The sequence below is a fragment of the Muscardinus avellanarius genome (genome assembly GCF_963383645.1).
Source record: "Muscardinus avellanarius genome assembly, chromosome: 14".
Lineage (NCBI taxonomy): Eukaryota > Metazoa > Chordata > Mammalia > Rodentia > Gliridae > Muscardinus > Muscardinus avellanarius.
Genome location: NC_137800.1, coordinates 49,393,940 through 49,460,332, shown reverse-complemented (window position 1 = coordinate 49,460,332; position 66,393 = coordinate 49,393,940). Strand labels below are relative to the sequence as shown.

The 66,393-nt window shown below is 38.1% G+C and overlaps 1 protein-coding gene across 1 annotated transcript; it reads left to right on the top strand.

Annotated features, from left to right (window-relative positions):
- Positions 1-6,070: 6,070 nt before the first annotated feature.
- Positions 6,071-46,405, top strand: PURG (purine rich element binding protein G; the record flags this gene model as incomplete). The annotated part of the gene is made up of 2 exons (XM_080710171.1): positions 6,071-6,937; positions 46,307-46,405. 2 exons carry the CDS (start codon positions 6,071-6,073, stop codon positions 46,403-46,405), a joined length of 966 nt encoding a protein of 321 aa, XP_080566297.1.
- Positions 46,406-66,393: the final 19,988 nt, after the last annotated feature.

The window sequence follows — 66,393 nt, the reverse complement described above, 5'->3', positions numbered from 1 at the left end:
GTGCAGAACCCACAAATACAGAGGGCTAACTATATATATAAATGCATCCAGAGACATGTATCAGTTAACAAGGACCCCTACAGGGAACAGAATGGGACTGAGGTCAGGTATATGAAGGAGAAATTTCAATATCCTATAGTTCATTTCTCAACAACCATGATATTCATACTCTCATTCACATTCTGTCTTTTCCCACCCCACCCCTTCTTTTTTTCTTTCTCTCCTTCCCCCTCTCCCTCCCTCCCTCCTTTCTTTCCTCCCTGACCCATCTATAGACCTTTTAGGCATTCTTATTATTTCTATAGGATAAGTTCATAGATATAAAAGTAGATCATAGAATGCTCTGCTCCTCTGTGTGCCTTTTCACGAATACATTATTCACAAAAGTCTGCTAATTCCAAAAAGTGAGACCAGCCAAAGAAGCAGCCTACATAGAGAGCCAAGAAAAGCTTCACACTAACAAGGTTAGAATGATCCCTTAGTGAAGGATTTCAAAAAGGCAAATAAGAAAAGATCCTGTAAGATCCAGGCGTAGAAATGCACGCCTATAGTCCCTGCCTCTAGTCCCAGCATTCGAGAGGTTGAGATAAGACCATCACTTGAGCCTAGGAGTTCAAGACTAACCTGGGCAGCATATAGGAAGGGAGAGAAGGAGGCTTATGATACCCATTACTGTCACAAGAATACTTTGATCAAAACAAAAGTCCATGAAAGACTTATGGGTTGACTAGGAGTTTTAATATAACCATATGTGATTCATTATCTAATTTTCCAGTGTTAGAAATCAAGTTGAAGGTATTTGAGTTGGGTATAAATGGACTTTCTTCATCACCATGACCACTATTACTAGTATCATTGCCATTTATAATCTATATGCTACCCCCTCCTCTCCCTCTACTTGTCTACTATGTGATAATCATAGTCACCCAATATCCAAAGGAAATAAACAGTGATCTTCCCTGTACCTTACTGCACCTATTTGTTCCAACAAAGATACTTATTATCAATGATTCTTCCATCATCTCAGTTTCAAGCCTCCCATTCTCTAACCAAAACCTCCTATTTTTCAAGCTCATTCCCACCCCCAAAACTCAATTCCAACAATCATTTGAACAAACTGGTCTTTAATATAATGGTCCTTTTATCTCTTCATTGTCCTCACCCTTGAGTAGTCCTTATTTCTCTTCTTAAACAGTTTAAGTTCCAAGACTATAACTACTTCATGGCAGTATGCCCTAACTTCATTGTCAAGTTTCATTTCTCAGTTTCATTACTTTCTTTTGGAAAACTCTAAACCTCACTTAATAAAAGAAACTCTCTGCCTACTCTTTGCTGCACTAATACTGCTGAATAAATACAGCAGGTGTAAAACCATGAGCCAGGTAGGGAAGCATATGCCTGTAATCCCAGTATATGGAAGGCTGAGACAAGACGATCTCAGGTTCCAGACCAGCCTAAGCAACTTAACAAAAGTCTCAGGATCCTAATGAGACTGTTTCAAAAAAATAAAATAAAAAAGGTTGAGGGTGCAGCTCAAAAGTAGAATTGCTTGGGTTCAATCCTCAGTACCACAAAAAAATTAAAAAGCCATGATGACTGGTCTTGATTTTAAAACTGTGAATACAAAGCTCACCTGGACCCTTAGTGCATCCTGGCATTCTGTAACTTTTCTCTAATCTATTTACCATCCTCCCTGCCTGATGATTATTTCCTATCTGTCCTCTCTACTTACACCCATCACACCTACTCTCCCCATCCTCACTCTCAGCTGACGACCCTGCTTCAGAGTACACTTAAACCACAAACAGTCAAAAAAGGATTCCCATGTCAGGTTTGGTACTGTACACCTTAATTATATCAGCTACTCAGGAGGCAGAGGCAAGAGGAAATCTACCTGGGCAACTTAATAAATCTTGTTCAAGCCAGGCATGGTGACGCACACTTGTAATCCCTGCACTTGGGAGGCTGTGAGAGGAGGATCAGGCAGGTTCAAAGCCAGCCTCAGCCACTCAGTGAGGCTCTCAGCAACTTAGAGACCCTGTTTCCAAATAAAATATAAAAAATAGGTCTGGGAGTATAGCCCGAAGGTAGAAAGCCTCTGGGTTCCACCCCCCAGTACCACAAAAAAAAAAAAAATTAATAAAAAAAAAATCTTTTTCAAAATAAAATCAAAAAGGGCTGGGGATATTGCTAGTGATACAGTGCTTGCCTGGTGTGTGCAATGCCCAAAGTTCAATTCTCCAGCACTGAAAAAAAAAAATGTTTTTTCATGAACTCTTACCCTAGATATATACCAAAAGAAACTGAAAATGAATTCAAACAGACACAGGTACACCAATGCTCATAGCACTATTATTCAAAGTAGCCAAAAGGTAGAAACCCAAGTGTCCATGAATATATATATGAAATACTATTCATCCATAAAATAGGAATTAAGTTCTGATAAGAGCCACAACATGGATGAAGCTTGAAATCATCATCCCAAATGAAATGTGCCAGATACAAAAGGCCAAGTATTCATGATTCTATTTATTTGATATATCTAAAGTAGATAAATTTATAGAAAGAATGTATATTAAAGGTTACTGGGGCTGAGAAAAAAGGCAGTTACTGCTTAATGGTTACAGAGTTTCTGCTTCAGCTGATTGCAAAAGTGATTTAGAAAAAGGGCTGGAGTGTGGCTTAGTGGTAGAGTGCTACTTACATGAGCAAGGACTGGTGTTAAAGCAACCTCATTTTGTGAAGGCTTTTCACTTACTAGTAAAGTACCCCTTGCCTCACTTACTGGACAAGTCTCCCTGCCTCACAGAGTGAAATTCCCCCATATCTTACTTGGCACAGACTGCAAGAGACCTTTAGATAACTCGAGGATCCCACCGCAACTCCCCAGATTTTCCACCTTAGGAACTACCTGACAGAATCTGAATTTCCCTCCTGATTAACCTATATAACCCCTCAGCCTCTAAGCAGAGAAATGGGCTCCATCCTTTCCTGAAGACCCCCTCCATAGATTTGATCTCAATAAAGCCTGTTCTGCCATGGAGCAGTCTCACTTGCTCTCCCATTACTCCCCTGACCCCTTTCATAATCCCCAGAACCAAAGGGAAGAAAAAAGAAAAGGCTTTGGAAATAGATAGTGGTGATAGTTGCAAAGATGGTGAGTGAATTTAATGTCACTAAATTGTACACTCAAAATGAGTTAAGTTAGCAGATTTTGTTACATATTTTATAATTTTTAAAAAGATACTTCACGCCGGGCGTGGTGGCACACGCTTGTAATCCCCGCGCTTGGGAGGCGGAGACAGGAGGATTGCGCAGGTTCGAAGCCAGCCGTGCGCTGGCTTAGGAGACCCTGTTTCCAAAATGAAAATGTAAAAATAGGTCTGGGAGTGTAGCCCCGAGGTAGAAGGGCTTCCAGGAACCCCAGTACCACCAAAAAAAATAAATAAATAAAAAATAAAAAGATACTTCAAATCAAAGCTGTTTCCCTGACAGCTCTCCAACAGCTTCCTATCTCCCTCAGAATGAAAAACCAATTTTCCAAAGAAGTTCATAAAGTCCCAGAGTCCTGCTCTCTCCTGTCTGACCTTCCCTCCTACTATCTCACTGGGCTCTGGCATACTTACTTTCTAGGCTGTTCTTTGAACACAACCAAATAGGTTCCCTCAAGGCCTTTGCACTTTCTTTTCCCTTAGAAAGTCAGGAGTTTCTCATTCCCTTCCACTCATTACTCAAAAATACCTTCTCAGTAAGGCTTTCCTAGACCACATTACTACCCCACCCCATTCTTCATTCCTCTTTTTCTTCATAGGATTTTTCACCTTGTAACATACAATTTACTTTTGTGGTTCTGTTTTTGTGGGTTTTTTTTTTTTTTTGGGGGGGGGGTTGTGGTATTGGGGATGGAACCAGGGGCCTTTTACCTGGGGGCTACACTCCAGACCTATTTTATATTTTTATTTGGGAACAGGGTCTAAGTTGCTGAGAGCCTTACTAAATAGCTGAGGCTGGCTCCGAACCTGCGCCATCCTCCTGTCTCAGCCTCCCAAGTACTGGGATTACAATGGTGTGCCGCAACGCACAGCCTACAATTTACTTTTTGAATGGATTTCTACTCAAATGTAAACTCTAGTAGCAAAGAGGTTTTTCTCAGTTTTATTTGTTGGTGTCGCTACTGCCTAGAGCAAAGCTCCAGTATTTGTTGAATTAATACAAAGAGAAATGAGGACAAATTCGAGGGAGAGAGGTTTGCCTGCTATGTTCCTGGCCATGGGCTGGCTCCCCAGCACTGCAACAAAACAAAACAAAAAACCAGGGCTGCGGATTTAGCTCATTTCGAGGTCCTGTGTCCAGTCTTAAACACTAATAAGTAAATAAATAGTCTAATAGTCAATGATAGCCAATGACATCAAAATCTGAACTGTCCTATCCATCCTGACCCCCCAACCCCTTTGCATAGCCTGTAAATCATACAAAGCCTAAGTCAATATCCCAAGGATTTTATTGCTCTCTTCAACAGGGAATATAATTTTACATATCAAACCTATCCAGAAGATGATTCAGATTCAACCAGAAAAATGTCTTCATAGACTGAATGATTTAGTCTCAAGAAATCTAACACAACTTGCTAAATCATAGGTACCAGGTGTGCCTCGAGTGTACAGTGTAAACATGGAGTGCCTCGACTGCTCCAACAGTAAAGTCCAAGTCCACGCCTGAAAGGCAATTCCTAAGGGTACTCAGTCGACAGCCAGCCGCAGGAGCTGGGGCGGAAGGGGCGGGAAGCACACTTGGCCGCCACAACTCCCGGAAGGCCCGCCCGGCCGGCCCTCTTCCTGGACGGAGAAAGAGGAGAGTGCGGGTTTCTAAGAATCCCCAGACACTGCCCAGGAGCCTGCTCCACGAGCCTGATCACCTCCAGGTGTCCAAGGAGCTTAGGATGATCTGACCCCGGGTACAGAGCTGGGGGAGCAGGCATGGGAAGGACACGTTACCCTGCGAAAGGCCGCTTCACCGGGGCTTCTTCAGCTACAGTACTTGAGGAGGCGCGACACCACTGCGGGCAAGCCAGGCTTCCAGACTACGTACCAGCCCCACCAACTTGACTCGGGCGCTGCAAAGCACCCGGACGTCCCCGGCGCAAAGCGAGCGCTGAGGCGCGGGACCACCGCCTCCGCCCCGGCAGCCCGCCCCGCCCACCTCACGCACGCGCAGCCCGCCCCGCGCAGCCCCTCCCGCCTGGCGCGGCGCGTGCGCGTGCGCGTGCGCTGGCTGCCGCTGAGCACGTCGGGAAGTGTAGTCTCGCGCCGGCGCCGGTGAGCCTCCAGAGTCCTACATCTCGGCGGAACCCAGGCCAGTCCGAGCAGTCCCGCCACCCGGCCCTCCTTCCCGTCTCCACACCTGTCCGGTCACCTCGCCCGCACGCCCCCTCCCCACGCGCTGGCCCTCCGTCAGGGCGCGCCCCCAGGGAGAGCGCGAGACCCCCTCTTCCCTCCGGCCGGCGGCGCCGGGGAGGCGGGGTCCGCAGCGCGCCCCCCGCCGCCCGCCTCCCCGCCTCCCCCCCCCCTCCCGGCGGGTGTCGGGCGGGCGCCGGGATCCAGGCAGCGGCCGCAGGAGGGGCGGCGGCAGCGGTGGGCGCCGCGGGCGATGCCCCTGCCCCGCTGCTCCGGCGGGGGGCAGTGCGGGCGAAGGAGGCGGGGGGCGGCGGCTGCGGCAGAGGGGCCGAGGGCTGGCGGCGGCGGCGGCGGTCGTGAAGGGCATCGGCGGCGGCGGTGATGGCAGAGATGCTGTGAGTGCCGGCCGGCCGGGGACCGCGAGCGGCCGAGCCCGAGGCGGGCCGCCGCGCGGCGCTGGGGAGCGGGAGGCCGGGGCGCGGAGGGATGCTGTGCGCGCGGGGCAGAGCCGCCGCCGCCGCCGCCCGCGGCCGGGCAGAGGCCGGAGCCGCGCGAGCCCGGCTGGTGTGGGGGTCCCGGGCGGCGGCGGGGCAGCGCAGGCCGAGGGGCGTCTGCGATTGTTCTCAACACCCCTCCCCCACCCCACCCGTGTGTCTGTTTGTCACTTGCAGCTGAAGATGGAAAGAGCCAGGCGAAGGGGAGGCGGCGGCGGCGGTCGCGGCCGCGGAGGCAAGAATGTAGGGGGCTCTGGCCTAAGCAAGAGTAGACTCTATCCCCAGGCCCAGCACTCTCACTACCCCCACTACGCTGCTTCAGGCACCCCTAATCAGGCTGGGGGCGCAGCCGAAATCCAGGAGCTGGCCTCTAAACGAGTGGACATCCAGAAAAAAAGGTTTTACCTAGACGTGAAGCAAAGCTCCCGGGGCCGGTTCCTAAAGATAGCCGAAGTATGGATAGGCAGAGGCCGGCAGGACAATATCAGAAAGAGTAAACTGACCCTCTCCCTGTCTGTGGCAGCAGAGCTGAAGGACTGTTTAGGGGACTTCATCGAGCACTACGCCCACCTGGGCCTGAAAGGCCACAGGCAAGACCATGGCCACAGCAAAGAGCAAAGCTCCAGGAGGAGGCCAAAGCACTCAGCACCCTCCCCACCAGTCTCTGTGGGTTCTGAAGAGCATCCTCACAGTGTTCTGAAGACAGACTATATAGAGAGGGACAATAGGAAATATTACTTGGACCTAAAGGAAAATCAGCGGGGTCGCTTCCTAAGGATTAGACAAACCATGATGCGTGGGACTGGCATGATAGGTTATTTTGGCCACAGTTTGGGCCAAGAACAGACTATTGTCCTCCCCGCACAAGGAATGATTGAGTTCCGTGATGCCTTGGTTCAACTGATTGAAGACTATGGCGAAGGGGACATAGAAGAACGAAGAGGTGGAGACGATGACCCACTCGAACTCCCAGAGGGGACTTCTTTCAGAGTGGACAATAAAAGGTTCTACTTTGATGTGGGCTCTAATAAATATGGAATTTTCCTGAAGGTAAGTGAGGTGAGGCCACCTTACCGTAATACTATTACTGTTCCATTCAAAGCTTGGACAAGGTTTGGGGAGAATTTTATCAAGTATGAAGAAGAGATGAGGAAAATTTGCAACAGCCATAAAGAAAAGAGAATGGATGGCAGAAGGGCCAGTGGTGAAGAACAAGAATGCCTCGACTAGAGTGAAATTGAACTCCATCAGGCAAAATTTTAAATCATTAATTGGCTAAAAGTACTGATCCATAATCTTATTTGAAGAAGTTTTTCCTCTTTTTTGGCCCTTTGTTATTAGTAATACCTCTAGTAGTTTATACTTCAAGAATTTGGATTCTCTTGTTATGTTAACAATACATATATCACTAGAATTCTTGTGGGAATTCCAGCCTTCCCAGAGCTAAACAGTTTAGCTGCTTCAGCTGCTCCAGACTATTGAAGTATGAAAATCAGCACAAAGTGTGACATTCTGACCTTCTATATATAGTAACTAAGATTTACCTTGCACTATGACATAATCCTGGAAAAAGATACAAATACTTAATATGGAAGTATGAATTTCTGTTTAACAAATTCCAAAAAAAGTATTCCACTCTTACTTCATTAAAAGCTGCTAAGTTTACCTGTAGGACAGTTACCACAGAAACAGAAATTGACTTCAAACATAGTATAAATTTATTTATAGAAGTACAAGTAGAAATATCTAATATCCATAAATATTAAACAGTGCCACTAAAGGATCAAATCTTATTAGATAATTAAATCTTAAAAACAGTGTCATAATATTTCCTAAGAGTTACTATAATATCCTAAATCTCAAATTTTGTGGTAACCCTACAGTTTATAGTTGCCATATCAAAGCCATGGGAGAGTTTTAATTGGTTACTTTAAGCTAGTTATGAGCTCATCTTCGCTTCTCTTTGTTATCCCATATATTTTTATTGACTTTCCAAACTTTCAGGAATTACATTTGTATTGCAGTTGAGTTGGGAGGCTTTATCCAATGGCTTTGCTATGGACACCTTGATGTTTTAGCATTTCTTGCTAATCTGACGATTGTGGTAGGTTTTTCCCTAAAATATATCAAGGATTCAAAGTGTTATATTTTATGCTTTTTCTTTAACACTCAGAGGGGTTGGTGCACCAGTTAACTGATATAAAACTACATCTGTAATATATTTTAGTAGCACTTTTACAATTGTAATTCTTAAAACCATGTCAAACTTCCAATATAAACCTGACTTTTATAGGTGTTTTAATTCCAGAAGGAAAGAAATTCTAAAAAGCATTTTAAAAAATTTTTGTTTCAGGAAAGAATTATTTAAAGATAAGATTGGTTATAAACATATTTTAAAGGAAAATTGAGGCATTTTCCAAGGTGCTCTTTATGATACTTAAAGAGGTTTACTTTACTCAAGACTCATTTCTTTACCTGTATTAAAAATTACTTTTCAGGAAGTGCCACATCAATTTTTCAACACCTAAGCAATTTTTTAAACAAGCGGATATAGTGTATATGTGTACCAACCCACCCTGTATTAACTGAAATTTCATCTGTTAAGGTACATTTTATTCTGAACCATGTTATTGTCTTTTATCTTGGCTTTATTTACCTCCTACACAGCAAGTCCACATAATCATGTTTAAGAGCCAGAAGAACACTGATTTCAACCCCCAAATATAGCTCTCATTGATGAGAGTTGGCTGCATGGATTGAGATCAGAATGTAGCTCTTCTTTGGTGTGCTATAAGTAATTCAAAATTATTTTAACAATGTTTTTTCCTTAAGAAGTTTGTCCCCAAATACATTTAAATAAGGTCATTAAGGAAACCTTATGGCATGAATTTAAAAAACTAATTTCATTCATTGATTTATGTTACTTAAGAACAAGTGTTCAGCAACCCAGATATATATACTAGTGTTGGTTTGCAGATTATATTTCACATTTCCTCAAGAAGTATGAAGCAATCTCAATTCATTATAATTGTGGACCATCTGGATCACTATGGAACAACTGAAGGTTAGAAGATAATGTTAGTACTAAAGTTAATAGCACATGGTGGGTGTTAAGACTAAAAGTAGCAAGGATTTTTAAACTGTAAAATAACATAACTATGTAGGCTTGCTAAAAAGTAGTTTTTGGTTTATGAAGGAGTGATGTGCACTTGAATTATTGTACTACTGATTGTTATTGCTGCCCATCATAGTGCCTACTAATAATCAACCTGTCAGATTTTGGCAAACTGGAGCTGTGAATATTCCAGTATTTGATTGTTCCTAACACTATTGTTAAGAGTATATGCTCTCTCTTAAAATCTTCCTTCTTAAGATATTTATATCCATTAGGACTAAATGATTTCTTTTTTGGTCTGGTAAGATTTGAATGTGTATGTTTATATACACAATACCGTCAGACCTAAAAGATAAATATTTTAATTCATTGTATATAAATATTATTAGTTTAATTCTGCATTAATTATTTAAGTAAAAGATTAGTTAAGCAGCCAAATTTTCTGCCTTGTATGTATACTTCAAAGTTTTTACCATCTCACATCTGCAGATTGGATAGATTCATATATACTGGCAATTGAATATACTCTAGAGTCATTAAGGCTTCTACCAGCACTTTTGTTTCACTTTTTCATAATTAATGTATTCAATGAAAAATGAAAGTGATGCTATGGTTTTTATAATTAAAATTCCCAAGAATTCATTAGCCATAATTAAGCATGATCCAGTTCAAAACTGGTATTAGGACATGTATTATCATATATCTTATAAAATAAGCTACTATTCTTCTCTGTGCAATATATACTTTATTGATATTTGTAACATAAATGGAGCTCCAAACATACGTGGTATTCCTCAAAATAATAAAATCTTTGCCTTGAATACATTAAACTCTTAAGGCAACAACTAGATGTTGAAGTTAAAAAAAAATAAGAATGAGCATTGAAGTTAGTAACCAAAATTACTAGTTCACTGTATAATGCTAAATATTGATGATGTTTGCACATAGTAATCCAAGAATAATGTGGTATAGACTCAAACTGTAGTAATATAAGCTAATAGTATGAAATTTGAAAACGGGTTCCTCATAATTGTTGGCAGTGTGCTCCTAACAATTGAAAGCAGCACTAATTTGTTGCTTATATGCAAAAGATGCAATGTATTATAAAGGTATTAAAGTTCTGCCACATTTTATAATTTTCCTTGTTAAAGCCCCAAACTGCCATGTCCCTTAAACTTGAGTCAAACACAAGCTTATTTGCACTAAAGAGCATGGCCAAAAAGTAAAATAAAATAAATAGATGACAGGGTGAAAAAGCTAGTTGGAACCTCTTGAAATAATTGGTTCTAATGAGAGAATTTCACATTTGTCTATTTGAAAGCTATATGATCCAGGCAGACAATCTGTCAGTTCACTAATTTAATAATGCACTTTACCTTTTGTATATAGAAGATGTACATTTATGCCACTAGACAGGTGGGATGTGTTTCAATAACTGTGTAGTTAGAATCTGTAGGTTGATCTCTTGCATGTATACATTTGTGTTGGGACTGTTGTTAACAGTTTTCCATTAAATCGATGTAATGAGGAAGGGTAGAAAATGCTTTTGAAACAATTCCCAATGCATTTAACAAAGAATTTTAAAGTAAAGTTCATATTTGTATTCTTAAGGATTAGAATAAATTTTTTTAAAAAACTATAATCCAGAGTAGTATTGCAGTTCTGACTGTATCTACTTGAGACTCCCCATAATACTCTAAAAGTTAATTTCAAGAATTTATTCAGATAAAAAAAATTAGTAATTCTGTTCATTGCTGGTAAATAAGAAAACATTCATGATTTGGTACTACAGGTTTGGTTAGCTGAGCTTTTTTAAACATCCAAACTAAAGAAAGAAAGTTTGGAGTTAAGAAAAGGTAAAGAGCCATTAGTTGCTAAAATATATTTCAAATTTTGCAGAGGTACTAACCTTCACTAACTAAAAGGTGTCCGTGGATTTAGTGTATCCTTCGGTCCTAAAACACACTAATATGTACATTTGAAAACTAGATAATCGTTGCTCAATAATAGGTTGTATGTACTTTACTGAGAAACACTGTGTACTGACAATTCATCGAGAGTGTGCTATATTTACTGCATTCATTTTATATCTATAGATAAGAATACATTATATATAGTCATCCTATCTTAATATAATCCTGTATATTTATTGTAATTTTGCAGATATTTTCAGTAAAAATAAACATTTATCTGAGCTGCACAATCTAAAGAAGATGAAATTAGAATACAACCTCAAACACTCATTTTTAATAAGCAGCTACCACTGAAAGCTGATGTATGTGTCATTCCTTTAAATTTTATTTTAGTTATTTTAATATTTAAATGAGTAGGCTTAATTTTATTTTAAATAGGTTTTGAAAATAATTTTTATTTGTGAGATTTTTTTCCTGCTTATTTCCAAATGCCTTTCATTGAAACTATGAAATACTATTTTAAGCTTTATGTAAGGGCTTTGCTTAGTCACCACTTATTTTGAAGTCTGTCTTTACCAAAACATCAAAACCTTTGGCAGGATGTTTTAACAAAGAGTTGTTAACATTGATTCTATGCTTATAGAATAATACAGATATAATAATTTTCACTGCCAAATAAGATTAAAATCTTTCAAAGTTTCTTAAAGATTTCTTGACTTTCATAGAGAAATGGTGGCTAATACTAGCCTATCGGAGGAAAAGAATAAGGATGTTAGCATGCTGTTGAGACAATCCATAGCCCACAATACTGTAGCAATGAAGTACAAGGAAAGTGTGTTTTCCGATTTAATGTCATGTGAAAATTGAGTTTTTAGATCATCGTGATTCTGTCATAAAGAAATATACCCAATTTTATATAGGTAGGTTTGGAAAAATAAAATGTTAGTATATTTTCTCGTATAATGGGAAAAAAACAGCCTTTGTTCTTACTTTGGCCTGATACTTTAAATCATTTAAATTTATTTTAGTAGTGGGGTTTTAATATTTTTAAAAGAGAAAAAGATATATAGTGCAAATTTTAAATGCTACTGATGAGTAGACAGTGAAAAGTAGCAACCAACGTTATCAATTTCTATATATTCTTTTAGAGTAACTCTGCATATACATATGTGCATATAGACATATATTCTGTGTGTGTGTGTGTGTGCGTGTGCGTGTGTGTGTGTGTGTGTGTGTGTATGTGTTTTTATACTGGGGGTTGAACCCAGAGGCGTTTTACATCTGAGCTATACCCCTAGCCCTATTTTATGTTTTGTTTTGAAACAGGCAGAGTCTCACTAAGTTGCAGATGGCATCGCTCGATTGCTGAGGCTGGCTGCAAACCTGTAATCCTCCTTCTCAGCCTCTCAAGTACTGGAATTACAGGCATACACCACCATGCCAGCTTTTATATATTCTTTTTCAACATACCCTTTTTCATACTTCATGGTATCAATTTTAGATCTAGCATTTAAAGGATAACTTTCTTTAAATATCATACTTGATCTAATTAACATATTATTCAGTTTGCACTATATTATACAAATAATATCAAGAAATTTTGAACAAATCCATTATTGTTAAAATACAAATATATGTACATATTAAATGTTACAGTAAATAATTTCAATTATCCTACTATTTTCCCTTCTTCCTAACCTTCTGAACTTTCTATATTCCCCTCTTTCCTCAAATTAAAAAAAAATTTTTTTTACCTAAAGTAACCAAATGTTATTTTAGGTTAACTATGTTCTCTAATTTTAAAAAAACTGATATTTAAGAGCTTTAACAAATTATATTTGATTTTTACTTTTTCTGTTACCTTTTTATCCTATCCAAAGACCATGCCATTATGAGAGAGCAAATGAATATTAAAACTATAGTAAAACATTGTAATATGACTTTGTTGAAATATTTTATTTATTAGCATGAAGCTTTTGTCTTTATGATATGAAGTGCATCAGGTTTAAGAACGTCATCAAATCTAAGTCTATGCAAAGAGATTAACATCAGTCCTGATTGTTTAAAGCATCAATTTTTATTCAAGGACCCCAAGTCAGTCAGAAGTCTTTGAGACCAGAATGTACTATGATTTGGGGAAAGAGTAAACGTTGGGAGACTGAGCAACTAACCTATCTTTATTATCTGATGGAAGAATATAAAGTAGTAAATATAACTTTAAATGTGAAGTTTAAAAATTGAGTCAGAAACATTATTACAGTTTCTGAAAATATAAGCAAAAGACTAATAGTAGCCCAAACTTGCTCTTCATACAAAAACGTCACAAGTCTCTTTTCATTCCCATCAAGTGCCCATTTTTTTTAACCAGTGCTTAAGAATCAAAACCAGGGCCTGATGAGTATGAGGCAAGCTTTAGACCAGAGCTACACCCCTGCCTCCTGAGTATGCATCTGAACATCACTTTTCTTTTGACCAAGAAAAAATTAACTGAAAAAGTAAATATTCCATACTTTACCCTTCAATTTTATAAAGTAGAGCAACCAGAGTAAAATATCCAATATCTTTTAAAATGTAGATTGAAGAATTTTTAATAGAGTGATATCTAAACTTTAAGAAAATGCTAAGATGCAAAAAATTAAAAGATCAGTTTAAACTTTATAATAATGTGTCCATGATTGGCATAATTTTGGTATGTAAAATCAGAAAAGTGTTAGAAGTCAGGATCCTCTTAAACATACTTTTTAAAAGTGTGAAAAAGTTGATTCTTTTTTTAACGAGTAACTCATTATTCTTTACAGAATCTATAAAATTAGTAAAAATTTCTCTGTCTTTAAGCTTACAATGGCATGCACATACATTTTTCATTTAAAGAGTGAATTAAAAGGAAGGTAAATTTACTTTCAAGAATGAATTATTCCACCCTTCTTAACCCAAGAATTTCCCATGCTTGTGTTGTCCAGTAAAATATGGTTTCCAAACCTTGCCTTTTTTTAATATTCTTTGCAAAAAGTTGTCCATTTTTGTTGAGGCCAGTGACATCCATCAGTAAATTAAAGCATAATCTCTTAGTGCTGCTGTGACTAAATTACTTTGCTACATGTATATGAAGGCAGTTCATTTAAATTAAGTCTGTAGAGTCTTATTATTCTAAGCTTGAACAGCAATTATCTGCCTTCTCATTTCACCCTTTTCTCCCTAGTTTCAATAATAGTTGTTCTAGTTGCAGTTTTCATTTTCCTTGAAAATAACAGGGATAAATTAAAAGAAAAAATAATCCCTAAAAGAAGTGTTTGTAGTATTTAAAAGCAGTACTCAGAGTATAAGATGGGGGGGTTCTATTAATTTTTGTCTTTATCAAACTAATGGCATAAATCTGAGTTTTCTACCTGTTTAAAGTCAGAATATTAGAAACAACTATATTCAGAAGTATTTACTATTTTACTTTTCTCAGAGAAAAAAATCTGTAGGACAATACTCTTTAAGATTTTATTTGTTATTTGTTGGGGGATTAGATGAGGTGGTTGCACAGACGTAGCAAATAGAAAAGATGAAACAAGAGAAAGGTAGTGGCTGGTGATTTTGTTCATCTATATCAAGAGAAATAAATCTTAAATGAGAGGAAAAGTCATTCTCAAAACTAAATCTCATTTTGCCTTTGAAGAAATATTTGAGAAAAAAAAACTAATTCTTTCAATATATGTACTGACCTTGAGTCCTTAAACTTCTATTGGGTGGATTCCTCCAAAGAAAAATGTACAGTGTTGGGCTAGAAGCTTAAGGTTCCCTCCTACTCTAAACTAATCTACATCAGTGGAATGTGAAAGAAAAAGTAGACGAAAGATATTGTTATTATATTGTTATCTCCCAGAATTGTTATTGGTGTAAGAGATTATATATTTAAAGCAACTATGATAAAGTAGCAACCCGTATTGATATCCAAAAGAACAATGTGGCAATGTCACTTCTGTTATATGTAATCTCTTTAGTCAGTCAAAATAAAATTTTGCTCCTAATCCTAAGAAAGACCAAGTTATATGCTAACTACATAACTATTTTATGCCTTTCTTTCTTTCTGGTGCTGGGGATTGAACCCAGGGACTTTCTACCTGCAAGATACACAGCCAGCTCTTTTTATCTTTTTTCTTTTTTTTGGGGGGGGTGGGTGGTACTGGGGATGGAACCCAGAGCCTTCTACCTCCGGGCTTTACTCCCAGACCTATTTTATATTTTTTTATTTGGAAACAGGGTCTCGCTAAGTTGCTGAGAGCCTCACTAAGTAGCTGAGGCTGGCTTCGAACCTGTATGATCCTCCTGTCTCAGCCTCCCAAGCGCGGGGATTACAAGGATGCGCCACCACGCCCAGCTCACCCAGCTCTTTTTATGCTTTTATTTTGAAACAGGATCTTGCTAAATTGCTGAGGACCTCACTAAAATGCTGAGACAGGCCACAAACTCGTCGTACTTTCATCACAGCCTCCCAATTACTGAGATTACAGGTGTATGCCACCCCATCTGACTTATTATTTAATTTTTATGAGATATTTTTATTGTCTTTACAAAGTTTCATTCTTTGGAAGGAGCATCTGTAATCATCTCATATTCTGCATAACAAAGGAATTTTTAAAACTAACATTTCCTGAAATGCTGTTGTACCTGAAATAACTGTAAATTGCCTTGCTAAATCATTGTAGTTCTCCCTAAGAGTCAAATACTGCCTTCTATCCCTTTTTCCTTAGCTATTGAATATCCTGTGTTAAAAATGATGTTTAACAACATCAGAGCCAGGCGTGGTGGCGCACGCTTGTAATCTCAGCTTTTGGGGGGGTTAGACAGGAGGATCACACAGGTTCAAAGCCAGCCTCAGCTACTTAGGTTCTCAGCAACTTAGTGAGACCCTGTTTTCAAATAAAGTATAAAAAAAATAAGTCTGGAAGTATAGCCCAGAGGTAGAAAAGCCCTTCGGCTCCACCCCCAGTACCACAAAAAAAAAAAAAAAAAATAGAACAAATGAATATCAGGAAGGACACTGATCTATGAATAGTAGGTTCTTTTTTTTTTTCCTTTGTGGGTCTGAGGATGGAACCCAGGGGCATTCTACCTCTGAGCTACACCCCCTGCCCTGTTTTTTATTCTTTATTTTGAAACAGGGTCTCACTAAGTTGCAGAGGGGCTCACTAAGTTGCCGAGGCTGTCCACAAACCGCGATCTTCCTCAGCCTCCCCAGTGCTGGGATTACAAGCTTGTGCCACCATGTCCGGATCAGGTTCTATTTTAGAAAACCAGAAACTGTGAGGGTGTGCAAAAATTAAACTTCTAACAGTGGTGTTTTGTTTTTAAAAAACAAAGTCTCACTAAGTTGTTGAGGCTGGCCTTGAACCTGTGATCCCCCTGTCTCAGCCTTCCAAGCACTGGAATCACAAATGTGCACCACTACTTCTGGCTCAGTTTGTTTTTAACCTTAAAAAACTTCAAAGAATCAACACATGAGCTTTTGTCAAGGAGAGCACCCCAGTCTGCCACTCTGCACATCACCACCACTGCCAGTGGAAAACATGAGAAAGTGACACCTTTCTCCCTAGGCTTCTCTCTTGATGCCTATTTGTTTATCAAATAGAGTATTTGAGAGTAACCTAAGCAGATCTTAAAGTGCATATGTACATATGTATTTTGATCATTTCAAAAATATTTGGCACATTAAATTCTATTACTGAAAAATTTCATATGATAAACAATCTTTGGCCTGGTGGAGCTGACAGTAGAAATTTATATGGTTTGTTTTCAACAAATTCTATAGAATGAGCTGGCTGGTGTAGAAAAAAGCTTTTCTCTTTTCCCTTCCACTCCTCAAAATAACAGGTACATTTTTGGTTCTCAATAGCTTCTCTTGTCATGTTGTAGAAATTTTCCTCAGCTTCCTATCAAACATCCAACCAAACTTTCCAAAAGAACATACCCAAGTACAAAAACTACCCAGCAAGTTGAAACTACAGAACCATGAGATAATGCTTTAGGCGTAAGGATAAGAATATATTAAACACCTAGGTGCAGAACATTCTTTATTATTTGCTAATTTACTTCAGAAATTGCTTCATTTTATTTCTAGGTTCTTCAGACTAGTAGTGTGATTTATGCCAAATGGATTGACAATCTAGAATTCCAGCAGGACAGAATCTGTTGCTGCTTAGCAAATATTCTGAAAAGGGTATACCATTCCTTTATATAGATGTAAAAACAGAAATCTAAACTTCTATCCATCACAGTCTTCCCCTTTTCCCTCCCATACACTGCACCCTGTTGGAAAGTAGATTGATTTCTCTCGCAATCACCATGACCCCATTTTCCTTTTTAATTTTTTGGATAACAATTGGTGCAAGATACAGACATACCAGAGATAGTCTTTGAAAATTTACAAATTGTCCTATGAGATAGAATCTATAGACTAAGAAAGAAGTGCTCCTACGTTACTCAATCTCAACAGTCCTGCCTTTTTTTTTTTTTTTTTTTTTTTTTTTTTTTTGTAGTACTAGGGGTAGGATCCAGAGGCTTTCTACATCAGGGCTATACTCCCAGACCTATGTTATATTTTATTTGGAAACAGGGTCTCACTAAGTTGCTGAGAGCCTCACTCAGTAGCTGAGGCTGGCTTCGAACCTGTGCGATCCTCCTGTCTCAGCCTCCTAAGCGCTGGGATTACAAGCATGTGCCACCACGCCCAGCACCATATTTCTATGTAACAGTTTAGGATGAATAGAAAATATATTTCACTTGAAATGGTAGGGACTGAAAGTTCAGTTACTCCAACTTGTCAATACACAGTTGATCTTTTGAAAATATTTTTGACTAGCATGACTGACAGGTGATTTCAGAAATGAACTTAGCCTCTAGCAAAGTTATACCATGACCATTTCTAAAGAAAAGATGGTAATAAATGGAAGAGCTCATTATCATTTATTACTGCTAATAACTATTAATACTGTATAGGCATTGCAAAGTCCCTTATATTAACTATTTCCACTCCTCATAACAACTAATGTAATTTTCCAGAGGCTTAGAAACTAGTTCAATATTTACAAACTAGTTTATTTGAATCTAAATAGATACCAAAGTCAAAGACTGTGTTCATTCAGTTAGACTAGGCTGCCTTTAAGCCTTAGTCTGAAATTGATTCCTCCCAAATCTAATAAAGCACAATCTACCCATCTTCACCACCACACTAAATAAATTTATCTCAGATGACTGGAATTTATTTTACCAAACTACCTCCAATACATGGGAGGAGTCTCACCAAGAGATATTTACTCATATAAGGATTTATTCAGTTGTTTATCATTGCTGTATATACATATATATGTATGTATATATATATATATATATATATATATATATCTTAATTTGATCTTCAGTATAGCTTATAGATTGAACCTCTAATCCTGATCAACTCCTTTAAATAAATGTCAGTAATTATTTTTGTGTGTGTGTGGTACTGGGGGTGGAACCCAGGGGCTTTCTACCCTGCTTCAAAATTAAAATAGATCTGGAGATACGCTCAGAGGTAGAACCCCCACCTCAGTTTGATGCCCAGGACTATGGTAGTGGAGAGAAATAGAGAAAAATTTAGTTAAAACAACTGAACAACTCTAGTACCTTGGTAAAAAGAAAAAAATACTACTTATTCTGCCTTAAGAAGATTACAAATCTTAAATCATGCAACTTTTTTTTATAAATTGACTACAGTCTTGGAACAAATTGTCTTTCTCTTTATTACATATAACATCCTGTCTAATTCCCTTTCATTTTTCAGCAGCTAATTCCCTCTCACTTTTCAACAGCTATCTGGTACAAATTAATTATGGGGACACAGGAAAATTTTATCTTTCAAATGTATGGAGACAAACTGATTTTAAATGTATTAAGTAAATCTGGTATATAAATCTTAGTAAGGGAAAGTGAATAAATACTCAAATTATTAGCACAAGTTTAGTGAATATTAACTATTGGGGCTCAAAGAGACCTTGAAATTATTTGAGTCCCTTAATTTTACATTTTGTAACATCATGTAGCATGTGATTCAGAATTACTAGAATAAGCCAAGTAAATAACATAAAGGCTTAAATGTAAAATTGTAATGATCAATTGAGATAGTTAAGTGATGAGAAATATACTTTTTTCTTTAAAAGCATGGAGGTTTTCACCATCTTCCCATAACCTCTTCGTATGTGCAGGATAGGGGAACTACATACACTAGTGTATTTCTGATACTTTCTTATACTGACAGTTGTACCCACTTCTTTAGAGATGTTTTCCCTGAGCACTCAGCATATGATTTGAAAACATAACTAGCCCCTAAAAATAATTTAGTCACTGGGCATGGTGGCTCATACTTGTAATCCCAACATTTGGGAGGCTGAGACAGGAGGATCACAGCTCATGGACAGCCTCAGGCTCTTTGCAACTCAGTGGGACCCTGTTTCAAAATAAAGAATAAAAAAATAGGGCTGGGGGTATAGCTTGGAGATAGAATGCCCCTGGGTTCCAGCCCCAGTACAGCAAAAAATAATAAAATAAGAATAATAATTTAGTCTATGCTTGTCAATCTTGTCGATATTTTGTAATACAATGTATTGGCCAAAATTAATAAAATTAGTAAAATTTATTAATTGTGAAAAAGATTAACCACTCACATACAGGGATGGATACTCATGAACTCAAAAGGATTATTATAGGCAGTGTAACTTTTTAAAAATTCTCTATCCTATTTGTATTGTAGCTCCACTGTAAATGTAGATTTAAAAATTTAAGTGAGAATTTTAATGAGCTGGCCTCAGAAAATATAAATTTATGGTAGATTTCAGCTCAGCGTGAGAGGAACTTCAAGATAGTGATACTTCCATATTTCGGGACTATTTAAAGTAGAAACTAGACATGCACTTAATGCAGGATGCATAAGGGAATTAATCATAAAAGCATTGTCACTGTCTCAAAGATACTTTTCAATTCTGAGAGATTCAGAATTTATTAGGACTAATACTTTGACCTTTCGCATTCGTCTCTGTTAATTTGCTATAAAGAAATATAATTTCAGATAAAGAATTTCAGATAAAGAAATATAATTTCAGCTGGGCATGGTGGCACACACTTGTAAGCCCAGCATTTGTAAGGTTGAGAGAGGAGGATTGAGGTTTAGGGCCAGCCTCAGCTATATAGTGAGGCCCTTTGCAACTCAGAGACACTGTTCCAAATAAAGAACAAAAATAAATAAATAATTAGGGCTGGGAATGTAGCTCAGAGATAGAATGCGTCTGGGTTCAATCCCCACCCAGTACCGCAAGAAAAAAAAAAAGAAATACAATTTCAATTTTTCTAGTAGTCTTCTGAAAAACATTATGAAAAAAACTATTCTTTCCTTTCACCCTTGTTACTGAAAAACAGCATAAGAACTAGTTTTCAGAAGTTCATAAGCTTTACTAATAAAATGAACTAGTTAAAAGAATTTTCATAAAACTTGTCCTACAAAATTGTCTTATTTTTCAAAGAAATTTTTCACTTTTAATCTTTTTTTATTCAGAAAGGATTAATGTAAAAGAATAAACTTGTGTTTATTTGCTGTTTCAAAAGTTCCTGCTTGTAAGTTTGTTTGTAAAGACATAGTGGCAGTAGGGTATATTGCAAAACCAAATTATAGAATATTATCAAACCTAATTTTTCTTAATAAAATCCAGATTAACTTATGTTGAAAAGGTTAAGGAACCAATAGTATTATCAGTATTCATTTATTCTTGTACCACTCATTAAAATGGAGAGAAACCACATAGTTTACTAGTTTCATCTTAAATTTTCTGTTTTAGAGAGCAAGTTTCAAAGCAATTTAACTATTGCTGCAAGTAATATATGTGAGATTCTCTCCTGGAGAGTTTTAAAGCTTTGTCGAGGACAAAAGAGTAGCTATAATATTGAAATCCAGAATACAATTTGATCCAGTATGGGGAACTCAATATTCCATAGCAAGGTCCACTGTTAACTTGGTTCTTTCAGTCCTCTGTGCTTTCTTGTGATACTGTAACATTTCCACATTTCAGGTAGACAAATAATTAGCTAAACAAACTTTACTCCTCAATACAAATATATATGCATATCCCTTATTTGTATAATTTTATATAAATTAGAAAGAAGCCTAATCCTCTGCCTACTGCCTTGCCACCAAAGAAGTAACGGAGACTTGGTTTTACCTTGTTACTGTAGTTAATTGGGTGTCCTAAAATACTTTGTTGAGATTTTAAGTCTGCATTTATAGAAAGAGAGAAGAGTATTCATGCCAAATATTTGCAGTTCCTCATTGTGCTTTAAAACTATTAAAGTTTTCATTGTAGCTCTAAAATGTCAGGTTTTTGCAGATAGCTGGCATGTGCAGCACAAACAACATGTAATTTACCTAGAAAAGTGTCTCTTCTAATACTTCAGAGTCTTGTGGTACTGAGATTGTAGGGGCATTCTGCCTCTGAGCTACACCTCCAGCTCTATTTTTTTTTTTTAAACGGGGTCTCGCTAAGTTGCAGATGGCTTCACTGAGTGACCGAGGTTGACCCTGAACTTGTAATCCTCCTGTTTTAGCCTCCCAAGTACTGAGATTAGACAGTTCCTCTGTGTTTGTTTGTTTGTTTGTTTGTTTGTGTGCAGTAGTACCTGGAATGGAGCCTAGGGTATTGTACCTCTGAACTACACCCCCAGCCCTATTTTTTAGTCTTTTTTTTTATTTTTGAAACAGGATCTCATTGAGTTGCAAAGGCCCTAACCACCATCCTCTGGTCTCTGCTTCCTGAATGCTGAAATTACAAGGGTGTGCCACCACGCCCACCATAGTTTCTCATTTAAAACAGCACAGAATCCTCTTCTATGCTGCTGAGAAACTAGAGGAATTATAGCAATGATGATGTAATTAAGAATACCCTTAAAAGCCAGGCATGGTGGCGCACGCTTGTAATCCCAGCATTCGGGAGGCTGAGACAGGAGGATCACAGTTCACTGACAGCCTCAGCTACTTAGTGAGGCCCTCTTTCAAAATAAAGAATAAAAAATAGGGCAGGGGATGTAGCTCGGAGGTCAAATGCCTCTGGGTTCCATCCCCAGAGCCGGAAAAAAATAATAATAATACCCTTAAATCCAGGCATTGTGTTATACACCTGTAATCCCAATGCTTGAGAAGCTGAGACAGGAGGATTGAAGGTTCAAGACCAACCTCAGCAACCCTCCCCAATTTAGACCCTGTTTCAAAATAAAACAGAGCTGGGGGGTATAGCTCGGAGGTAGTATATCACCAGGTTCAATCCCCAGTACCCCAAAATAAATAAATATCCTTAGGCATTAAACATTGCTTCTAATGAGTTCTAACCATCAAATGACATTAACCATTAAAATGACAACAATTTCTCCCATTAAAATATACTCCAGTAATATTCAAATATAAGTGCATTTTTAATACATAGCATATTAAAAATGTAGGTTCTGGACCCAATCCCCAGAGATTCTGTTTGGGTTATGCCAGAATGGTGTTCAGAATTTGACATTTGTAATCATCTTGCCCATTTTTTATATAAAGGGTCTAGAAGCCATTTTTTTTTCATGAACTTGGATTGTGGAACTTTTACTTTCATGTCATTTTTCCGTGAAAGTCACTTGGAATTGAACAAGTTTTAATACTGTCAGCCATGACACCATATTTGATGAGTTTTTGGTTTTGGTTACAATATTAACATATGATATTTAAGCAGAGACACTAAAGGAATAAGTCCAGGTATTTAATCCAAGACTTTATACTATCATATTGGCCAGCTTCTTGAAATATCTCCATCATGAGTCAAGTGATTGGTCTTTTATCTCTCACAAACTGACCCTCTAAGCCTCGAATGATGACTTTTCTCAAGTGTGTGTGTGTATAGGTTTAACCCATGGCATTCTACCTCTGAACTACAGCACCTGTCTTTTTTAAAATATTTGTTTTAAAGCAGGATCTCACTAGGTTGCTGAGAGCCTCCACGTTGCTAAAACTCTTCTCGAACCTGCAATCCTTCTGTCTCAGCCTCCCAAATACTAGGATAACAGGCATGTGCCACCATGCCCAGCTAAAATTAATTTTTCAAAAGATTTCATTTAAAAAAAACTTGCTCTTTCTGTTATTAAAATTTTTCAAAGAAATTAGTAGCTAGTCTAGTCGGGCGTGGTGGCACACACTTGTAATCCCAGCGTTCGGCAAAAAAAAAAAAAAAAAATAGAAATTAGTACCTTAGAACCCTGCAAGCAATATACATATGAAGAACCTAAAATGCTGTGAGTCAACTGTGCTTATGATCTTGCCATAGAGGAAAAAAATTCTTTTTTTTGGGGGGGGGGGGACTTGGGGATGGAACCCAGGGGTATTCTACGTCTGAGCTACACCCCATGCCCTATTTTTTTATTCTTTTTAATTTGGGATAGGGTCTCACTAAGTTGCTGAGGGCCTCACTAAGTAACTGAGGCTTTCCACAAACCACACTTCTCCAGTCTCAGCCTCCCAAATGCTGGGATTACAAGCATGCGCCACCATGCCCGGCTTAATTTTTTTTTTTTTTCCTTGACCTAAATTATCTTGGAACTAGCAGAAAAACTAGTTGCTCATGACTCTTTAATAATGACTCTTCAGTAATAATAACTGAATCTTCATTTGTTTTATTAGTAAAACAATTCATGGCTTCAATGCCATGTTTTGAATTTTTCAGGTAAATGTTATTTATTTAGAGCCATTAGTATATTTCCATAATTTATGTGGAACTCAAACTTTTCTTTAATGATCTGCTGGCTTTTACTTCAAAGAAAATTCTTTGAAATTAAATCTCTTTATTCCTTTGATTTTCATTTAAAAATAAGAAATATTTTCTCAGTAGAGGGTGAGGAACCCTTGAATTAAAAAGACTGACAGTAGAAGTTGTGGTGCTCTGGCTCAGAAACTTATGCAGCACTTACTTTTTCAGTGCTCTTCTCACTACTGAAGATATTTCATCATAATCTTTATCATGAATAAATCACAGAAATTCATTTGAGTGTACTGTACTTCTCAGAGTGCATGCTGCCAACACCCAGAACCTAATTTTCCCTCTGTTCTGTGTCTCCAACAAAAAAGTAGGCACTCATATTTTACTAATAGGAACCTTTATATAATACTGTGAATTCCAACCTGAAATTCCTCTAATTCTGAATTTTTATTTCATAATTGTGTCATTTTGTAACTGTCCTTTTGTAATATTAAAATTATTTAAAATGAAGAATGCCTGTGGAGTTCATAATAACTAAAGTTAGTTTGTATTACTGTCCTTCAATTGTTACCAAACTGTTCTACTGTTTAATGGAGTCTTTGGTCATTAGTTAGCTATGTGTGATTCAATTTGTTAGTCACCATTTATTGGTTCCTTTGTGTGTATGTGTGTGTGCTACTAGGGATTGAACCCAGGGCATTCTACCTCCAAGCTACACCTCCAGCCCGGGTTTTTGTTTTGTTTTGTTTTGTTTTGTTTCTTTATTTTGAAACAGGGTCTCACCAAGTTGCAGAGGGCCTAAGTAGCTGAGGCTGGCTGTGAACCTGCAATCCTCCTCTCTCAGCCTCCCAAGTACTGGGATTACAGACATGCACCACCACACTCAGCTCTTGATTCCTTTTTTAAAGAGATTCAAATACTACATTTAAAGACATACCACACCATTTTTAGCCAAGTCTGATAGCGAGCACCTGTTGTCCTGGCCAATTGGGAGGCAGGGGCACCAAGGCAGACAGATCACTTGAGCTCTCAAGTTAGAAATCAGCATGGGTAACCTAGTGAGACTCCATCTCAAAATAAAAGTGGGAAAAATACACCAAACCAGCTGGAATTCATTCAGGCCCTTCCACTAATTTGATTTGTATCTGACTTGAGATATATTTAAATAAAATCAGCATGTTATTTGATGGAAGTACTTTATATTTTGTATGGACAAAATTTAATCAATCTTTGGTAAACACAGAACTTAATTTTTAAAGTAGATTTTTTTTAAATTTTATTTTATTGGTGCACTGTATTCATACATCATAGTGGGATACAAACTTTTGTAGACATACATGCACACATCGCCCAGTCAGCCCCCACCCGATCCCCACCCCATTCTCTCCCCATCCCTCCCTCCCATGCTTGGCTTAGTGGTTGACATCTAGTATTATAGCAATTTATCCAAAATTAAAAATGATAATCTCACATAACAGTTTCATTTGTCTGATACCAAGCTTTTGATGACTTAAAGATAACATTTCAATATTTCTTTTTGCTTTCTTTCTTACCAGAGAATATTTTTTTCTTTTTTTTAGGTGAAACTATCATATATTTATTTTTCAGAAAAAAATCTATCCTGATATGGAATATGGACTCTAGATACCCAAAACAATCTCGAAGCAAAAACAAAGCTAGAAGATGTATATTTTCTGATTTCAAACCATATAAAGCTACAATAATTGAAACAGTGTAGTACTGTTCTAAAGGCAGATATATAGACCATTGGAGTTAAATACAAGCCTAGAGCTAACTTCTTCCCTATATTGTCAAGTTATTTTTGACAAGGTTTCCACGAAGATTTGGTGGTGGAAATAATAATCTTTTAACTAAATATTGTTGAAAAATAATAATTACATGGAAAAGAATAAAATTGGACCCTTACCTAATCCCACATACAAGTATTAACTCAAACTAGATAAAAGACCTAAATATAAATCTTAATACTATAAACTTTTAGAAGAAAATCTGGGTCATAAAACCTCACAACATTGAAATTGGCAGTGATTTCTTGGATATGATTTCAATGGCACAGGCAACAGAAGAATATACAAACTCCCTAAAAAATAAAAGAAAATATTGTATATCCAAAGACAATGTAAACAGAGTTAAAAGTTACTAATAGAATTGGATAAAATATTTCCAAATGCTATATCTGAAGGTATATTAATATTCCAACTAGAAATCCTAAAAATTAACAACAATAAAGGCAAACAATACAATTTAGAGATAGGTAAAAGACTAACATAAATAATGAATCTCCACAGATAACCAATCTTAGTTGTCTGTTGGATGGAAACTCTTGTTTCTCTGGTTCTGGTGAGTGTTACCTATTTCTTCTTTGTAGTTAATCTCTTTGAGTATTTTCTCTAGCGCTGGTTTTGAAGACATAAATTCCTTCAGTTTCTGTTTGTCATGGAAGCTTCTTATTTCTCCATCTAATTTGATAGAAAGTTTTGCTGGATAGGAAATTTTTGGCTGGAAGTTGTTTTCTTTCAGAGTTTGGAATATGTTACTCCAAGCCCTTCTGGCTCTCATGACTTGGTTTGGGAAGTCTGGAGTGATTCTAATTGGTTTGCCTCTGAATGTCACTTGGCCCTTTGTTTTTGTTGCCTTTAAGATTCTCTGCTTGGCTTCCACATTGGTCATTTTGACAATTATATGGCGTGGGGATCCTCTTCTCCGATCCTGTCTAAAGGGAGTTCTATAAGTTTCCTGGATCTGTGTATCAACCTCTTGCTCTATATTTGGAAAATTTTCTGCTATTACTTCCTTGAAGAGATTGTTGATCCCTTTGGTATCACTTTCTTTTCCCTCCTCTATTCCAATTATTCTTAGGTTAGCTCTCTTAAGATGGGCCCATATTTCTTCAATGTCAGATTCCTGCTGTTGGATATCTTTTTCTAGATTAGAAACTATGCATTCATTTTTGGATTGCTCATCTTCTAAGAGCGAGATTCTGTTCTCCATGTGGTCTAATCGGTTGTTTGTGCTTTGAATTGAGGCCTTTACTTCATTAATTGCATCCTTTATCTCTTTTTGGCTCTCTCTGAGTTCTTTTCGAAGCACCTCTATTATTTCTACAGTTATTTTCCTGATTTGATCTTCTAGAAATCTCTGATTTTCTGTTTTATCAGGTTCTGATGTTGTGGGGTTGTGCACATTCATTACTTCAGTGTTATTCCTCTTTCCCATGATTTCGGAGGTTTGTGCCTTCTCTGGGTTCTTCCCTTGGGTCACTATGGCTTCACTTAAGGTGCTCTGGATCTCGAGTCTGTATTATCTCAGACCCTACTACTCCTTTACTGGGTTGTATCACAGAGTCTCCGACCCAGGGAGTCGATAGAGGCTGCTTTAAACTATGGGGGGTGCCAGGTTGCACGCTCTCCTATGGTGTGATATCTCTGCCACCACCACTCCCTCACTGGGTCAAGTCCCAGGAGGCACAATACTGGGATTTCTCCTCTGTGGCCCGCAATTTGACTCACTGTTCTTGAGTACATAGATGTAGCTGTACTGGACTCGGTGAATTCACTGCTGCTGCCGCCGCCGGTGGCAATATGGCGCCTCTGCCACGCCCTCGGCCATGAGGCTGGCGTATTTTTTCTTCTCTGGTTTTGATTTCCACTCTGAATCCCTGCAGCGTGTGCTGAGCTCGGCCACTGGGAGCTTTAAATGCTGTCTGCGCCGAAAGATCCCGCCTGGCTGTTCCGCATCGGCTCACCTCAGCTTGCTGTAGCCGTCCGCTGAGTTCGCCGCTGCCGCCGGCAGTATGGCGCTGCTGCCGTGTCCTCGGGCGCGTGTGTCTCCTCTGTGGCCCTGAGCTCTGTTCTCAGTCCGCTTTCTCTCTGGAGCCTGGTGGTTTTTTTGTTTTTCTGGTGATGGTGTTTTCTGGCTATGAAAGGCGCTCTTTTTGTGGTAATGGAGATTGGTTGTTAGCGGGACTCTTAAGCCCCGGTTTTCTCGGTCGCCATCTTCCTTTAAAGTAGATTTTTAATAACTCAATTCTAAATGACAAATTAGTAAATTTGTTATATGGTAACTATAAACTAAAATGAGTATGAATGCTAAATTTCTGTATTTGTACTATAAAGTAATAAGGCCAAAAAATTTAGGTGCATATTATTTATACTGATTTCAAGCATCCATGGAATTTAAGAAGCCAATTCAATCTCTCCTTTTACCTCATAGTGTGCAACAGTGTGGTAGAGAGGTGAGGACACTGAGGACAGTGAGCTGCCTGAACCTGGCCTTCAGGAGGCCAGATTTATGCCCTCGCCTGGCCCTGGGTGAGTTGTTGAAGCTCTGTGGACCCCGACTTGCTTATCTATCAGTTGAGAGGCTTAGGCTAAAGTAGACGATCTCTAAGAACACTGTTCGTTTCTGTTATTCCTGGAGTCCATGACAGAGCTATAACCTCAGATTTTTTTTTTTTTTTTTTTTTTTTTTTTTTTTTTTTGGTGGGACTGGGGGTGGAACCCAGAGGCTTTCTACCTCCGGGCTATATTCCCAGAGGTTTTTTTTTTTTACTTTATTTGGAAACAGGGTCTCACTAAGTTGCTGAGAGCCTCCCAAGCACTGGGATTATAAGCATGTGCTATATTCCCAGAGGTTTTTTTTTTTTACTTTATTTGGAAACAGGGTCTCACTAAGTTGCTGAGAGCCTCCCAAGCACTGGGATTATAAGCATGTGCCACCACCCCCGGCTCTTTTTTTTTTTTTTTTTTTTTGAAAAGAGTCTCATTAAATTGTTGAGGCTGGCCTCAAAACTGCAATCCTCCGGCCTCAGCATCTGAAGTACTGACTGGGATTACAGGGCATGCACCACCATGCTTGGCTTCACTTGACCTTTATTAACCATTTTTGGCACCCTTTGTATTTTGTTATGATTTCGTACAGTGTTTATAGTGTATGCTCTAATATGTCACCGTCTGTGTGCGTGTGTGTGTGTGTACAAAGATCTTTTGGAACTAACACAAAAACTAGTTGATAATTATATATATATAGTAAATAAGACTTCTCTTTTGACTCTGTATACAAAAGCTTTAAATGTAAATTTCTTCCAGTTACAAAAGATTTTTTAGACATGCAACCTAAGTCTTATAAATATTTTTTAAATTTTAGTTTCCCATATGAAAACCCTGTCTCCATAACATGAATTTAAACTAAAAAAAAAAAAAGAAAGTATTTCTTCTTTGCATTCCCCTCTCTACCTAGAACTGCACTAATTGCTTACATCATTCCTCTTTATTTAGTCACTGCCATTCCTCTTCCTCTTCCCATTCTGCCTTTGAAATCACAGTACTTACCAGTGATTTTTAAGTGGAAACAAGTGAGAATGAGAGCGATCATATGAAAATAAGAAATATTATGATCTTTGTTTCAAAGTCAGCTTACAAATTAAGGTTTAGTTAATTAGTTAATGAGTGTGGAATCTTTTGGTTCCTGTATCGTAAATTTTACTTAGGAGGTGTTTTTTCTTTGCTTAATAAATGATGTTGTTCTTGTATTCATTCAACAGACATCAAGTGGCTACTTTGTGCTAGGCCCTGTAGTAGGAACCAGAGGTACAAAACACAAATATTTCTCTGACTTTAGCTTAAAGTGTGTCATATCCAAAATTACTTGATTCAAAGCAGCTTTTGGAGCCTACTCAAATCATTGTGGTTTTTATTTAATTTCCATGCCATGTGCCAGGCCGTGTGTTGGTATATATGAAAAGTATGTTTAGCACTATCTACTATAAAAAGCTGCATTTTCTTTTCTTTAGCAATTTATCATTTAAATATGATTAATGATCTATATTTGGTCATAGTGCTCAAAATACATTTCATTGATGCAAATTTAGAGAAATACAATGATGCTATTTTAAACAGTTTTGTCTTCCCTATTTCTCTTGATGTCCTAAAGTGAGAATAACACAGCCATTTCATGTCATGTGCCTCTTATAGTCAAGTGACAATGACTGCTTAGTCTGGAAATGGTTATGGAGCCCCATCCAGGCTCATCATAAAAGACTGCTGTGACTCTTATATGTGGGTGGCGGGTTGAGTTGGGGAGCAGATGAAGAAGGCAAGGAGTAGTGATCTACATCATTTACCTGTCTCTGCCCCAAGCATTGTAGTCATACTTGCTTTAATTATGTTTTGTTTACTCTACATACAATATATTCAGATTCCTTTTCTCCTCATGTTTGGATTTGCAAAACATCAGTGTCAACTCTACCTTACCAATGACTTAGCCAAGTGGTATAAGTCTCATTTTTTCTTCTGTGTCAGTAAATCATCAGTTGTAGTGATTTTCACTAGAGATGAAGACCATTTATAGTTAGTTATGCTTTAAAAAAAAGAGTGATCTGTCCTAACTGGACATGGTGGTGCACAACTGTAATCCCAGTGCTTGGGAGGCTGACACAGGAGGATCTCAGGTTTACAGCCAGCCTCAGCAAATTAGCAATACCCTATTTCAAAATAAAATAGGGCTGGCTATGTAGCTCAACGGTAAAATGTCCCTGGGTATAATCCCCATTATCACCAAAAGAAATGCATTCTGGGTATTTTCTTATTTTTGTCTCATCTTTAGGTTCACTCCTGCACAGTATGCCCTCAGTGTGGTGAACCCTGATCAAAGGCACAACTCTGGCATTACTCATGTCTGCACTCAGGTCTCTCTCCTGCATTCTGCCTCTGCACATCAGCCTCTGCCTCTTGAGTCTTTGAGCCTGTGTGCTTTAATCTCCCAAGCTTTCAGAACTTGACCCCTTCCTACCCTGTGATCACAGATCATGTCTCTGTACCTGTATTGCAGGGTAGCCCTTAGAAAATCTTATTTAAACAATTTAACTACTTCATTTGCAAAGTAAGTTCAGTAAATTAAAAATGAACTAGTGGGGCTAGGGATGTAACTTAGGAGAAAAGTCATAGCCCAAGATGATGGAAGTCCTTGGTGCAAGCTCCAGCACCAAACACACGCACGCACACATGCATGCAAATTTTTCCCTGGATTTTTGTGAGCTAGAAATAAACTATAACCATACAGTAAATTTGAAGCAGGCTTTTTCAAAGACCTGGTTGGAACCAGATGTGCTGGGACATGCTTGTGATCCTACTCCTTCGGAGGCAGAGACAGGATAGCTTCAGCAACTAGTGAGACCCTCATCAGCCTAGTGAGACTCTGTTTCAAAAAATAAAAATAAAATAGGGTTGGGGGTGTAGGTCAGAGGTAGAGTACCCCAGGGCTCAATTGCCAGTACCACAAAGACCTGTTTGGAAGGAATGTTCCAGGATCTTCTCAAATCAAAAACCCAAGAACCCACATCATCTTCATTTCCATCATCATGTGATGATTATTGTCAACAATGAAGACTCAAAGGCGCTGCAGTATTCTCATCGATAAACACAAAATTCAGTCCTATTCCCTATACTGTCTTTATTACTGCAAAAAATGAAAATAATATATATTTAAAATGTTTCAACTTCAGTAAGATGAATAGCATTGTGATTAAAGCTCTAAGTTGGAAATTCCACTGAATGAATGACCTTGCTCCCTATAATTCCCAGTTAACCATGTTTTCGTAGCATCACTGAATTCTAAATTTATACTTGCAGTTTGAGTTATTCTGGCCTTATATTTTGGCCCTAATATTAATATCATGTGATGATTGGTCTAATCTGTACAAATTATGTTTGTAAGTTATTATATACTTGTAGAAAGATCAATATGCCTATTGTTTTCAAGGAAAAGCATAATAGATGCTATACATTTACTTTTTGCTATGGGAGGATCCTCTGTGGCCTAGTACAGAATAGTAAACAGCAGAGACTTTGTTGTCAACTAGTACTCGGCTCAAGTCTGAATTCTATCACCTGTGTGATTTGGGGGCAATTTCTTTAACTTTATAGGTTTTTTTGAAAAATTATTCTTTCAGTATTCAGTTTATACTTACTCATCACCTGCTATGTGCTGGATAATCTAAGTCCAGGGAGTGTATCCAAAGCAACACATAAGATTCATTACCCTCTCAAAACCTAGGGTCAACCAGATACTCTTAAAGAAAAAAATATTTTTTGTGTATGGTCCTGAGAAACAGACTTAGACCAGGCAAATTCTCTACCACTGAGCTATAACCCCACCCAGTCTTAAAGAATATTAAATGTCTTTAAATACATGAAGCTGTTAGCAAAAGCCTGTCACATAATAAGCATTCAGTAAATATTAACATAAATATGAATTTTTCCCATCCCATAAAAATGGATGATACAGCCGGGTACAGTAGTACATACCTACAATCCCAGTACTTGGGAGGCTGAGACAAGAGGATCACAGGGTCAAGGCCATTAACGAGGCCCTCTCCAACTTAGTGAGACCTTGTTTCAAAATAAAAAATAAAATACGGCTGAGGGTGTAGCAGAGGTTGAAAAAAGGAGGATTCCTTAGAAAGTATAACAAAATTGTGCAAAATTAGAAGGGAGCCTTTTCTTTTTTCTCTTACCACAAGAACTCTCAGATAATAGGAGCAGCTATAATCTCCTGAAGGTACTTTCAGTCAAGGATGAAAGAGCATGTGCAAAATCTTTTGGACTGAAAACAAAAGGCACTAACTATAAAAGAAAAAATTATGCATCAGAGTCTATAAAAATTAAAATGTTCTATTCACCAAAAGACATCAGTAAGAAGCCGGGCGTGGTGGGGCACGCTTGTAATCCCCGCGCTTGGGAGGCTGAGACAGGAGGATCGCGCAGGTTCAAAGCCAGCCTCAGCTACTTAGTGAGGCTCTCAGCAACCTAGTGAGACCCTGTTTCCAAATAAAAATATAAAAAATGGGTCTGGGAGTATAGCCCGGATGTAGACTCTGGGTTCCACCCCCAATACCACCAATAAATAAATAAATAAACAAAAGACATCAGTAAGAAAATGAATAAGCAATACACAGAATAGGAAATATCAAAGTATCATTTATTCCTGGAGGAAATCATAACTACTTTGTTTCTGTTTCTAAGAAGATGAGCATTAGGCAGTTGGCATGATTTGGGGACCAGTTGGCCCAGAGCTAAAAAAAAATTACATTTACCTATTTTCTAGTATTGTATACATATCTACAGTGACTTGACAGCCTGATATTTTCTTGTCTAAATATGCCGTCAACTTTATTTTTTTTTCCCCCTGATACATCCTTCATCTTCATTTATAACGGATGGGGAAAAATCTTAAAGATGTTATGTGGGTTGTTCAAATATCTCATTTAACTGTTTCCTATAGAACTTGTATTAGATCATAGTAAGTGATTCTTCCTCTACCCAATATCTGCTTCCCTACTACTTTGCTTTAAAATCAGTGGGAAAACGTGGGCTTCATTTAGAATATTTCCGTTTTCACCTGTCAGCCAGAAGAGTTTTCTCTTTTGAGAAAACTCTCAAAGAGTTTATTCTAAAGTTGAAAACATTATTACAAGACTGTGTTTGGGAGTCATTTATTTCTGGAAGAAAAATAGCTTTTGAAGTTGGATACACACTTTACGGCATGGTTTCAGGATAATATGGAACCATTCATTATAATGTAGGCCCCAGTGACTGTCATAGAGAGGATCTTATCCAATACCATCTTGATACTCAGCTCTAAGCTTTTCGTGTGTGTGTGTGTGTGTGTGTGTGTGTGTGTGTGTGTGTGTGTGTGTTATACTGGGGATTGAATCCAGAGGAATTCTACCTCGGAGCTGTACCCCAGCCCAATTTTATTCTTTTATTTTGAAACAAGGTCTCAGGAAGGCCTTACTAAGTAGCTAAAACTGGCTGAAAACTTGCAGTCCTCCTGTCTCAGCTTGTGCATGCTTGTAAACCCAGTACTTGAGAAGCTGAGACAGGAGGATAGCGCAGGTTCAAAGCCAGCCTCAGCAACTTAGTGAAGCTCTCAGCAATTTAGTGAGACCCTGTTTCCAAATAAAATATAAAATAGGTCTAGGAGTGTAGCCCGGAGGTAGAAAAGCCCCTGGGTTCCATTCCCAGTACTACACACCAAAAAAAGTGTATGCCACCACACTCAGCTCTTCTTTCACATTTGAACTATATTTTCTCTATCTTCTCGCACAAATTCTGTTTTCTTCTGATACTCTTATACCTTTAAGCCTCTCACTCTCTGAAATGTTTGCCTGAAACATTTCATGGCCACCCATAAGTTTTGATTGTTCACTCTAGAAAGGCAAATAATGTTCTTTAGTGTCATTGAGTTTTCAAAAGGAAATTTTTATAGCTGAGAGTTCATATTGCCTTGTATCAATTTATTGTTTTTTATAATTGTGTCAATTTATATTTATGCAGCTTTAACAATTGTAATAGCAGTAATAATTAATGGCTTAAGGGTTTCAGAACTTTTTGTGTATGTGTGGTACTGGGGGTGGAACCCAGAGGTTTTCTACCTCCGGGCTATATCCCAGACCTATTTTATATTTTATTTGGAAACAGAGTCTCACTAAGTTGCTAAGAGCCTCACTAAGTAGCTGAGGCTGGCTTCGAACCTGTGTGATCCTCCTGTCTCAGCCTCCCAAGCGTGGGGATTACAAGTGTGTGCCACCACAACCGGCTTCAGAGCTTTTTTTTTAAAACTTAAGTGTAACCCAACATTTTTATTTATTTATTTATTTTTTCTGTACTGCAGATGGAACCCAGGGGCATTCTACCTTCAAACTACACTCCCAGATCTATTTTTTATTCTTTATTTTTTTTGAAACAGGGTCTCACTGAGTTGCAAAAGGCCTCACTAAATATATGAGGCTGTCCATGAACTGAGATCCTCTTGTCTCAGCTTCCCAAATGCTGGGATTACAAGCGTGTGCCACCACACTCAGCTACACTTTTACTTTTTAATTAATCTGATTTTGTAATGTGAGATAAGAAGCCACTAGGTGAGGTAAGAAATGACAATTCACTGAAAATGAAACTATCGATTTATTTATTCAACAAATACTTAACTGTATTCATCTCATAGGCCAGGCATTGTACAAGGGAAAGTGTTTGCTTTTTCATCTAATCTCAGGTAGAGATGATAATGAATAGTAAAATGATATATTTTAGATGTCTTTGATATTTTCGAATTGGGATAGCATTAACCTTTGGTAGGTTGGATCTGAAATTACAAAAAGGAATAAATTGGAAAAATAATTGTCTGGCTCATAATTGCAGTTTTAACCATGGAGATGAATAATTGTCAGAATTTGTGGATGAATTCCATTTGGGACATTACTGTTTTCTTCTTAGAAGTAATACAATTTTTTCACTTATGTACATTTAGAATGATCAGAGAGTATAATGTGATTGCTGTAAGAAACAAGGCATTCATTGAATATTTAACTCTGAAGGTAGCTTCTTTAAAGCTGGTGACCAACATTTGAAAAGTGAGATAATCATAAATTAAGCATCAATCAGTCATGCATGGTGGTGCATACCTGTAATCTTAATTCTTTTCTCTTTTTTTTTTTTTTTGTGGGTTTGGGAATGGAATCCAGGGGCATTTGACCTCCAAGCCACATCCCTTCCCCTATTTTTATTCTTTATTTTGAACCCGGGTCTCACTGAGTTGCAGAGGGCCTCACTAAATAGCTGAGGCTGTCTGCGAACTGCGATCCTCCAGTTTCAGCCTCCCGAATGCTGGGATTACAAGCGTACGCCACCACACCCAGCTGTAATCCTAATTCTTGGGAGACTGAGACAGGAGGATTGCAGGTTTGAGGCCAGAGTCAGCAACATAGCTAGACTCTTAGCAACCTAGCAAAACCCTGTTTCAAAAAAACAAAAAAATAGAAATACAGCTGAGGGTGTAGCTCAGAAGTAGAATGCCTTGGGTTCAACCCTAGTACCACAAATAATAATAGCAACAATAATAATAGAAAAATTTGAAATCCTATATACAGTTAGTTATATAAGCAGTGTTAGGTAAAATCTGCTTTCCCAACTAAAAGTTTTACTAAGCAAATCAGTCTCTTTTCTATATTCTGCTCCACCCATAGTCCTCAGCTTAAAATCTAATCTATGTCTTCTATAGCATGTGGTCCTGGATTCTACTCCAAGGCATGTTGTTCTCTATGAGATAGTTTGTCTTTTTTTTCTTTTTTTTTTTTTTTTTTTGGTGGTGGTGGTACTGGGGATGGAACCCAGGGGCTTTCTACCTCTGGAATGCACTCCCAGACCTATTTTATATTTTATCTGGAAACAGGGTCTCTTAAGCCAGCTGAGGCTGGCTTCGAACCTGCATGATCCTCCTGTCTCAGCCTCCCAAGCACAGGGATTACAAGCGTGCACCACCACGCCTGGCTCTATGACATAGTTTGAAGAGAGAAGTTTGAAACCTCTGATGCATCAGAGGTTTGGTTATAACATTTTATAATTTTTTAGGGGGTGGAATACTGGGAATTCAACCCAGGGGGACCCTACCTCTGAACTACACCCCTAGCCCTATTTTACTTTTATTTTGAAAGAGGGTCTTGCTAAATTTCTGAGGCTTGCCTCAAAACTGTGATCCTCCTGGCTCAGCCTCCCAAGTATTGGGCTTACAGGCATGTGTCACCACTCCCAACAACATTTTTTATTAATATTTACATAGAGTGAAATACAAATATCCTAATATGCCATTCAATCAGTTTTCACTAATATGGAGACACAAAACATTTCTCTCACCCTAAAAAGTTACCATGTTCCTTTCCTTCACAGTCAGTATCCCCTCTCCCCCTACCATCCCAACTTCCAAAAGCAACCATGATCTGATTTCTATAACATGTTAGTTTTGTCTATTCTGGAATTTCATATAAATTAATTGTACTCTTTGTGCTTTTGTTGTTTTTGTTCTACCTAGTAGATTTGAGATTGTCCATACTGTTGATTAAAAATAAATTATTTCTTTTTATTGCTGATGAAACTTGTTTAAAACAGGAAAGAAATAAGCAGATCTTCAGAGTATCTGGACTGACACATAGCTACTATAAAAGCCAGAGTGGCAAATCTGGAATAAAAATGCAGAGAGAGAAAACACTTTCTAATATTAATACTAAGTGACAGTACTCCCAGCATTCAAACAACTCTCCCACCGTAAGTAGTGTTATGTGAATCAAGAGATACTTTGGGGATATTCTAACACATTCTACTGAAGCCAGAGACACCAGGTAAGTACACCACAGTAACTGCATTGGCGATAGAGCTGTTATTTCCCTCTCTTTCTGGTACTACTTTGACTTCAGAAAGTAAATGTAAAAAATAACCACAAGAGAAGAGATACTTTTTTTAGTGTCTCTATTATCAAAGCATACTGGAAAGAATTTTCCACTGTTTATCAATATGGTTATGCCTCAGTTACTATTATGTATTTGGAGTGGAAGAAGTTACTGGGAACTGCGTAACTCAGAGGCATTCTACCTTCAAGCTACACCCCTAGCCCTTTTAATTATAATTTTTTGAAACAGGGTCTCACTAAGTTGCTGAGGTTGGCCTCAAACCTGTGGTCCTCTTTTCCCAGCCTCCCAAGTACTGGGATTACAGGTGTGTGCCACCGTGCCCAGCTTGCTATACATTTTTAAAATGACATAATATAGATATGAACTCACATTTATTATTAAAAATTCACTTTGCTCTGTAATTTTTAGCAATGATTATATAAATGAAATAAGAGCAGATACTGTAAGAGCAAAATCAGGTTGCATTTTTGTTTTTAACAGAACACTATTCATACCAGCAGAATTTTACATAACTAAATAAAGGAGAGGATTGAGCTGACCTTTGGCTAGTGCATCTCCATCCTCACCACCTCCTCCTCTAAGTCTGCAGGAACACAACGTGATCCCAGAACAAACACTGTCGCCTACCAAGAACATAAGCAGCCACTTTGCTGCCTTTATGGAAAGTTAGTATGTCGTTTTCAGTGTTTATATAGTAAGCAAGAGAAAGAACCGCCATATAGTACTGTAACACATCAGTTCTATGTGAAAAATTACCCAAATGAAATAAGAAATTCAGTACTAAAAGTATGTTAATTAAGTTTCCAATTACTCTTTTTCTCTAATTCTCTCTTCTTCACTTCTCTTTCTTTCATTTCCTACCCATCACTAAGTACTCCACTTTCCTTCTCCGTGCTCATACTTCTTTTTCTCCTTCTGGTTCCTAAATTATATATTCATATTTCATTCTGATCACTCCAAAAATACTGAAATGAAACTTCTCTTTAACATGACCTACTTTAATATAGAATTTGGCATGTCTTGCTTTTCATAAAAAGTCAGTTACGTTTGAATTCCCAAGGAAACCTCATTAGTATAATGTAACCTATTAGGCAAACCAATGGTGCCATCATACTAGCCTCAAGGTTATATGTTCTCAACTCTAAAGATTGATAACTAATGTCAAGCAGTTGTGCATAAGTTGAATCTTCCCATCATTTTAGTTGTAGTAATTAATATTAATAATGTTTCCTGCCAGATAGGAAAATGAGGATATGGCCCTTGTCCCCATTTGAATATGAGAAATGGTACCCACTTAATGTTATAAAGGTAAAGCGATCTCAGGCTATGGATTAAAGAAGTATAAACTTAATTTCTCAGTGAGTATACTCTACTCAGAAAGTTTTGAAAAGTCCTAGCTAAACAATTAAAGCTGATTATAAGTCCTTTTTTTTCTCCTGCCATCTACTTCTCTCCGTATTTGGTCCTAACAAATGTTGAGTTTTAGGAGGCTAGAGATGTTGCTCAGTGGTAGAGTGTGTGCTTAGCATGTGCAAGGCCCTGGGTTCAATCCCCAGAACCAGGAAAAAAAATGATTTTATAGACTTTTACTTCCTGTTTCTTATTTATGCTTTTGTTGCTTCTTACTCAAAATTTTGTAAATTTTTTTTTTTTGTGTGTGTGTGTGTGTGTGGTACTGACTGGGGTTCCACCCTTCTACCTCCGGGTGACACTCCCAGACCCATTTTTATATTTTAATTGGAAATGGTCTCTTAAGCCAGCAAGGCTGGCTTCGAACCTGCACAATCCTCCTGTGTTCGCCTCCCAAGCACAGGGATTACAAGGGTGTGCCACCATGCCCAGCTAAAATTTTGTAATTTGAAGTGCTGTTTTATTTAAGTTAGAAATTCAAACTCAATATGAAAACTTTGCATTTTTCCACTGATACTATTTAAAACCATAACTGATTTTTACAAGAAACAATTTCACCTTCCTGTCTTTGAAACAGGAAATGAGGTCACGAATCACATATCATTGATGAAACCAACCTATTCTTTAAACAAAAAGTTCATGTAAAGTGGAAGGAATAAGAACAAACTCCTAGACACTAGTTTTATATTATAAAATATTATAAATATCAATATTATATTGGCTTAATTTAAATTGAATTATTCAGAATTTAAAGGTTTTTCATGGTATTGTTGCCAAAGGAGAAGTAAAAATTTAAAGAAAACATCCAAGCCAGGAGTGGTGGCACACAGTTGTAATCCCCGTACTTGAGAGGTTGAGATAGGAGAATTGCAGGTTCCCAGCCAGCCTCAGCTACTTAGTGAGGTCCTCCACAACTTAGTGACACCTTGTTCCAAAATAGAGAATAAAAAATAGGACCAAGGGTGTGGCTTGGAGGTAGAATGCCTCTAGGTTCAATTCCCAGTAACACACACACACACACACACACACACACACACACACACACACATCAATACTTACAATTGCTCAAGAATTCCAAAACATTAAGCTTTTGGGGTTTAACTTTTCCTTAAAAAGAAAATATATTTTAATACTATATAAATTCCTATATTATCAGAGAAAGAACCTGTTAGCAAAATAAGGATTTTAGAACTCAAAAAAGACTTTGAGATCATCTAGTCTAACCTCTTCATCATCCACCCAGTTCAATAAAATCACTCTCTTCTCAAGGGTTTTAGCTTTCCTGCTCTAATTGCCAAAAAACTGAATAAACACAAGTCCTCAGATTCCTCACTGCTGTGTACATGTGACTGGCTTTGCATTCCCTTCTGATGTTTGCCACATCATGCTAATGATTGCAGCTGTGAGGATCATTTTCCTGATCATTCTCCTTGAATTAAGAATTATGTACTGTTTACAGAAGCGCAACTTTTAACTCTAATGCCTGGCAGAGGTACAGAGGAATAATTGAAAGTTTTAGGAGTAAATGTAGTAACAGTCAATGATGTCATTGATACTCTGGAGAATGCATTATAATGAACTGTCTTGTAGTAACTAAAAATGAGTACTACTACTTACATAGGACTAGTAATGCTACCTACCCTATTGTACTGAAGAAGTAAAAGAAGACCAGCACACCTTTTTAGAAGGAAGGGGAGAAGGCAGATACTTATTTTGTATACTGCCTGAGCTAAACACTTTTCTAGGTCTAGATATTACAGCAGACAGCAAGATCCAGTCTTTGGCCCCAAAGAGCATACAGTATGCTCAGCAGAGAGTAATGCCAGGTAACTGTCTACAGAGTAGAAAATCCTCATCAGACCATTACAAGCCCTGTGCAGTCCACCACTGAACAGCAAGTTATTAACTGCCTTTCCCATGAGGATACAGTGGGAAATAACTGCTATCACTATTGAGACATTTTGTACATGTAAGTGCTATAAAAGAGGTGAATAATATAAAAAAGCAAGACTAAATAATATAGTAGGAATGTTTCTCATACGTATGCTCATAGTATTTATGTTAACACTATACAACTGCTACCTGGGAAAAATTATTTTAGGTTAAATACAGTTGCCTACTCAACTTTCATAAAGTCAAAAAATATCTGTGCATCTTAGCAAGAGAAATTGTAGAATCTTAAATTGTTTGAGGTACTACAAGAACTAAATAAAATTATAATATCACACATAGAATTTCCATATGTCTACACCTTCTATTAAGACTCTTGCATTTCATTGTTTAAAGTATTCTTATAATTTTAAATGCTGAAATGAGCAAAGCCTATTTATTATTTACTAACAAGGGATTATAGTTTTATATTCAGAAATGATGAGAAGGTTCTGTGGATGAACATCTATTCATTCCAGGCTTAGCCTGTTGGTATGTTGGGTTGAGGGAGTTATCAGTGGTTCATTATTCCTATCATTTTCTGATTTTACTAATACTGTTAAAGTTTAATTTTCTCAAAAGATAGGATATCATTTTTTGTGTGTGGGGGTCTGGGGATGGAACCCAGGGGCATTCTACCTCCGAGCTACACCCCCTGCCCTATTTTTTATTCTTTATTTTGAAACGGTCTCACTTAGTTGCAGAGGACCTCACTAAGTAGCTGAGGCTGTCTGCAAACTGCGACCCTCAGGTTTCAGCCTTCTGAATGCTGGGATTACAAAGGTGCACCACCACACCTGGCAGGATATCAATTTTTATCCCAGTGTTTATCCTCAAAAGACAAAGAAACTATGTATGTAACACCACATTTCTTTCAGATGCTTTTTTTGATTTTTGTTTTGTGGTGCTGGGCATCAAACCCAGAGCCCTCTACCACTGAGCTATCTCCCAAACCCAAAAGCATTTACGTAGTCATTCTTATATCTAACATTGAAAGTCTCAAACTGTAGGAAAAGGAAGGAATCTTTCTTTTACAGTCACTTTCATGTCTGTGGTATAATCCTAATATTACATTAATACTTTCACCAGCATTATCTAATTTTTCTTTTTTGTTATTGGGGACTATTACCATTAACAACTTTAATATTTAATAATACCATTAATACTTTTACTAGAATTTTCTATTCTTTCTTTTTTCTTTTTCCTTGTTCCTGGGGACTGAACCCAGGAGGAGTCTACCTCTGAGCTAGATACAATGTCTTCTTATTTTTATTTTTTATTTTGAGTCAGGGTCTCCCTAGGTTGTCCAGGCTGGCCTTGAACTTGCAATTTTCTCACCTCAGTACTTCAAGTTGCTGGGTGTGCTCCCCACACACCCAGTACCAATATTTTTACTCTAATTAAAGGGAGCACTATACCACAACGTTAAGTCTGTGGCATAACAGAACCCAACCCACCTATCATTGAGAATCATGATCGTACATTTTCTCTTTCCCTTGAAGAGTATAATTTTTTGGTCGAAGTTTATAATGAGGCAACTCTCTAATCTCATCATACTCAGAAATAAGAAAAACATTCAAAATTTAAATTTATATGCATGCCATTTATATGAATAAAACTAATACAATTATTACATAGAAAAGAGACTTCCATTTTTAATTATCTTTCCCTGATTGGCCAGTAATATGATGAACTTTGACCCATTTGCTTATTATGCTCATTATTTTATTTGTTTCAAATATTGGTGCTCTAGTCTCTGTTGTCCTTTTGTTGTCATTATATTTTCTCTAAATTTCCAGTTAATGTTTATATTTAGAATAAAGAGAAGCATGAAAATCTATAACCCAAGCATCATTTTTGCTGTTCTTCATAGAAATGAGTAATTAAGACTAGAAACTTCAGTATTTTATACTGTTTCCAATATTTGGCTTTTAGATAATATTGTCACTAGTGATTTAAGAGAGTAAGTATAATATGTAGTCAAGTGGATAAAAACAGGATAACTAAACCAACATATTTTTAAGCATATGACTCTGTGTGTTACGTGGCAGAGTATTTTCCCAAAACAAGCTCTCATGGTGTTTTCAGTTTCTATGGAATACATTCACTATATTTGGATTTGAATCTTCTTAATGACAAAGTCTCCTCATGGTTATTTCTTAAAATGCACACCCACTATACTGTCTTTAGAAAGTATAATTCATCTTTCTAGCTATATTTGTGCTAAGCCTGTGAAACTGTGCTATACTAGTATGGAAAAGGTAAAATTGTATATGTATATGTATTTAGATTTTGACAAGTAGATCATGTACATTGTGCATTTGAGAAAAATATTTGACAACTCATGACCCTTGGTAAAGGAGTATGCAATTACAAAGGGTTAGCCACTTTAATTTTTTTTTTAACCCTGGAATTACTCTTACAAGGCTTTAAATTCAAAACCAAACCCATTTCTACAATTAGCACTTTTTTCCTACTGATAATTCCTGTGTGAGTTACTGCTTTCCTCTTCTACCCTGACCTCAAAATCTTTAACTTAAAGAACATTTTAAATTAATCCAGGGGTAATCAGAAAAACATTTTATGGCCGGGCGCAGTAGTGCACGCTTGTAATCCCCACACTTGGGAGTCGGAGACAGGAGGATCACACAGGTTCAAAGCCAGCCGTGCTGGCTTAAGAGACCCTGTTTCCAAATAAAAAAGTATAAAAATAGGTCTGGGAGCATAGCCCAGAGGTAAAAGGGTTTCCAGGAACCCCAGAACCACCAAAAAAAAAAGAAAGAAAGAAAGAAAGAAAGAAAGAAAGAAAGAAAGAAAGAAAGAAAGAAAGAAAGAAAGAAAGAAAAACATTTTATTTAACAAAGCCATTTAATCTTGTACCTAATTTTAGTAGTCTTTTCATAAAATAACTAAATTCCTAAAAATGAATATTCAAACATTTTAATTAGTTAAAACAACTGAGCAAGCTGGATGTGGTGGCACATGCCTGTAATCTAGGTTCAAGGACAACAAATAGTAAAATTCTAGAGAGACTCTGTTTCAAAAACAAAAAATAAAAATGGCTGGTAGTATAGCTCAGAGGTAGAAAGCCCCTGGCTTCAGTTGGCATGGTGGTACACACTTGTAATCCCAGTACTTGGGAGGCTGAGACAGGAGGAACATGGGTTTGCAGCCAGCCTCAGCTACTTACTTAGTGACACCTTGTTTCAAAATAAAGAGTAAGAAATAGAGATGGGGATGTAGCTCAGAGGCAGAATGCTCCTGGGCTCAATCCCCAGTACCACAGGAGGGGGGGGGGGAAGCAATTGAGCAGTTGGTAATTATATAGTCATTATTTATCCTAAAATTTGGACCTGCCTAGATAACCAAGTACAAAAATATGCTTAAAACACTCCCACATCCTCTAATACAATAAATAGAATTCTGTTTGACTATATATACTGTTTGACTATTTGGTTACCAGTGATTTACTGTAATATACCCATGGGTAGTAGAAGCAAAATTAATAAATGCTTGACATTGGATGACATCAATACAGATTATGCATACACTGTTGCAATAAGAAGTATTCACTGTGCCTGTATCTGAAGAAGTTACAGTTGGTTTTCTCTGGCCTTTTTCATTTTAGGCTCCACAATCATTTTAAATGTGAAGACAACAGGATATATGAATGAGTGAAAAAAATGATGACCTCATTTGCCATAGATTAAATATTCTGTTGAATTTTTTGAGGAACATTGACTGCTGTGCATTTTGACATATACCAGATTGTGCACAAGCAACATGTGAGTCCTATGTATAAGTCACAACATTTAGAAATTATACATCCTTACCTTTCCCCACAAAATGAATTCAGAATTGACAATTCAAATTTGTAAATTTAAGGTGCTAGTTATTAAAGATTATTATATGGATTGAAAGATTAAATACTATAAGAGCTACAAAAGAATGCTAATTAACAATGTAACCCCATATACTATCAAACTTCTGATAATATTGGGTTTTTATAAAGCCTTAAAATATTTTAGTGAAAAAATTTAATTACCTGAAAAAGAAGGCACTTTATTACCTTAAACTAGCTATTTGTCTATATAGATTTGTCTATATCTCTTAAAATATTATTTATCCTTTTATAAATTTATCATAGTTATATGTTTTCTAAAGCCACTCAAGAGTAAAATAGAATAAATCAAAATATTTTAACAGAAAAATATGTTACAAAATATAACCAGTGAGCAATACCAAAACTCAAGAGTAAAAAATGTACATGGAATACTGACTGGCAAAACTGTCTGTTAGTCCACAATCATTTGAAGTTAAAACATTATAAAATTTGAAGACTTTCACTGAAAAGTTTTTTGACAGTTTTTATTTTTAAATCTTCTTTTTAGCCGGGTGTGGTGGCGCACACTTGTAATCCCAGTACTTGGGAGGCTGAGACAGGAGGATCCTGGGTTCAAGGCCTGCCTCAGCTACATAGTGAGGACCTCCAAAACTTAGTGAGACCCTGTTTCAAAATAAAAGAATAAAAAATTGGGCTGGGGTGCAGCTTGGAGGTAGAATGCCTCTGGGTTCAATCCCTAGCAACACACACACACACACACACACACACACACACACACACACACACACAATCTTTTTAATTGTTACTACCCTGTCTTGAAATGTTGATCAAATATAAAGGCAATCAAAATTATTAAGCTAGCCTATCATAACTCATTCTTGTTTCAGTTGAGTTTTTAAGGTAGCATTAAATAATCTGTTTTGTTGTCTCTTTGCTCAAGTCAATGATTCATGGGGACTTATCAAATTTAAATTATCCACATAAATGTGTTGCTGTGTATGGTGTTTTCAGGAAATTGGTAGTTGATTTATGCAATGGAAGTAATCCAGAAAAAAAAGTGTAGAATAATTTTTTGTAAGTATTCAACCCTCTTGAGTTAAACTTAATATTTTCTGACTTTTATAAGGATAGGCTACCTTTTATCTAAAAATATTGTTCAAAAGAAGAATATTTCAAAGTGAACAAACCTTGCTTTCTTTTTTGCTTGAGAACAGTATACTTTTTTCAAAAAAATTTTTAGAAATTTTTTCTATAATGTTACTTATTTTGAAGTCTTTCTCTGTATAGCCATTTTTCTATCTCTGGTTATAAATGTTTTACTTAATGCAAATGCAGTTTCATAGATGAAGTCATCACTACATGGTATAGAAAGGAGTCAAGTTTATCACCTCTATCCTTATCAAGGAGAGACTAAAGACAGATTAATTCCATGTCAGTTGTTTGGTTTGTCTTTTTGTTTTCTTTTTTTAATAAGATATATTAACCCAAAGGTGTTAATGTCAAGGCATGAACAATCTTAAATGTAGATATATTGAGTATTTTGTGATGCTGAATAACAGACTTTTTTTGAATCTCTGTGATGCTAAATATTTTCCTTAGAAAGTTTTGTTTAACGTTAGATTGTTGTTCTGAACGATGTTGGTCCTAGTGGGATTTTTTAAAATTTGGAAAACAAACGCATGTATTACGAGTATAGAAATGGTGAATTGTAAACTTACCGTATAGTACTGATTCTATTTTCAAAAATGTTTCACTGTTAAATATAGAAAACGTAAAATTGCTGCTGTACTGTAACTGAGTAATTTTTCCTAAATGACCCTGTTATCACTATTCCAGAATTAGAAATTGGGCAGATACATGCTTAATTCATGTATCTGCCTACATGCTTCAAGGTATATTCGTCTCTTGCTGAGTAAAAATATTTTTTCCTTGGCATCAATGCATTGAGACCTGAATATGCCTGTATCTGTTCTTATTGCACATTTCTTACACAGTATCTTCTCATAGGCCAGAATTGGCCTGGGCACAACTAAACATTGAGGGTTTGTTACATGCTTTCTAACAGAAAGATTTTCAATAATTTTAGTTATGAGTTTGTACAATGAAAATGGTGGAGTTCCCTTTAAATATTCATATTTGCTAAATTTAAATTAATATTTTTTCTTTAGCTCACAAGTTACCCTAATTCCAGAGAGATTATCAGCCCTTTTCACTGTTGTCAAATCAAGCATAAGAATTATGATACTACAAAAACAGTTGTGGAATAAGTCTCTTATGTACACAAAAGCATTTGGTGAAAGAAATGCACCGGAGCTCGTCACAAATCCAAGGCTTGTGTACTTGGCATTCCTCTCCAGAAGGGAAGACAAGTACCAACACCACAAGCATCATGTCCAAACTGATCCCACGTGGAAACCGTCCACCATACCAGAGTACTTCTCCATTCTATCAGGCTCTTGGGTTTTTGTTTGTTTAATTGATCAAAGCTTTCGGTTTTCAGACCACTGTCTGTCAGCATTGAAGCAGAAGATACATAGGTTCGAAAATGCTTTCTTAAGATACCATGTAACTATCTAACTCTGAATTTAAAAACTGAGGGTAGGAGGGATGATTTCAACCCACTGCCTCTGACAAGAAACGTTTTTTCCAATCTGTAACTGCTGTAGTGTTAACAGGGTACAGGGTGTTTTTTGTCCTGTATTGTACTTAAAAGGTTCTCATTGGTTGTGATTGTATTGTACTGTATGAAAAAATCATAACTTGCCTTGTATTGTTCATAATAGACCACACCATGTACTACTTCAGTTTTCCTGTTCCAAGTTTTTCAGTGATGCATGTTAACAGTTAGGTCCTAAAATTCTGTGGTGCTAATTCTTCCATATCCAATGGTGCTTTTGTGGATGCTAACTGCACACATGCTGAACAAAGCTTGAAGTTCAAAACCTTCCTTCCTCTGTTTATATGAAGTAAAAGAAACGAATTTGTCTCAAAGTATCACTGACAATCTAATAAACTGGTTTATACGTGCAATTAGTTTGGGTTCTTATTTTTTCAGAAATCACCTCAGTTCCACTGGGCCCCAAACGCTGATCTTACCATGTGTTTATTTCATTACTTCATTTGTGTCCCAAATCCATGGTATCTTTAGAAATTAAAACCAGTTGATCTAGCTTCTAAATTAATGTAGGTTCTATGAAAACTAGTCTTATCAGACCTGGGAATAAGTAAGCTGAGAAGACCAAAAATGTGCCAGAAAAGTGCCTCCATCTATTTGATACTGAATTAATAGTTTTTCATCTGGTTGAATCAGAAGGTAATATTTGCATGAAAGCAAGAATGCCTTCATATTACTCAGATGACACTGAAAAGGCCAGCCTGACCAGCTCATATTTAAAGTAAACTTTTTTTTCCCCCTGGAAGCCCTTCTACCTCCGGGCTACACTCCCAGACCTATTTTATTTTTGGGAAGACGGTCTCTTAAACCAGCGCAGCTGGCTTCGAACCTGCGCGATCCTCCTGGCTCCACCTCCCAAGCGCGGGGATTACAAGCGTGTGCCACCAGGCCCAGCTTTAAAGTAAACGTTTTGGGAGCTGGGGATTTAGCTCAGTGGTAGAGTACCTGCCCTGGGTTCAGTTCATGTAACAGCAAAAAATATTAAATTAAAAATAAAAGTTTTGTTCCTAATTTATGAAAACAAGAGCAAAAAAAAGAAAGAAATGAGAATGTGCCAGAACAAACTGACATGTATCAGATGATGTGGCAAGGGTTCTATGGATTTTGTTTTATTGCTCTTTTGTGGGTTTTTAGTTTGTTTTTAGTTTTGTGGGTTGTTTGTTACTGAGGACTGAATCCAGGGGCATTTTGTCTCTGAGCTACACCGCCAGATATATATATATATATATATATATATATATATATATATATATATTTTTTTTTTTTTTTTTTTTTTTTTTTGCAGTACTGGATATGGAACCCAGAAACATTCTACCTACGAGCTACATTCCCAGCCCTGTTTTTTAGTCTCTTTTATTTTATTCTATTTTATTTTTGTGGTACTGGGGGTAGAACCCTGGGGCTTTTCTACTTCTCCCAGACCTATTTTATACTTTATTTGGGTCTCACTAAGTTGCTGAGAGCCTCACTCAGTAGCTGAGGCTGGCTTCGAACCTGTGCAATCCTCCTGTTTCAGCCTCCCAAGCACGGGGATTACAAGCATGTGCCACCACTCCTGGCTGGTCTCTTTTATTTTTGAAACAACGTCTCATTGAGTTGCGAAAGTCCTAGCTAAGTGGCTAAGGATATACTCCACGATCCTCAGCCTCCTGAATGCTTATTTTTAAATTTGAAACAGGATCTCACTAAGTTATTGAGGGCCTTCCTAAATTGCTGAGGCTGGCCTCAAATCTGATTCTCCTGTCTCAGCCTACCAAATACTAGAATTATGAGATGCAGCACCACGCCTGATTATTTCATGGGATTTTTATTATTATTTTTTTTGGGGGGTGGTACTGGGGATCCTGGAAGCCTTTCTACCTCCGGGCTACACTCCCAGACCTATTTTTACATTTTTATTTGGAAACAGGGTTTCCTAAGCCAAAGCACGCGACTGGCTTCAAACCTGCGCAGTCCTCCTGTCTCTGCCTCCCAAGCGCAGGGATTACAAGCGTGCGCCACCACGCCCGGCCTATTTCATGGGATTTTAAACTTCAGCATCTATACTAAGAGTCAAAGCAGTAAGACAAGGGAAGGTAGGGCTGTTTCTTCCAAGCCAGAGATAAATTCAGTATTAAGACATATGCAAATTTGCATTCTGACTTTAGTATCTGGCTAGATGCACAGGGAATGTTAAATTTTAAAAAGAAAAGAAAAAACTGGAAAATACATTAATGCCCCTCAAGAAATAATCATGACCTTAAGTAGAAAATGATCAAACTATCAGTATACCTGAATGGGACTAATAACTGAAATGACGTTCCTGAACTACTGCAGTTCTTAGTTACAGGAAGAGTTTAAGGCACAATAATTTTGCCAAAAATAATTAAATCATGTCTGAATTCTGACATCAAAAAATGAAGTTTAGAGACTAGAACCTATGAGAACAGTGGACTTGCTTTCCCGTGACTCTCATGGACTCGCACAATATTTACTAAATGACAGTTTCTCCCAGAGATATTTCTACAGGATATATATAGCATTACATTATATAGAAATTGGCAAATAATAAATGTAATACAAAATAATTCTACATTTTCTCTAATGAAGAAGAGAAAGGTAAGTCTATAAATGTCTTAGAAGTTATTTTCTATGCTAATATCTTGCCTGCTTATAAAAAAATTAATTCTATTTTTATAAAAGGCTGAGAAAATAAATGAGTGGCTTTTAGGAAAAATGTATCTATATGAAAAGATCTCTAATTTAAAACCTATCACCAACAAAATTGTATGTTAATGTTCACCATAATGTATTTACCATTTAAATTTTTTATTCTCAAAAGATTGTACAGCTCTAGCCAGGCGCAGGGGTGCACATCTATAATTCTAGCACTTGAGAGGCTGAGACAGGAGGATCACAAGTTCAAGGCAACCTCAGCAAATAAGCAAGTCTCTTGACAATTTAGCAAAACTGTTTAAAAAGAAAAAGGATGCCGGGCGTGGTGGCGCACGCTTGTAATACCCACGCTTGGGAGGCGGAGACAGGAGGATCGTGCAGGTTCGAAGCCAGACGTGCTGGTTTAAGAGACCTTGTTTCCAAATAAAAATATAAAGTAGGTCTGGGAGTGTAACCCGGAGGTTTCCAGGAACCCACCAAAAATAAATAAATAAATAAATTTAGGTCAACATTAGAGCCAGGCGTGGTGGCGCACGCTTGTAATCCCAGCATTTGGGAGGCTGAGACCGGAGGATCGCGGTGTGCTGACAGCCTCAGCTACTTAGTGAGGCCCTCTGCAACTCAGTGAGACCCTGTTTCAAAATAAAAGAATAAAAAATAGGGCAGGGGGTGTAGCTGGGAGGTCAAATGCCCCTGGGTTCCATCCCTAAACCCGCAAAAAAAAAAAAAAAAAGAAAGAAAGAAAGAAAGAAAGAAAGAAAGAAAGAAAGAAAGAAAGAAAGAAAAAAAGAAAAAAAAAAGGGCTGAGAATGTGAGGGTTTCATTCCCAGCACTCCAAAAAATTAGCTTTTGGGGGGGTATTGAAATTATTTTTAAAACTCATCAGCATTAAGTAAACTGAATGCACTTTGAAAGTTTGGTTCATTTAAGAAAATAATATTTAAGGGTTTTTTTTAGATTATACAGTAATATCTGTCCTTATAGGTTTATCAGCCTTATTTTCTATAAAAATAGGAAAAAGAGAAAGTAGGTAAGTCTATAAATGTTTTAGAAGTTATTTTCTATGCTAATATCTTGCCTGATTATAAAAAGAAAAATTAATTCTATTTTCATGAAAGGCTGAGAAAATAAATGAGTTGCTTTTGGGGAAAAATTGTATTTTCTGCTTCTAAAACAATAATTTGCCTTAAAGATCTTAAGCTCAGGATGTTTTCTTTAAGTCCGGATATTTTCCATCGAGTAAAACCTTTTGAAATAATTTAGACACTGTAAACCAAAATGTAGTCATCTTAGAGAAATAATTTTTCTCATCATCAAGAATTGCTCTGAGTTTGGAAGTAGCTAACCAATAGTAATAATCTTAAGAAACAAATAACCCAATCTACATCATTTCAGGTTTATCTTCCTTGATGTGTCTGTGTGTGTGGTGTGGTGTGGTGTGGTGTGTGTGTGTGTGTGTGTGTGTGTGTGTGTTAATGGGAATTGAATCCAGGGGCATTCTACCTCAAAATTCTACCCCTAGCCCTACTTATTAATTGATTGATTGATTGATTGAGGTCTTGCTAGGTTGCTGAGAATCTTACTGCATTGCTGCGGCTGTCCTCAAACCTACAATCCTCCAGTCTCAGCCTCCCAAGTAGTGTTCTTTCTTAAAACAAAACAAAACAAAAAACTGTTGAAGTGCATACATACTGATTCACATTAGGACTAAAGGTTACTTTTCTTACCTTCTACCATATCGTTGGATGGGGTAGATGTAAAAAGACTCAGAGAAAATCAATAAAAAAGTCATACAATTCACATAAAAATAAATGAGTAATAGTGCATGGGGCTAAATAAATCATAAAATGCAGCAAGCCCAGCACTATACATATTCTCCTAAATTGGTCTCATATTTTTAATGCTTTTTGCAAAGTATATTGGCTACTGTAAAAGGTTTAACAAAAGACCAGCTCATAAAGATTAAAAGGACTCTATGAACAAAAGGGCTGGCCCTCAGTTTTGCTTGTTTAGAAACTCCATTTTATTAGTTCATTCTGAGCAAAATTCACTAGAGACTTCCTTTACACATGATTATAAAACATCTTGAGCACCAGAAAAGCAATGGAGAAACCAATTAATTTACAACAAAAAATAAAGTGTTACTCCTAGGGAGTAGGACTGGAAAGAAGCTGTATGTAAAAGGTAGACTTGGAATTTTGCCTTTATACTTGTTTTATATTTGATAAGCATATATTGCTTTATAATGCAAAAAATAACTTTTTAGAAGAAAGAAATAAATGTTAGAAAAACTAGACTACCTTTGTCAACTGGTTAGTATGGTTTCTCAGTAGAAAAATCAACTTCTAAAACCTAATTAACATCAGAATATGGCTTGGCAAGTAGAAAGTCAGATAAACACAAATGAGTAATACCCATGTTACAATGGACACCATGAGGCAGACCTGCAAAAGAAACAGGAAAAATTGACTTCTGGGAAGATGGCGACCAAGAAAAGCGGGGCTTAAGAGCCCCGCTAACAACCAATCTCCATTACCACAAAATCAGCGCCTTTCATAGCCAGAAAACACCATCACCAGAGAAACAAAAAAACCACCAGGCTCCAGAGAGAAAGCGGACTGAGAACAGAGCTCAGAGCCACAGAGGAGATACACTGGCCTCACGCCCGAGGACACGGCAGCAGCGCCATACAGCCTGCGAAAGCAGCGAATTCATCGGACGGCTACAGCGAGCCAAGGTGAGCTGCTGCGGAACAGCCAGGCGGGATCTTTCGGCGCAGAGAGCATTTAAAGCTCCCAGTGGCTGAGCTCAGCACACGCTGCAGGGACTCAAAGTGGAACTCAAAACCAGAGAAGAAAAAATACGCCAGCCTCACGGCCGAGGGCATGGCAGCGGCGCCATATTGCCACCGGCGGCAGCAGCAGTGAATTCACCGAGTCCAGTACAGCTACATCTGCGTACTCAGAACAGTGAGTCAAATTGTGGGCCACAGAGGAGAAATCCCAGTACTGTATTCCCTGAGACTTGACCCAGTGGGGGAGTGGTGGTGGCAGAGATATCACACCATAGGAGAACGTGCAACCTGGCACCACCCATAGTTTAAAGCAGCCTCTATCGACTCCCTGGGTCGGAGACTCTGTGATACAACCCAGTAAAGGAGTAGTGGGGTCTGAGATACTACAGACTCGAGATCCAGAACACCTTAAGTGAAGTCATAGTGACCCAAGGGAAGAAACCAGAGAAGGCACAAACTTCCAAAATCATGGGAAAGAGGAATAACACTGGAGCAATGAATGCCCATAACCCCACAACATCAGAACCCGATAAAACAGAAATTCAGAGATTTCTAGAAGATCAAATCAGGAAAATAACTGTAGAAATAATAGAGGTGCTTCGAAAAGAACTCAGAGAGAGCCAAAAAGAGATAAAGGATGCAATTAATGAAGTAAAGGCCTCAATTCAAAGCACAAACAACCGATTAGACCACATAGAGAACAGAATCTCGCTCTTAGAAGATGATCATTCCAAAAATGAACGCATAGTTTCTAATCTAGAAAAAAATATCCAACAGCAGGAATCTGATATTGAAGAAATATGCACCCATTTTAAGAGAGCTAACCTAAGAATAATTGGAATAGAGGAGGGAAAAGAAAGTGATACCAAAGGGATCAACAATCTCTTCAAGAAGTAATAGCAGAAAATTTTCCAAATATAGAGCAAGAGGTTGATACACAGATCCAGGAAACTTATAGAACTCCCTTTAGACAGGATCCGAGAAGAGGATCCCCATGCCACATAATTGTCAAAATGACCAATGTGGAAGCCAAGCAGAGAATCTTAAAGGCAACAAAAACAAAGGGCCAAGTGACATTCAGAGGCAAACCAATTAGAATCACTCCAGACTTCCCAAACCAAGTCATGAGAGCCAGAAGGGCTTGGAGTAACATATTCCAAACTCTGAAAGAAAACAACTTCCAGCCAAAAATTTCCTACCCAGCAAAACTTTCTATCAAATTAGATGGAGAAATAAGAAGCTTCCATGACAAACATAAACTGAAGGAATTTATGTCTTCAAAACCAGCACTAGAAGGCCGGGCGTGGTGGCACACGCTTGTAATGCCCACGCTTGGAAGGCGGAGACAGGAGGATCGCGCAGGTTCGAAGCCAGCCGCGCTGGCGTAAGAGACCCTGTTTCAAAAATATAAAATAGGTCACCGGGCGTGGTGGCGCACGCTTGTAATCCCCGCGCTTGGGAGGCAGAAACAGGAGGATCGCGCAGGTTCGAAGCCAGCCCCGCGCGCTGGCTTAGGAGACCCTGTTTCCAAATAAAAATGTAAATATAGGTCTGGGTGTGTAACCGGGAGGTAGAAGGGCTTCCAAAAACCGCAGTACCACCAAAAAAAAAAAAAAAAAAAAATATATATATATATATATATATATATATATATATATATATATATATATAGTAGGTCTGGGAGTGTAGCCCGGAGAAAGAAGGGCTTCCAGGAACCCCAGTACCACCAAAAAAAAATTTAAAAAAATTAAAAATAACAAAACCAGCACTAGAGAAAATACTCAAAGAGATTAACTACAAAGAAGAAATAGGTAACACCAGAACCAGAGAAACAAGATTTTCCATTCAACAGACAACTAAGATTGGTTATCTGTGGAGATTCATTATTTATGTTAGTCTTTTACCTATCTCTAAATTGTATTGTTTGCCTCTATTGTTGTTAACTTTTAGGATTTCTAGTTGGAATATTAATATACCTTCAGATATAGCATTTGGAAATATTTTATCCAATTCTATTAGTAACTTTTAACTCTGTTTACATTGTCTTTGGATATTATATATATATATATATATATATATATATATATATATATATATTTTTTTTTTTTTTTTTTTTTAGGGAGTTTGTATACTCTTCTGTTGCCTGTGCCATTGAAATCATATCCAAGAAATCACTGCCAATTTCAATGTTGTGAGGTTTTATGACCCAGATTTTCTTCTAAAAGTTTATAGTCTTAAGATTTATATTTAGGTCTTTTATCCATTTTGAGTTAATACTTGTATATGGGATTAGGTAAGGGTCCAATTTTATTCTTTTCCATGTAATTATTATTTTTCAACAATATTTAGTTAAAATATTATTATTTCCACCACCAAATGTTCGTGGAAACCTTGTCAAAAATAACTTGACAATATAAGGAAGAATTTAGCTCTAGGCTTGTATTTAACTCCAATGGTTTATATATCTGCCTTTAGAACAGTACTACACTGTTTCAATTATTGTAGCTTTATATGGTTTGAAATCAGAAAATATATATCTTCTTGCTTTGTTCTTTTCCAACATCGTTTTGGGTATCTCAAATCCATATTCCATATTAGGATAGATTTCTTTCTGAAAAATAAATATATAAATATATGATACTTTCACCTAAAAAAAATAGAAAAAAATCCTCTGGTAAGAAAGAAAGTAAAAAGAAATATTGAAATGTTATCTTTAAGTCATCAAAAGCTTGATATCAGACAAATGAAACTGTTATGTGAGATTATCATTTTTAATTTTGGATAAATTGCTATAATACTAGATGTCAACCACTAAGCCAAGCATGGGAAGGAGGGATGGGGAGAGAATGGGGTGGGGATCGGGTGGGGGCAGACTGGGTGATGTGTGCATGTATGTCTACAAAAGTTTGTATCCCATTATGATGTATGAATACAGTGCACCAATAAAAAAAAAAGTTGGTTTTCAAAAAAAAAAAAAACAGTAAAAATTACTTTAGCTCACCAAAGCGCAGTCACCCCAGGCCAGATATGGGAACCACTAATGAATCATTATGCTTTGAATCTTTTTTCTAGATTCCATGTGACATCATTCAGTGTGAGAGTGTTATTGCTTATATAATTAAGTCACAAATTCTCTTACATTTAGTATCACTTTAGGATCTTCTATGATATAACACCATTTTATAATTATTCATTGTTAAGTATTATTAATCATATATGATTACATAATTGTATATTACTGCATAATTATATAACATTTAACTATCATTTTTGTTACTCATTAACCGTCATTGTTATTCTTCATTCACTATCATTACAGATGCCATTTATCATTAAAAAAAAAAAAGTTTCATCCAGGCATGGTGGTGCATGCTTCTAATCCCAGCGATTGGGAGGCTGAGACAGGAGGATCGCTTTTCAAGGACACCCTCCACTACTCAGTGAGGCCCTGTGCAACTCAGTGAGACCCTGTTTCAAAATAAAGAATAAAAAATTGGGCTGGGGGTGTAGCTCAGAGGTAGAATACCCCTGGGTTGTAGCTCCAGTACTGCAAAAAAAAAAAAAAGTTTCACATACAATAACTCTCTGACCATGACCCTGCTTGATAGAGATTTAAGCAACATTCCAATTCAGTAGTAGTGACTAATGAAAGACCAAAACCCTAGTGTCTCATCCTCATGGCAGACCTTTCAGGAGACAGTGACATTCATTACAATAAACCAGCTACAGCTCTAGAATCTTTCTCAACCCAGCACTTTCCTGGCAGCCACTACCAGTTGACCACACTTAGCACTCAAGATTAATGTATATGCCATTCTGTCTTGGGCACCCACCAGCAAGTATCCAAACTACCTGTGTTAGTCTGGGTTATCCAACAAGTATATGACAAGTTAGTTGTACAAAAGTTGTTAAGATATTAGTGAGGGAGCCGGGCGTGGTGGCGCACACTTGTAATCCCAGCATTTGGGAGGCTGAGACCAGAGGATCGCGGTTCGCGGACAGCCTCAGCTGCTTAGTGAGGCCCTCTGCAACTCAGTGAGACCCCGTTTCAGAATACAGAATTTAAAAAATAGTGCAGGGGGTGTAGCTCAGAGGTCAAATGCCCCTGGGTTCCATCCCCAGACCCGCAAAAAAAAAAAAAAAAAAAAAAGTAGTCAGAGAAAACAGAGGAGCCATCAGACGATGATGCACATCTGCCTCCTGTGGAAGAAGATGAAAAGGAAATAAGAAAGTTACTTCTTAGACCACAGTCCAGTTCTAAGAAAGTTTCAGCCAGGTTTATAGGAGAATCCTTAAGCCAATGTTGTACTTTAGAAAAGGCTAGCATTGCCAGGCATGGTGGGAGGCTGAGACAGGAAAATTGCAGGTTCAAGGACTCCCTCAGCAAGTAGTGACTTGAGACTCATCAACCTAGAAAAACCCTGTTTCAAAATAAAATTTTCAAAATAGGGCTGGAGGTATAGCTTGAAGGTAGAATGCCTCTAGGTTCAGTCTTTATACAGAAGAATAAGGAGAAGGGGAAGGAGAAGAAGAGGCAGAGAAGAGGTAGAGGAATGAGGAGGAGGAGGAGGAGGAGGAGGAGGAGGAGGAGGAGGAGGAGGAGGAGGAGGAGAATGATGACAGCATCTTTCATGTCGCATGTACTGGCCTGCTTAGTATCCCTGCCACACTTAGTCATTGGCAAAAACAGTCTAGAGAAAGCACACCCTCAGTGCAAACATTCTAATAGATTCAGAACCCAGCATCTGAGTCAGTGGTCAATTAGGTGGAGATGTGGATACATGCAGTGCAAACTGGATCTTGTAGTAGCCAGGAAAATGCATCTGTCAGATTTTTTTATTTTATTTTAGGAAGTGTGACTGACCCATAGGCTGCTTCTGCATTCTAGGTGGCTGGCTTCTAGATAGTATGGTAATAACGTGGTAGGCCTAAGCAGCCAACTTCTTTGCTGTGAATGGATCTCCTAGTTGTCTCTGTTTCTGCTACCATTTCCATTCTGTTCATATATCCATCATGCCAACTCCAAGGTGGCCAATGGCAGTGAGTCATGTTAGCTGGCGGAGTCACTTTGTCTACTTGGTTATCCAGGGCCTCTTCCAAGGTGAATATGTGATACAGAACTCTTTACACTTCATGCCCACTCCCATATGCCCACCAACAAGCCTCTTCCTCTGACTTTTTTTTTATCTCAATCTTCCTATAATTTTCCTTCCAGGCTCCTGGCCAGATAGCCAGACCACTGACCTCCCCAGGAATGACAAGTATTTTTTTTTAACCTCTAGCTATTTCTTCACACAAAGTGGATAGCAGTTGCACTGCTTGCAGCTCTGCCCACAGAGAAGACCCTTGCTCTCCACTGTCTTTCGAGGTCCCCTATCCATTTTCAGCTTTGTCCACATACTGAGCTACCCCATCCAAAACCAAGCTCAGGCTTTACCTTTCTCCTTCGGCTGGTTATATAGGGAAACCCATACAGCCATACATGTGAGATGACGGGATTGCAGGAGTATCTATTAGGAGCCATAAGCATCAGGCAGTTGGCACAGCCTGTTTATTGCAACACACTCATGGTCTTTTGTCATGCTCATCCTTGAGCTTGGATATAACTAGATCTCATCATGGGCTGTTACTGAATCTGTCTAACCTCATGAGCTGAGAGGCTCAGTAGAATCCAAGTCACAATAAGCAATTCTGTACCCATGGTCCAGAACTAGTATCTCCATCAGGACCCAGCAGCATACTCCAATTGCTATTTCTCAACTGTGTGTATAATTTTCTGTAATGGTCATCATGGCCTTATTCCAGAATCCCAGGGGCTGTAATGTGGGAGCTGATTCTTTCCCTGGAACTTGCCATAAACTCCATCCATCCCCACTACATCTCTTCCCTTCACTGATGTTTCCAAAGCCATATGGACCAAGCAGTAGCGCTGTTGCCATGCTGCAGAGTCCTTTCATACTCAGTCCTTCTCAAAGCTGGCAGTTACCTGTGTTGCACAGAATATAGGCCACAGCAATATTCTTATCTATATAATGTGTCTGAACTTCTTTTATGTAGTAGGGATGCAAAATGTGCCTATTTGTCTTTTACTTGGAGACATCCTAGCATACTCCTGACTCTTGGGTCCTGTAAAACTTCACTGAAGTGGTGGGAATCTAGTGTGCATAAGGTACTCTAGAGCTCCTACTTTTCTCAGCCTCATTATACATTCTTCCAAGCAGTGTTGCTTACACTGAAGCCTAGACTATTAAATTTTTTTTTAAAACTGTTGAGGGAAACTCGAGAATTTTCACTTTACTGAGTGTTGGTCAGTGAAGCTGTTTCCAGCTTCTAAAAACCACCATAGTGATGTGTTTGTCCTAATCCCTACTGATGTATCAGATTTCAGGTACTGAGAAAGTTAAATTCCAGACCCCTTAATCAAATATTCTCAAAACATAACCCATGCTGGGTGGACACCTGTAATTCCAGGACTTGAGAAGCTAAGACAGGAGGACCACAGGTTCAAGGCCAGCCTCAGCAGCTTAGCCATGCTGTCAGCAAACAGATTCTGTTTCCAAATAAAAAATAAAATAGGGCTGAGGTACATCTTGGAGGTAGAATGCCCCTGGGGTTCAATCTCCAGCAACACATGCAGACACATACAACACACACACACACACTACAAGATGTACTCCCCTGACTCTTGCTAGTAAATGCTAGCTAATTATTGAAGTTCATCTGTTGTTAGTTTCCTTCCTTCCTCATCAATCCCAGCATGTACCTACCCAGGGACTGGGTGCTGGTACTGAGCCCTGGTGATGAGATGGTAACAGAGGTAGCTATTGAGAGGCACACATGATACCTTCTGATGGAAAGCTCTCTGAAGCATCTACTTGAATAGTATAAGTGCTAGCTTTTATAGAAATATAAGAAACTCTGCATGCATAAAATATTGGGAGAGGAGAGGCTAGGGTGTGGTTCAGTGATAGAGCAAAAAGAGGGGAAAAAAAAGCAAGGAAGGAAGGAAGGAAGGTTGGTTGGTTGGTTGGGAGAGAGAGTGAAAATTTGCCTAGAACATACATTCAAAGATATCCAAGGGCATGCCCTACCTCAGTATTCAGGGTCCCTGTTTCAAAATAAAAAGAGTTAGCCGGGCGTGGTGGTACACGCTTGTAATCCCCGCTTGGGAGGCTGAGACAGGAGGATCCCGCAGGTTCAAAGCCAGCCTCCGCTGGCTTAAGAGACCCTGTTTCTAAATAAAAATATAAAATAGGTCTGGGAGTATAGCCTGGAGGTAGAAGGCCCCTGGGTTCCATCCCTAGTACCACCAAATAAATAAATAAATAAATAAATAAATAAATAAATAAAAGGGCTAGAGGTGTATCTCAGAGGTAGAATGCCCCTGGGTTCAACCCCCAGTACCACATGCACATATACATATACATCATGTACATTAGGGAATTTCCCTCTTCCCCCTCCCTTTCCCCTCAGTTAGGTCATCTTATCTGCTCATCTATACTATCTCTTTCTTTGCTAGAGTTCCTCCTATGATCCATTTTCTCCCTAGCTTCCGCATGTTAGGGAGAGTATCCGATTTCTTATTTTTTATGACTTACTAATCTCACTTAGCATAATGTCCTCCAGTTCCATCCATTTCCCTGTAAATAATGTAATTGTGTTTTTCTTTATGGCTAAGTAAAATTCTATTGTGTACATATACCACAGTTTTGCAATCCGTTCATCTATTGATGGTTATTTTGGATGGTTCCATAGTTAATTGTGCAGCTATGAACATAGATACACATGCATTAGTTTGGTAGTTTGGTTTCCTTTCTTTTGAGTAGATACTCAGAAGTGGTATTGCTGGGTCATATGGTAAATTTGTTCCCATTCTTCTGAGAAGAGCCCACTTTCTTACCCTACACAAGAGTCAATTCAAGATGGAACAAAGACTTGGAAATTAGAACAGAGACCTTGAGGCTCCTTGAAAAGGGCTTAGGTCCAACACTGTAACACATAGGCACAGGTAAAAGCACAGGTAAAAAGTTTTTCAACAAGCTGGGCGTGGTGGCACACGCTTGTAATCCCCCCACATGGGAGGCGGAGACAGGAGGATCACACAGGTTCGAAGCCAGCCACACTGGCTTAAGAGACCCTGTTTCCAAATAAAAAAATAAAATAGGTCTGGGAGTGTAGCCCAGAGGTAGAAGGGCTTCCAGGAACCCCACTACCACCAAAAAAAAAAAAAAGCTACATTCCTTGTAGACTAAAATTTAAATAAACTTTCAGCAAATTAAAAAAAATAAAAATAAAAATAAAAAACTTTTTCAACAAGACCCCAAAGGCACAAGAAACTAAAGGGTGAATCAATACATGGGATTGCATTAAACTGAAGAGCTTCTGGAAATGAAGGAAACCATCAAGAACCTCAACCGAGAGCCAATAGAATGGGAGAAGATCTTTGCCAACTACTCCTCCGATAGAAGACTAATATCTAGAATATACAGAAAACTCGAGAAACTCAGCACTAAGAAAACAACCCAATCAAAAAATGAACAAGTGAGCAGAGCGTGGTGGCGCTCGCTTGTAATCCCCACGTTTGGGAGGCGGAGACAGGAGGATCGCGCAGGTTCGAAGCCAGCCGCACTGACTTAAGAGACCCTGTTTCCAAGTGAAAAAGTATAAACATAGGTCTGGGAGTTAGAAGGGTTTCCAGGAACCCCAGTACCACCAAAAAAAAAAAAAGTGAACAAGTGAACTAAATAGATGTTTCACAAAAAAAGAAATTCAAATGGCCAATAAATGCGTGAAAAAAAAGCTTAACATTAGCAACCAGAGAAATGCAAATCAAAACTACCCTGAGATTTCACCTAATCCAACTAGAATGGCAATCATTCAAAACACAAAAAACAACAAATGCTAGAAAGTATGTGGAAGAGTGGGCACTCTAAGACATTGGTAGGATTGCAAATTAGTGCAAGCACTTTGGAAGCATCAGTTCTTGATCCTGATAAGGACATCCGTTTCTAGTTCCATAGCATCCTTGAATGCCAGAAACTGCTGCCCAGGGAGAAGAGTGGGAAACAACCCCTGCCCAAGGGCTTGACTGTTGGCAGCTAGACAAATCTCAGGAGAAGAACTGATATCTTGGCTCTCAAAAGTGTGGGTAAAGCACACCTATAATACCAGCTATGCAGGAGGCTGAGGGAGAAGGCCAAGTTCAAGTACAACCCAGACAACTTAGTAATAATCTGTGAAGAAGGAAAGAAAGAAAGAAAGAAGGAAAGAAAGAAAGAAAGAAAGAAAGAAAGAAAGAAAGAAAAGAAAGAAAGAAAGAAAGAAAGAAAGAAAGAGGGATGCTCTGTCTTCTCATATGGGCCCCATGCTGAACAACTTTCCCATTAATCTACACCTCATGTCTCAGTTCAGTGCAGCCATTACAGCCTTCAACTATGAAAACAACCTTGGCAAAACATATGTAGAGGGGATCAACCAAACCAAGTATTGGGAGTTGATTTTTGAAGACTGAATGCATCTGATTGCAAAGCCACTTTGTGTTGCAAAAGAAATCTACTGAAATCTCCATCAGGAAATCAGCAGTGTTGGTTGGGCCCTTGACTCTGAGCTGGACTGATCCCATGAGACTTCACCACATGTTAGGCTACTGAGCTCAATTCCCTGAGTGCGTGCACATGTATCTCACTATTACAGCTTAGGTGCCGCCTCCCCCAATGGGTTCTTTTCCTCAGCCTATACAGAAAAAAATGAGCCAGAAAACTCTAATTTGCAACACTTAAGCAAGTTTTTTTTTTATTCTAGACAGAGAGAGAGAGAGAGAGAGAGAGAGAGAGAGAGAGAGAGAGAGAGAGAGAACAGAATCACACCTCAAAGAGAATGCGATGAAGTACCTGACCAGAACATTGCCGCTCCCCTAGACTCTGATCTTAAATAGGTGTTTGTTTGTTTGTTTTTTACTGTCCTATCTGGTATTCCTTGTCCAGGTTGCTATGCCAACAGGTCAGCAGCCCACTTTTCTATCTATGCTATACCAGCCATCAGTCAAATGCAGATGCAGACAGCCTGCTTTGCATGCCCCACATACCAAGGCTGGATCACAGAGAAAAGGGGAGGAAGAAACAGGGTTGCATGTAATTTCTCTGCCCAAGGGCAGCACAAGGGGCTTCAGTACTTTTAAATTCTTACTAGCAGTCATCAATATTGAGTCATCACAACCACGGCAAATATAAGAACATCTATGCCAGTCACTTGGTGGGCAGTGCCCTTCCAGACCCTTATCTGTCTTTTGCAGCAGCTAAGAGTGGGCAGGCAGGGCCTCTACATGGACGGACAAATCAGGAATTGCTTGTCTGGCTAACACAACTATATAAGGAAGTAGGCAAAGGTATGTGAGCTAAAAAGACACAAGACTACACTTGGAGCACACTCCACCCAGGGCAGGCTGTGCCAGGATATGGACATGTAGCAATAAGAAAGACTGATTCATGATTTATCTGTCAGCAGTAGTTTTCTATAAAACACCTGGCTGATGCCCACATGATTAAGTACAAGATAATGCCCAAATGTTCATCTATTTATTTTTACTCTGGAGGTTGAATGCAGGGGCATTTTACTTCTAAGCTATTCCCCCAGTCCTATTTTTGTTTTCTAAGCAGGATCTTGCTAAATTGCTAAATTGTGATCCTAGTGTCTCAGCCTCCCAAGTACTGGGATTACAGGAGTGTGCCACCATGCATGGCCCAATGTTTTTTTAGAGCAGGGCAAGGCCAAGAACCTTTGACAATGTGGTGCTCCTGTCTGAGCCTCCCATGTACTGGGATTGCAGGTGTGTGCCACCAGATCCATTTTTTGTTTTTGTTTTTTGTTTTTTGGTGGTACTGGGGTTCCTGGAAGCCCTTCTACATCCGGGCTACACTCCCAGACCTATTTTATATTTTTATTTGGAAACAGGGTCTCTTAAGCCAGCGCGGTTGGCTTCGAACCTGTGCGATCCTCCTGTCTCCGCCTCCCAAGTGCGGGGATTTACAAGCGTGCGCCACCACGCCCGGCCACCAGATCCATTTTCATATTTGCTTTTGTATGCACAAAACATCCTTGAAAGACATACAAGAAACAGATAGAAATTGCTTCCTTAGAGAAGAGGAACTGTGTGATAGGAAACATATTATTACTATATATACTCTTACTTTTGTCTAAAACCATGTATTGTATTATTAATTCAGAAATAAATTTAACCAAAAAAAACCTCCAAAATAATGAATCAATTATTCAAACTCTTTGTCCTCCCCCCCCACACACACACACTTTTTTTTTCTAATTCCACACTCACAGAAGTTGCTATAAAAGCCCTGATCCATCCTTGGGGATCTTCAAAATCTGTTTCCCATAGACTCCACTTGTGCAAGCTCTTTTCTCTTCCTCACTATTTACCCTTCCCAAGGTGCTTTTTCATCTTCCAATAAAACTTTCTTCTTTCTGATGCAAGCTCACTAATCTCACCAACTTCTGTAGTTTGTTGCCTCTTTGACTGTTGTCTCTATGAACCTGATCCAATAACAACCACAACTGAGGCTTCTTCCTGTTAAGAGGAGGTAAGGGGGAGATGATTAGAAATAACTCTAATATTTTTTCTTTGCTCTTCTCTAAATCTTCTTTTCAGTGTCATGTTAATTTAAAATGCCTTAATTTAACAGACTATTTCCACTACCTTAGACAGGGCATGGCATATAATTGGCACTCGTTATTTATTAAGCCAAATAAAAGAATGAAATTAGTGAATGAATGAACGATACACCTCATCCAAAGAAGGTCAGCTCATTTTTTTCTAGGCATCTGTAAAAATGAAGGCAGCCACTGTCAGATTTTAGGAAGACTACACACCTTGTGTCTGCCTTCAAGACTCCCCTAAAGGTAATCTGGAGGCTTTCTTCAAACTGGAGGAATGTGCTGTTAGATCCTTGCCCACTGTGGGGAGAGTTGATGAAATTGCAGAGATGGCTTGCTGTTCGTCATGTTTTCTCTGAATTCTCTAATCTCTCCATGTCTCATTACTGTTGCAGGTCAAAGCAATTTGGCCTGGTATTTGGGCTTTCAACACCTTCCTTAAATCAGCTTGAAAGCTGATGCCACTAAGTTAGTCCTTGTCTCCCAGGACACTACTTCTACATCTTCTTGAGTCATGGGTCTCAAAGCAGCAGAGTGAAAATTAAAAACTTTTCTGACAGTTCTCAAAGGAGACCAGAGAGGCAGAGGTTAAAAAACAACAATATTCACCAAACAAATGGCACGTTCTTTTCTCTATGTAACAACCTGTGAGTCCTAACAAGGAACAGATCATCTCCTTTCTACATTCCATCCTCTAGCCCTAACCCAACAAGCAAAGCTCTAACTATTGAAAATCAATAATTAGATCCTGAATCTCTCATGGAGTAAAATAGTAATTGTGCATTAGTGAAGAGCTTCAAGCTGAAGCCTGCTTCCTATTTAACAGGAAACAACCTTCTTCTATTTATTAAGAAACTACTATAGCATTTATTACATACCCACCACATACTAGACACTTTTTTCTGTCACATATGTTATCTTCTTTGTATGCACTTACTTAATCCCTGAACAAATGGAAGCAGGAAGAAAAAAGATTCTAAAGGATTATCCTCTTGACTTGCCTGGGAGCTCATAATTGAGAACATAAAGAAAATAAAGGGTTAGTGTAATTGGCTTTGATTTTCTACAGATGGAGCATTGTTATTTAAATATAATTTCATTCTTCATGTTGTAGTTCCTGGTTTTAAAAGATGGTTAAGCTATAATTAAATATATAGCATCAGTCATTTACATACTCACTTGTTAATTACACCAGAAAACACTGCACTCTGTATAGATTTGCAATCGCTGGCCACACTCCAATTTTGTGACACATGAGGTATAAACAGAAGCACATCTTACAACTGAATAAAGCTGAATGCAGCCATGTGTTTGCTATGCCAGTACTTACAGTGCTAGGTACTCCCACATGGAAATTTGTTGGGGTTTAAAGGGAAATAAAACAGGATGGTTCACAAACACCACTATGACTTACAGTATTTTCATTCCTTACCAAAGAAATAACAGCCAGGTGTGGCAAAACATGTAATCTCAGTGCTGTGGAAGCTGAGGCAAGAGGATCTCAGGTTCAAGGATAGCCTCAGCAACATAGACTCTCAGCAACCTAGTAAGACCCCGTTTCAAAACAAAACAATACAAAATTTAAAAGGGCAGGGGAGAGCCGGGCGTGGTGGTGCACACTTGTAATCCCCGCGCTTGGGAGGCTGAGACAGGAGGATCACACAGGTTCGAAGCCAGCCTCAGCTACTTAGTGAGGCTTTCAGCAACTTAGTGAGATCCTGTTTCCAAATAAAATATAACATAGGTCTGGGAGTATAGCCCGGAGGTAGAAAGCCTCTGGGTTCCACCCCTAGTACCACCAAAAAAAAAAAAAAAAAAAAAAAAGGCAGGGGAGTGAAGCTCAGAGGTAGAATGCCTGTGGGTTGAAACCCCAGTACCACAAAAGACAATATAAGAAAAGGAAAAATGAAAAGACAAAGGGAAGGGGGGGGAGAAGAGAAATTCCTGACCCATTAGCTATCAATCCCCAATTCTCTCAGACCCTACTTCTCAGACAGAAGCAACCACAAATATACTTTCTTTTTTTATTTTTTTAGGGTACAAGGGTAGAGGCATATGTGCACACATCACTTATTTAGCCCTTATCCAATTCCCACCCCCTTCCCTCTTCCTCCCTCCTAATGTTTGGCTTACTGACTGACTTTGATATCTTTTGAATGTATGTCATGTACATTAGGAAATTTCCCTATTCCTCCTCCCTTCCCCCTCAGTTAGGTCACCTTATTTGCTCATCTATGGCTTCTCCTTTCTCATCTAATGTTCCTCCTATGACTCTTTTTCTCCCTAGCATCCAATTTTTTACTTTTTGTGACTGACTAATCTCACTTAGCATAATGTTCTCCAGTTCCATTCATTTCCCTGCAAATGACAAAATTGTGTTCTTCTTTATGGCTGAGTCAAATTCCATTGTGCACATATTCCATACTTTTGTAAGCCATTCATCTGTTGATGGACACAAATATAATTTC